The sequence below is a fragment of the Oncorhynchus kisutch genome, linkage group LG17 (genome assembly GCF_002021735.2).
Source record: "Oncorhynchus kisutch isolate 150728-3 linkage group LG17, Okis_V2, whole genome shotgun sequence".
Taxonomy (NCBI): domain Eukaryota; kingdom Metazoa; phylum Chordata; class Actinopteri; order Salmoniformes; family Salmonidae; genus Oncorhynchus; species Oncorhynchus kisutch.
The window spans coordinates 77,586,285-77,656,025 of NC_034190.2; the positions used below are offsets into that span (position 1 = coordinate 77,586,285).

The 69,741-nt window shown below is 47.3% G+C and overlaps 2 protein-coding genes, 1 non-coding gene and 1 pseudogene across 3 annotated transcripts; 2 read left to right on the plus strand and 2 right to left on the minus strand.

The window, feature by feature from the left end:
* Positions 1-1,991: 1,991 nt before the first annotated feature.
* On the minus strand, positions 1,992-14,709 carry LOC109907082 (innate immunity activator protein-like). Its single transcript, XM_031793341.1, has 9 exons — positions 14,655-14,709; positions 14,206-14,339; positions 11,631-11,753; positions 11,124-11,355; positions 9,969-10,022; positions 9,592-9,868; positions 9,195-9,368; positions 7,806-8,595; positions 1,992-2,424 (listed from the first exon to the last, which is right to left on the minus strand). The coding sequence occupies exons 1-9, from the start codon at positions 14,707-14,709 to the stop codon at positions 2,329-2,331; spliced, it is 1,935 nt and encodes a 644-aa protein (XP_031649201.1). The 3' UTR covers positions 1,992-2,328.
* Positions 14,710-29,169: 14,460 nt separating this feature from the next.
* On the minus strand, positions 29,170-35,443 carry LOC109907083 (protein FAM107B-like). Its single transcript, XM_031794957.1, has 5 exons — positions 35,246-35,443; positions 31,371-31,410; positions 30,876-31,044; positions 30,002-30,146; positions 29,170-29,667 (listed from the first exon to the last, which is right to left on the minus strand). The coding sequence occupies exons 1-5, from the start codon at positions 35,270-35,272 to the stop codon at positions 29,563-29,565; spliced, it is 486 nt and encodes a 161-aa protein (XP_031650817.1). The 5' UTR covers positions 35,273-35,443; the 3' UTR covers positions 29,170-29,562.
* Positions 35,444-40,962: 5,519 nt separating this feature from the next.
* LOC116354375 (protein kish-B-like) lies at positions 40,963-41,918 on the plus strand (annotated as a pseudogene).
* Positions 41,919-42,254: 336 nt separating this feature from the next.
* Positions 42,255-42,562, plus strand: LOC116354549 (small Cajal body-specific RNA 2). The gene has a single exon (XR_004203885.1).
* The last annotated feature ends 27,179 nt before the right edge of the window (positions 42,563-69,741 follow it).

Consider the following 69,741-nt stretch of genomic DNA (forward strand, 5'->3'; position numbering starts at 1 on the left):
TTAAAAAATAATATAATACAATTATATTAAGGATTTAGTGACAGTTGTGCCTATACTGCTGAAGGATCCCTTAAGTTAATAGAGAAAACAAAGATAATGTAGACATTCAATTAAATAAATACATAATTATATTAGGAATGTTACAGCTTTATTACTTCCAATGTAATAGATAAAGAAAGAAAACAAATATAAATAAAGAAATAATTATATTAAAAATGACGTAACTTCATTTGGAAACTACATGAACCTTGTTGTGCAAATATGTGTGCCAGACACGTAACTTCTACAGTAAGACACGTAACTTCTACAGTAAGACACGTAACTTCTACAGTAAGACACGTAACTTCTACAGTAAGACACGTAACTTCTACAGTAAGACACGTAACTTCTACAGTAAGACACGTAACTTCTACAGTAAGACACGTAACTTCTACAGTAAGACACGTAACTTCTACAGTAAGACACGTAACTTCTACAGTAAGACACGTAACTTCTACAGTAAGACACGTAACTTCTACAGTAAGACACGTAACTTCTACAGTAAGACACGTAACTTCTACAGTAAGACACGTAACTTCTACAGTAAGACACGTAACTTCTACAGTAAGACACGTAACTTCTACAGTAAGACACGTAACTTCTACAGTAAGACACGTAACTTCTACAGTAAGACACGTAACTTCTACAGTAAGACACGTAACTTCTACAGTAAGACACGTAACTTCTACAGTAAGGCACGTAACTTCTACAGTAAGGCACGTAACTTCTACAGTAAGGCACGTAACTTCTACAGTAAGGCACGTAACTTCTACAGTAAGGCACGTAACTTCTACAGTAAGGCACGTAACTTCTACAGTAAGGCACGTAACTTCTACAGTAAGGCACGTAACTTCTACAGTAAGGCACGTAACTTCTACCGTAAGGCACGTAACTTCTACCGTAAGGCACGTAACTTCTACAGTAAGGCACGTAACTTCTACAGTAAGACACGTAACTTCTACAGTAAGGCACGTAACTTCTACCGTAAGGCACGTAACTTCTACCGTAAGGCACGTAACTTCTACAGTAAGGCACGTAACTTCTACAGTAAGACACGTAACTTCTACAGTAAGCTATCTTGATATGTTATAGTCATTAACAAATGTATGAAACTTGCTACAAAAACATATCATATTTAACCTGAAGAAAATAATCTAATTGATTCACCTGATAATAATAAAAATAACTTAATTTTTTAAATAAAATAAATTAACTGGCAAAGTGCCTTTTATATATAAATGTCAAACTTGCTTTGCATAAAGCATTAGATAAAATAGTGGTCGAGCTAGATACATATCACGGTGCCCTACTACCCATGGAGTCCAGATCTTCTTCATTTTGTCGAGGACAGTTGTCCCTCACCAGGGACATATAATCTCACAGAGAGTCCATTGACTCAAAAAATACAGACATACTCAATAGTCTCGAGAAAGTCCTTCCCTCCTTGTGTGTAGCATAGCATACTGCAGTAGGGCAATTCCCCCTGGTTACAACCAGAGACATATACTACAGTAGGGCAACTCCCCCTGGTTACAACCAGAGACATATACTACAGTAGGGCAACTCCCCCTGGTTACAACCAGAGACATATACTACAGTAGGGCAACTCCCCCTGGTTACAACCAGAGATATATACTACAGTAGGGCAACTTCCCCCTGGTTACAACCAGAGACATATACTACAGTAGGGCAACTCCCCCTGGTTACAGCCAGAGACATATACTACAGTAGGGCAACTCCCCCTGGTTACAACCAGAGACATATACTACAGTAGGGCAACTCCCCCTGGTTACAACAAGAGATATATACTACAGTAGGGCAACTCCCCCTGGTTACAGCCAGAGACATATACTACAGTAGGGCAACTCCCCCTGGTTACAGCCAGAGACATATACTACAGTAGGGCAACTCCCCCTGGTTACAACCAGATACATATACTACAGTAGGGCAACTCCCCCTGGTTACAACCAGATACATATACTACAGTAGGGCAACTCCCCCTGGTTACAACCAGAGACATATACTACAGTAGGGCAACTCCCCCTGGTTACAACCAGAGACATATACTACAGTAGTGCAACTCCCCCTGGTTACAACCAGATACATATACTACAGTAGGGCAACTCCCCCTGGTTACAGCCAGAGACATATACTACAGTAGGGCAACTCCCCCTGGTTACAGCCAGAGACATATACTACAGTAGGGCAACTCCCCCTGGTTACAACCAGAGACATATACTGCATAGATATAGATATATATTGTGTACCATATACTGTATATGGCTGTGGTTACACCTGGCTGACGATCTCCGAGTCCTCTTCAACAAACCACTGTATAGGAGTTCCATCTGCAGCCCTCTGAAGGATCCGCTTCTGGTGGGGACCCTGAAACACAACAACACATTTCATTCCTGTTCATTATATTTAAATGTATACTTTCAATTGTAGTCATTTAGTAGACACTCTTATCCAGAGTGACTTACAGGAGCAATTAGGGTTAAGTGCCTTGCTTAAGGGCACATCAACAGATTTTTCACCTAGTCAGCTCAGAGATTCAAACCAGCGACCTTTCGGTTACTGTGCCAACGTTCTTAACTGCTAGGCTACCTGCCGCCCTACATTACACTCTTAACCGCTAGGCTACCTGCCACCCTACATTACACTCTTAACCGCTAGACTACCTGCCACCCTACATTACACTCTTAACCGCTAGGCTACCTGCCACCCTACATTACATTACACTCTAACCGCTAGGCTACCTGCCACCCTACATTATATTACACTCTTAACCGCTAGGCTACCTGCCGCTCTACATTACACTCTTAACCGGTAGGCTACCTGCCACCCTACATTACACTCTTAACCGCTAGGCTACCTGCCACCCTACATTACACTCTTAACCGCTAGGCTACCTGCCACCCTACATTACACTCTTAACCGCTAGGCTACCTGCCGCTCTACATTACATTACACTCTTAGCCGCTAGGCTACCTGCCGCTCTACATTACACTCTTAACCGCTAGGCTACCTGCCACCCTACATTACACTCTTAACCGCTAGGCTCCCTGCCACCCTACATTACATTACACTCTTAACCGCTAGGCTACCTGCCACCCTACATTACATTACACTCTTAACCGCTAGGCTACCTGCCACCCTACATTACATTACACTCTTAACCGCTAGGCTACCTGCCACCCTACATTACATTACACTCTTAACCGCTAGGCTACCTGCCACCCTACATTACATTAAACTCTTAACCGCTAGGCTACCTGCCACCCTACATTACATTACACTCTTAACCGCTAGGCTACCTGCCACCCTACATTACATTAAACTCTTAACCGCTAGGCTACCTGCCACCCTACATTACATTACACTCTTAACCGCTAGGCTACCTGCCACCCTACATACCATTACACTCTTAACCGCTAGGCTACCTGCCGCTCTACATTACATTACACTCTTAACCGCTAGGCTACCTGCCACCCTACATTACATTACACTCTTAACCGCTAGGCTACCTGCCGCTCTACATTACACTCTTAACCGCTAGGCTACCTGCCACCCTACATTACACTCTTAACCGCTAGGCTACCTGCCACCCTACATTACACTCTTAACCGCTAGGCTACCTGCCACCCTACATTACACTCTTAACCACTTGGCTACCTGCCACCCTACATTACATTACACTCTTAACCGCTAGGCTACCTGCCACCCTACATTACACTCTTAACCACTAGGCTACCTGCCACCCTACATTACATTACACTCTTAACCGCTAGGCTACCTGCCAACCTACATTACATTACACTCTTAACCGCTAGGCTACCTGCCACCCTACATTATATTACACTCTTAACCGCTAGGCTACCTGCCACCCTACATTACATTACACTCTTAACCGCTAGGCTACCTGCCGCCCTACATTACACTCTTAACCGCTAGGTTACCTGCCACCCTACATTACACTCTTAACCGCTAGGCTCCCTGCCGCCCTACATTACACTCTTAACCGCTAGGTTACCTGCCACCCTACATTACATTACACTCTTAACCGCTAGGCTCCCTGCCACCCTACATTACACTCTTAACCGCTAGGCTACCTGCCACCCTACATTACATTACACTCTTAACCGCTAGGCTCCCTGCCGCCCTACATTACACTCTTAACCGCTAGGTTACCTGCCACCCTACATTACATTACACTCTTAACCGCTAGGCTCCCTGCCACCCTACATTACACTCTTAACCGCTAGGCTACCTGCCGCTCTACATTACATTACACTCTTAACCGCTAGGCTACCTGCCGCCCTACATTACACTCTTAACCGCTAGGCTACCTGCCACCCTACATTACATTTCACTCTTAACCGCTAGGCTACCTGCCACCCTACATTACATTACACTCTTAACCGCTAGGCTACCTGCCACCCTACATTACACTCTTAACCGCTAGGCTACCTGCCACCCTACATTACATTACACTCTTAACCGCTAGGCTCCCTGCCGCCCTACATTACACTCTTAACCTCTAGGTTACCTGCCACCCTACACTACATTACACTCTTAACCGCTAGGCTACCTGCCACCCTACATTACATTTCACTCTTAACCGCTAGGCTACCTGCCACCCTACATTACATTACACTCTTAACCGCTAGGCTACCTGCCACCCTACATTACATTACACTCTTAACCGCTAGGCTACCTGCCGCTCTACATTACATTACACTCTTAACCGCTAGGCTACCTGCCGCTCTACATTACATTACACTCTTAACCGCTAGGCTACCTGCCACTCTACATTACATTACACTCTTAACCGCTAGGCTACCTGCCACCCTACATTACATTACACTCTTAACCGCTAGGCTACCTGCCGCTCTACATTACATTACACTCTTAACCGCTAGGCTACCTGCCGCTCTACATTACATTACACTCTTAACCGCTAGGCTACCTGCCACCCTACATTACATTACACTCTTAACCGCTAGGCTCCCTGCCACCCTACATTACATTACACGCTTAACCGGTAGGCTACCTGCCGCTCTACATTACATTACACTCTTAACCGCTAGACTACCTGCCACCCTACATTACACTCTTAACCGCTAGGCTACCTGCCACCCTACATTACATTACACTCTAACCGCTAGGCTACCTGCCACCCTACATTATATTACACTCTTAACCGCTAGGCTACCTGCCGCTCTACATTACACTCTTAACCGGTAGGCTACCTGCCACCCTACATTACACTCTTAACCGCTAGGCTACCTGCCACCCTACATTACACTCTTAACCGCTAGGCTACCTGCCACCCTACATTACACTCTTAACCGCTAGGCTACCTGCCACCCTACATTACATTACACTCTAACCGCTAGGCTACCTGCCACCCTACATTACACTCTTAACCGCTAGGCTACCTGCCGCTCTACATTACATTACACTCTTAGCCGCTAGGCTACCTGCCGCTCTACATTACACTCTTAACCGCTAGGCTACCTGCCACCCTACATTACACTCTTAACCGCTAGGCTACCTGCCGCTCTACATTACATTACACTCTTAACCGCTAGGCTCCCTGCCACCCTACATTACATTACACTCTTAACCGCTAGGCTACCTGCCACCCTACATTACATTACACTCTTAACCGCTAGGCTACCTGCCACCCTACATTACATTACACTCTTAACCGCTAGGCTACCTGCCACCCTACATTACATTACACTCTTAACCGCTAGGCTACCTGCCACCCTACATTACATTAAACTCTTAACCGCTAGGCTACCTGCCACCCTACATTACATTACACTCTTAACCGCTAGGCTACCTGCCACCCTACATTACATTAAACTCTTAACCGCTAGGCTACCTGCCACCCTACATTACATTACACTCTTAACCGCTAGGCTACCTGCCACCCTACATACCATTACACTCTTAACCGCTAGGCTACCTGCCGCTCTACATTACATTACACTCTTAACCGCTAGGCTACCTGCCACCCTACATTACATTACACTCTTAACCGCTAGGCTACCTGCCGCTCTACATTACACTCTTAACCGCTAGGCTACCTGCCACCCTACATTACACTCTTAACCGCTAGGCTACCTGCCACCCTACATTACACTCTTAACCGCTAGGCTACCTGCCACCCTACATTACACTCTTAACCACTTGGCTACCTGCCACCCTACATTACATTACACTCTTAACCGCTAGGCTACCTGCCACCCTACATTACACTCTTAACCACTAGGCTACCTGCCACCCTACATTACATTACACTCTTAACCGCTAGGCTACCTGCCAACCTACATTACATTACACTCTTAACCGCTAGGCTACCTGCCACCCTACATTATATTACACTCTTAACCGCTAGGCTACCTGCCACCCTACATTACATTACACTCTTAACCGCTAGGCTACCTGCCGCCCTACATTACACTCTTAACCGCTAGGTTACCTGCCACCCTACATTACACTCTTAACCGCTAGGCTCCCTGCCGCCCTACATTACACTCTTAACCGCTAGGTTACCTGCCACCCTACATTACATTACACTCTTAACCGCTAGGCTCCCTGCCACCCTACATTACACTCTTAACCGCTAGGCTACCTGCCACCCTACATTACATTACACTCTTAACCGCTAGGCTCCCTGCCGCCCTACATTACACTCTTAACCGCTAGGTTACCTGCCACCCTACATTACATTACACTCTTAACCGCTAGGCTCCCTGCCACCCTACATTACACTCTTAACCGCTAGGCTACCTGCCGCTCTACATTACATTACACTCTTAACCGCTAGGCTACCTGCCACCCTACATTACATTACACTCTTAACCGCTAGGCTACCTGCCACCCTACATTACACTCTTAACCGCTAGGCTACCTGCCACCCTACATTACATTACACTCTTAACCGCTAGGCTCCCTGCCGCCCTACATTACACTCTTAACCGCTAGGTTACCTGCCACCCTACACTACATTACACTCTTAACCGCTAGGCTACCTGCCACCCTACATTACATTTCACTCTTAACCGCTAGGCTACCTGCCACCCTACATTACATTACACTCTTAACCGCTAGGCTACCTGCCGCTCTACATTACATTACACTCTTAACCGCTAGGCTACCTGCCGCTCTACATTACATTACACTCTTAACCGCTAGGCTACCTGCCACCCTACATTACATTACACTCTTAACCGCTAGGCTACCTGCCGCTCTACATTACATTACACTCTTAACCGCTAGGCTACCTGCCGCTCTACATTACATTACACTCTTAACCGCTAGGCTACCTGCCACCCTACATTACATTACACTCTTAACCGCTAGGCTCCCTGCCACCCTACATTACATTACACTCTTAACCGCTAGGCTACCTGCCGCTCTACATTACATTACACTCTTAACCGCTAGGCTACCTGCCGCCCTACATTACATTACACTCTTAACCGCTAGGCTCCCTGCCACCCTACATTACATTACACTCTTAACCGCTAGGCTACCTGCCGCTCTACATTACATTACACTCTTAACCGCTAGGCTACCTGCCGCTCTACATTACATTACACTCTTAACCGCTAGGCTACCTGCCGCTCTACATTACATTACACTCTTAACCGCTAGGCTCCCTGCCACCCTAACATTACATTCCCGTTCCTTTAACATCAATATGAGATGTTAGCAATGCTATGGTGGTGAGTGTTAGGGGGCATCCTCACCTGCAAGTAGGGCGGGAGGTGAGGGGACGTGGGGCTCTTCACTCTGAACGACCCCTGGCCTTCCAGTGAACTCGAGCGTGACTTCTGGAACTGGTTCCAGGACTTGAGCTCGTCTGACGACATCTCCCTGGGCAACACCCGGGCAGGTTGGTTGGGGTACTCCCTCAGTGACGGGGTATGTACCAGGCGAGTGTAGGGGGGTGGAGGCTTCAGAACTCTCCTGGGGGATGACGGTGGGGGCCCCTGCTGCCAGTGTCTGTGCTGCTGCTGTGGCTGGGGGGGCCGGGAGGGGGACAGGTAAAGACCCTTCCCCAGGGGACTGCCCAGGTCTTGTGGGGAAAGAGGGGAACAGGTGCCTTCCTCTGCCATTCTTCTTCTCAAGCTGGGAGAGGACCGGTGCTGGTTGTTTTTCTTGTGAAAGCTGGAGCCATTCAATGCAGGGCTGGTGGGACTTTGGGCTACGTAGTGGAAGCCATAGGGAGGAGGGCAGAGCTTGGGGATCTCGGGAGATACGGGGCCCTCCCTGTCTTTGTGATTATCTCTGTCCGTGTCCCGGCTGGGGGGGCTGGTGTAGGAGGGGACAGAGTGTTCAGAGCTGCTGTCCTCAGAGCTGGACTGGTACAGTCGCTGGGGGCTGGTGTATGACGGGACAGAGTGTTCAGAGCTGGACTGGTACAGACCCTGGGGGATGTACTGTGGAGACCGAACCAGGAACTCTGGCCGTCGGCGTGGCAACCTGGCTCTCCCACGTCCCTCACCCAGGTCATGAGTGGGCTTACTTCTGGGAAGCCTGAGAAGAGGAAAAAAGACAGGGGAGAGAAAAGTGAGCTACTGTGATGCACTTTGTGTCTGTCTGTCTCCCTATACTGTGCAATTAATACAGCAATCTAGTCTAGTCAATGTATTTTATCAATATAATTTATGTAACGTATTACCCACCCACAATAATAGACATACAAGAAGACACAATAAAGGTAATCAACACCTTTATCTATGTTATGGTGTTGATGTTCTGTGTTCTGGTGTTGATGTTCTGTGTTCTGGTGTTGACATTCTGTGTTATGGTGTCGACGTTCTGTGTTATGGTGTTGACGTTCTGTGTTCTGGTGTCGACGTTCTGTGTTCTGGTGTCGACGTTCTGTGTTATGGTGTCGACGTTCTGTGTTATGGTGTCGACGTTCTGTGTTATGGTGTCGACGTTCTGTGTTATGGTGTTGACGTTCTGTGTTCTGGTGTCGATGTTCTGTGTTATGGTGTCGACGTTCTGTGTTATGGTGTCGACGTTCTGTGTTATGGTGTCGACGTTCTGTGTTATGGTGTCGACAGTCTGTGTTATGGTGTCGACAGTCTGTGTTATGGTGGTGACGTTGTTAAGCGTTAGTTGGTTACCTGAAGGACAGGGAGTACTGTCTGCGTACGTGCAGCTCTGGAGTAGAGGGGGCGCTGGAGGAGTTGATCTGTCCATGTCTCAGAGCCAGGTTCTTAATGGAGGGGAAGTGGGAGGGCAGGACTCTGCTGTCTGCAGGGAACACTGGGGTCCCTACTGGGGTCCCTACTGGACTTCTGCTCAGAAAAAGAGGGAGAGAGAAAGAGTGGGCAGGGCAGGATTTAGACAACTGCTAGTTTAAAAGTTAGAGGATATAGTTTATGTAGTCAAAAGCAAAACCCTTTTTATGGGGTTCTGGGCAGAATAAATATTTGAGTCGCGAAATAGGACCTGAACACTCAGTTGCTCCACCTTTATTGGTTAACTGCGTTCTGATCCAAAAAGGATATGGACTCTTACCTGGGCCTGCTGCTGCAGACAGTGTTAGGTTTCAGATAGGGCTGGTCCAGATTAGACTCTCTCCAGGGGGAGTTCTGGATGGGGGAGCGCTCAGGAAACTCCACACTGCAGCTGGAGCCCATACTGGAGGTCTGGGTCTGCTCCACCCTGCAGCTGAGGCTCTGGCTCTGGGCTGAGGTGTGATGGAGACTGCCCTGGGAGGAGGAGGACTGGAGGGACAGGGAGCCCACAGAGGACTGTATGAGTGGGTCTACAGATGATGAGGAAGAGAGAGAGTCTATGGATAGACAGAGGAGACACAATAGAAAGGGTCAGACATGACACTTTGGAATAGTTGAATTGTATTGGCATTTCTACTGTGTTAGTTGATAACTCACCATCGTCCAGGGCCACTGCATCAGACAGGGAGCTGTCGTCAGACATGCACAGATCTGGGTACAGAAATAAAAGAAGGCTTTATTTAAGACTTCGTTCAATTAGGGGAAGGGGTTGTGAAAATGATCAACATTGTAGTGTAATTCTTCTGACATGTACTGCTTATGTGATTCAATAACTAAACAATTGTGAATTTTAAAAAACTCCAACCTCCATCGGAATGAGTGAGAATATAACCAAAGACAGTACCGTATGAAAATAGGCATAGCCTTAATGGCCATGCACTCTTAGAATCTCTTAGAATCTTCCGAGGTTCCAGCCTTTCTAGGGAGTTTTTCCTAGCCACCGCTCTAATGCATCTGCATTGCTTTTAGACTGGGTTTCTGAATACGAACTTTGCTGACATAAAAAGGGCTTTATAAATACATTTCATTGATCGGCAGAAACTGCCTATCAATCAATGTCATGGCGACCTTGGCTAGCTAAGCTCATGCGTAGAAACATGCCATCGGGTCTTAACTGTCCAATAAAAATAGTATCTGAAATACTTCTTCAGTATATCCTGTCCACAGGGGGCTGCTCAGGGGAGGACGGCTCATAATAATGGCTGGAATGGAGTGGTATTAAACACCTGGAAACTGTGTGTTTGATGTGTCTGATACCATTCCATTTATTCCGTTCCAGCCATTACTATCAGCCGTCCTCCCCAATTAAGGTGCCACCGGCCTCCTGTGATCCCGTTGCTATCATCTGTAAAATATCTGTATAAATGAATTGGTCCCATTGAAGTATGAACAACAGTACAACTATAAAACTCAAAGGCACTCCTTCGATATAAATTTGTTTTTGACAAAAATGAAAACTTGTCAGTTTGTCACTTTCACTAGGTTGGAGTTATAACATGTTCAACTACTTAAGAAATTGGATACAATCTAGGTTGTGCCTTTAGATTTAGAGAAAATTAACAACTAAGGCATTTTTCACTTCTCTTATCGACTTCTCAAGCTCCAGCCTGGTCTGCTTGGTTTGCTTCGCAAGCATTCCCGGAAGTCTCACAATGTTTAGAAACTGTGATTCTGTATAACCTAAGCTCCCTGCAGACTGCAGACCCCAATGTGGCCAGATGGGGGCAGCAGTAGCACAGGCACAGCATTCACCTCTGTGTTTGGCTGTGTTGTTGTTCTTGTTGGTCGGTGGAGAGGAGCACTCGTTTCTGATCCTGTGCTGAAACACAGCTTCCTGGAGATCCTTAACTTTCCTATCTTCCCTCTTACACTGCTGCAGCCTGCTCTTCTTCTGTGGTTTGGACAGGTGCTCCTCCACTGAGAGTCTACGGGCCGCTTCAACGATCTGGAGCTGCAAGGCCAGGTCTGCCTCTAAGGAATGAAGCTCTGAATCCTGAGTGAGAGAGAGTTTTTATTTTTATTTTGCTTAGATGAATAACAATGAACTATCAATTTAATAGACTTCTTGATTGGGCTGGGTTTAAGGAAATAAATACTGTATTCAGTGTTCAAATCTCTCTATCTGATATGCACTTTGCCTTTGCTTATAAGCTTTACGACATATTGTTAGGAAAAACTCCTGACCTTACCTATTACCAATACTGTGTAATATAGGAAGTGTAAAGGATGACTGTGGGAAGGGTTCATATTGGTCTGTACCTCTCCATCCTGGTGGATGAGACTGTCATCCAGTTTGAAGGTAGCTCCTATCCTCCTTCGGACACGAGGGGGCTTCTCATCAGGAAGTAGGGGGTAGTCAGAAGACAACTTACCTGTCAGCTCCTGTAAAAGAAATACAATCCAAAGTCAACTGAAGTCATTTCTAAACATACCCCTAAGAGATTACCTCTGAAAGAGCAGTCTCTAACTCTTCTATGAAACATTGGTATGTAAATATGAGACTCAGTTTTGTGACGTGCAGGAGACTTATGTTAGCCCACTGAACTACAACCTAGGCATTACCTCAGGGCGCTAACATAGGTCTTCAGGTCTCAGGCTAGTTTAGACACTCACAGCCTCCCTGACGCAAAAAAATAATATATATATTTATTATATATATTTATTTTTTATATATTTTTTATTAGGGGGTAGATCAGCTTTAATATTGCAAATAGATTGTAGCTTCCATCAATGTAATTGTCTGCATCACCCATATTGTCACGTGTGCTCCCTCGCTGGCCTCTAGGTCACCAGGCTGCTCATTAGGGCGCACACCTGTCACCAGCGTTACGCGCATAATGACACTCACCTGGACTCCATCACCTCCTTGATTACCTGCCCTTTATATGTCACTCCCTTTGGTTTCTTCCCCAGTCGTCATTGTTCCTGCTTCATGGCGGTGCACTGTTTGTGTTTCTTGTTTTGTTCATTTATTAAATGTATTCACTCCCTGAACTTGCTTCCCGACTCTCAGTGTACATCGTTACACATATATTGTTGTTGCAAATATATATACAGTACCAGTCAAAAGTTTGGATATACCTACTCATTCAAGGGTTTTTCTTTATTTTTTAACATGAAATAACACCATATATAACACCATATATTTTATATTTGAGATTCTTCAAAGTAGCCACCCTTTGCCTTGATGACAGCTTTGCACACTCCTAGCATTCTCTCAACCAGCTTCATGAGGTAGTCACCTGGAATGCATTTCAATTAACAGGTGTGCCTTGTTAAAGGTTGTGGAATTTCTTTCCTTAATGCATTTGAGCCAATCAGTTGTGTTCAAACAAGGTATGGGTGGTATACAGAAGATGCCTCTATTTGGTAAAAAACCAAGTCCATATTATGGCAAGAACAGCTTAAATAAGCAAAGAGAAAGGACAGTCCATCATTACTTTAAGACATGAAGGTCAGTCAATGCGGAAAATTTCAAGAACTTTGAAACTTTCTTCAAGTGCAGTTGCAAAACAATCAAGTGATACGATGAAACTGGTTCTCATGAGGACTGCCACAGGAAAGGAAGACCCAGAGGTACCTCTGCTGCAGAGGATAAGTTCATTAGAGTTACCAGCCTCAGAAATTTCAGCCCAACTAAATGCATCACAGAGTTCAAGTAACAGACGCATCTCGACATCAATTCTTCACAGGAGAATGCGTGAATTTAATTTTTTTAATGTTACCTTTATTTAACTAGGCAAGTCAGTTCAGAACAAATTCTTACTTACAACGACGGCCTAGGAACAGTGGGTTAACTGACTTGTTAACCCACTGTTAATAACAGTGGCAGAATGACAGATTTGTACCTTGTCAGCTAAGGAATTCGAAATTGCAACCTTTCGGTTACTAGCCCAACGCTCTAACCACTAGGCTACCTGCCGCCCCAATCAGTCCTTTGTGGTCGAATTGCTGCAAAGAAACCACTACTAAAGGACATCAATAAGAAGAGACTTGCTTGGGCCAAGAAACAGGAGCAATGGACATTAGACCAGTAGAAATCTGTCCTTTGGTCTGATGAATCCAAACGTGAGATTTTTGGTTCCAACCACCGTGTTTTTGTGAGACGAAGAGTAGGTGACCGGATGATCTCTGCATGTGTGGTTCCCACTGTGAAGCATCGAGGAGGAGGTGTGATGGTGTGGGGGTGCTTTGCTGATGACACTGTCAGTGATTTATTTAGAATTCAAGGCACACTTAACCAGCATGGCTCCTACAGCATTCTGCAGAGATACGCCATCCCATCTGGTATGCGCGTAGTTGGACTATCAATTGTTTTTCTACAGGACAATGACCCAAAACACATCTCCAGGCTGTGTAAGGGCTATTTGACCAAGAAGGAGAGTAATGGAGTGCTGCATCAGATGACCTGGCTTTCACAATCACCCGACCTCAACCCAATTGAGATGGTTTGGGATGAGTTGGACAGCAGAGTGAAGGAAAAGCAGCTAACAAGTGCTCAACATATGTGGGAACTCCTTCAAGACTGTTGGAAAAGCATTCCTCATGAAGCTGGTTGAGAGAATGCCAAGAGTGTGCAAAGCTGTCCTCAAGGCAAAGGGTGGCTACTTTGAAGAATCTCAAATATAAAATATATTTTGATTTGTTTATCACCTTTTTGGTTACTACATGATTCCATATGTGTTATTTCATAGTTTAATGTCTTCACTATTAATCTACAATGTAGAAAACCCCTGGAATGAGTAGGTGTGTCCAAACCTTTGACTGGTACTGTGTATATATATATCTCAACACCGGTATAGATATGCATAAATACAATAGTGTGAATACTCACAGCCTCTCTAATGCAGAGCTTCTTGAGGTCCAGTAGACACAGCTCCAGCCTGTTCTCCAGAGCCTGGTGCTTCAGCCTCATGGCCCGGGTGTGGGTGGTCAGGTCCTTGACTGGCAACGTGGGGCTGTCGGGACCTGAGATGATGTTAATGGAGATTTTTCCACAGAGCACAGGCCTCATGCAGGCATCACATGGTGCCACATTTGGTGCTTTTATCACAGAATTAATGATTGCTATAGATTATAGACATTTCAGCAAGCTTGCCAACTATCAATACACTTTATCTCCTGAATTTATCTCCTGAATTTATCTCTGAAGTTCAATATTTGATACGATAGATTTAGGTCTCAGCATTAATAATGCTTTCAGTGCTTTCCGTAAAGATTTATATCTGAACCTAGAATGGATCTCTTTCACATTTAGGGTTGTTGATGTGTTAAGCTCTTTACCAGAGTTGAGAATGATCCCACTGTCAGTATCACTGGTCTCCTCTTTATCCATCATTGCTGTTGGAAGGTATTTTCACACTGTTAAAACCTGTTGGAAAATAGATAAATATTTCAATCAGATTTATTACATCATCCTTATTCACCAAAAACATATCCAGCTATGATCACTCAGGACAGGGGAAAACTGATTCACCTAAAAAATATACGTTTCCATTCCTGATGCCGAAAGTATTTTTTATTCTGATCCTCTAGCTTCCTCTTCTCTCTCTTTCTTCTTCTCTCTCTTTCTTCTTCTCTCTCTTTCTTCTTCTCCCTCCTCCCTCTTCTCCCTCCCTCCCTTCTGCCCTGTCCTCCCCCCTCCTGCTCTGTTCTCCCTCCCTCCTGCTCTGTTCTCCCTCCCTCCTGCTCTGTTCTCCCTCCCTCCTGCTCTGTTCTCCCTCCCTCCTGCTCTGTTCTCCCTCCCTCCTGCCCTGTCCTCCCTCCCTCCTGCCCTTGCCTCCCTCCCTCCTACCCTGTTCTCCCTCCCTCCTGCCCTGTCCTCCCTCCCTCCTGCCCTGTCCTCCCTCCCTCCTGCCCTGTCCTCCCTCCCTCCTACCCTGTTCTCCCTCCCTCCCTCCCTCCTGCTCTGTTCTCCCTCCCTCCTGCTCTGTTCTCCCTCCTTCCCTCCCTCCTGCTCTGTTCTCCCTCCCTCCTGCCCTGTTCTCCCTCCCTCCTGCCCTGTTCTCCCTCCCTCCTGCCCTGTTCTCCCTTCACAATAGGCAGCAGCCCCCATGCTTGACTCGGCACATGTGCGAGGGGACCAGGGGTTAATCCGAAACCGGACGCTATGGCAACGGTCACAGGGCGCACCGCTGTTCTCCGAGGGGAGTGTGTGTGTGTTGCCATACGGAATGTCAGAGGGCGTTTAAAAGGGACGCACCGTCGCACCCCAAAAAAGAGAACAGGAAAGCAGATGGCTGCAGAGCAGGGGAATTATCCCTCTCATGGACTGCACCTGTTCCCCCTCCCAGAGTCACACACACACCAACAGCGCTCCATTCAACCAGTGTCCAGAGAAACAACCCTCGAGGGGCTTTTGAAGTGGAACAATGTTTCAATGCTGAGCCTGTCTCTGTAGCATCAGCCAGCTAGGACATCTAGGATTTCACTTATACATTCTCACACTGTTGAACACATAAACAATGTTTATGATCCATTCTATTGTGTGTGTGTGTGTGTGTGTGTGTGTGTGTGTGCGCGTGTATACGTACTAGGGTTGAATGGCGGGAACCCGGTTACTGAGATTTACCGCCCAAAACCACTCCCTTTCCCTGGTATAAATAACTGCCGAGAAAACGGTAAATTATAATAAATTATTTATATGAACAGCATGGTATGAAATGGAACTTTTTAATTATATGCCATGTCTAAATACGGCCTCTATACGGCCTCCATACGGCCTCCATACGGCCTCCATACGGCCTCCATACGGCCTCCATACGGCCTCCATACGGCCTCCATACGGCCTCCATACGGCCTCTATACGGCCTCCATACGGCCTCCATACGGCCTCCATACGGCCTCCATACGGCCTCCATACGGTCTCCATACGGCCTCCATACGGCCTCCATACGGCCTCCATACGGTCTCCATACGGTCTCCATACGGCCTCTATACGGCCTCCATACGGCCTCCATACGGCCTCTATACGGCCTCCATACGGCCTCCATACGGTCTCCATACGGCCTCCATACGGCCTCCATACGGTCTCCATACGGCCTCTAGACGGCCTCTAGACGGCCTCTATACGGCCTCTATACGGCCTCTATACGGTCTCCATACGGTCTCCATACGGCCTCCATACGGCCTCCATACGGCCTCCATACGGCCTCTAGACGGCCTCTATACGGCCTCCATACGGCCTCCATACGGTCTCCATACGGCCTCCATACGGCCTCTAGACGGCCTCTATACGGCCTCGGCGTGATGAATCAACGCTCAGGGTGGGGACAGACCATCTCAGGATGGAGAGTAGTTCACAATGAATGTACTGTAGATCTATGTGTCATCTCACCATGGTAACGTTTTGTGACAGGTAGGCAGCAGCACAGCCTATGCTACAGTAATATAAAGCCTGAACATCTCCATCTGGCTTTCAGGGGTCACCTTGTTATTGTTTTAATTCCAGATGCAGAGATTTAAAACAGCCTGTCACTCAAATATCGTTGCTTTAAGTCAGTGTACATGCAAGCACTCTCTCCGTCAACTCTCTCTCCATCAACTCTCTCTCCGTCAACTCTCTCTCCGTCAACTCTCTCTCCATCAACATCCAAAATAGATCATCCTGTTCTAGATTTTCTAGATAGATTGAACAGGTCAGCGTAGACCAAGTGTGCGTCTGAAATGGCACCCTACTCCCTATATCGTGCCCATTGCTCTGGTCAAAGGTTGTGCACTATATAGGGAATATGATGCAATTTTGGGCACATCCCAAGACCACTACACTGCTGAAAATAACTTCCTTTAGACTGGGCAGCTATTTGAGCTGTTGACATGAATCTTCTGTGTCTAAAAATACAACTTCAGTATGTCAACAGACGGAAGGAATCCACGTAGCTCACGTTTCTACACATTCATGTCATGTTGCCTTAGCCGCTGTGGGTTACCAAGTCCAAATAATCCACTGGTCCTATCTAGAGCAGTGATGTTTAGAGATGGATATCAGGCCTGTTCCTGTAGAGATGCGGAGGACTCATCACCCTGGGAGAGTTCCAAATGGAACCCTATTCCCTTTAAAGTGCACTACTTTTGACCAGGGCCCATGTCTTCTATATAGAGAATAGGCTCAATGGCACAGACAGATTTTTCACCTGGTCGGCTCAGGGATTCGCACCAGCGACCTCTCGGTTACCGGCCCAACGCCTTAACCACTAGGCTACCTGTATCCACCAGTCTGGACAATCTGCTGTGGGTTCAATAACTGCTGATCCAGTCGAGGAGGAGCGCTGGTTGGTTGGGCCAACACTGAGACAACAGACCAGGAGGAAGAGAGTGGAAAGGAACAGGGCTGAGAGGCTGAGGTAGGGGCCTACAGTGAGACAGTGAAAGGAAGAGGACTGAGGTAGGGGCCTACAGTGAGACAGTGGAAGGAAGAGGGCTGAGGTAGGGGCCTACAGTGAGACAGTGGAAGGAAGGGGGCTGAGGTAGGGGCCTACAGTGAGACAGTGGAAGGAAGAGGGCTGAGGTAGGGGCCTACAGTGAGACAGTGGAAGGAAGGGGGCTGAGGTAGGGGCCTACAGTGAGACAGTGGAAGGAAGGGCCTGAGGTAGGGGCCTACAGTGAGACAGTGGAAGGAAGAGGGCTGAGGTAGGGGCCTACAGTGAGACAGTTGAAAGGAAGAGGGCTGAGGTAGGGGCCTACAGTGAGACAGTGGAAGGAAGGGGGCTGAGGTAGGGGCATACAGTGAGACAGTGTAAGGAAGGGGGCTGAGGTAGGGGCCTACAGTGAGACAGTGGAAGGAAGAGGGCTGAGGTAGGGGCCTACAGTGAGACAGTGGAAGGAAGAGGGCTGAGGTAGGGGCCTACAGTGAGACAGTGGAAGGAAGAGGGCTGAGGTAGGGGCCTACAGTGAGACAGTGGAAGGAAGAGGGCTGAGGTAGGGGCCTACAGTGAGACAGTGGAAGGAAGGGGGCTGAGGTAGGGGCCTACAGTGAGACAGTGGAAGGAAGAGGGCTGAGGTAGGGGCCTACAGTGAGACAGTGGAAGGAAGGGGGCTGAGGTAGGGGCCTACAGTGAGACAGTGGAAGGAAGGGCCTGAGGTAGGGGCCTACAGTGAGACAGTGGAAGGAAGAGGGCTGAGGTAGAGGCCTACAGTGAGACAGTTGAAAGGAAGAGGGCTGAGGTAGGGGCCTACAGTGAGACAGTGGAAGGAAGGGGGCTGAGGTAGGGGCATACAGTGAGACAGTGTAAGGAAGGGGGCTGAGGTAGGGGCCTACAGTGAGACAGTGGAAGGAAGAGGGCTGAGGTAGGGGCCTACAGTGAGACAGTGGAAGGAAGAGGGCTGAGGTAGGGGCCTACAGTGAGACAGTGGAAGGAAGAGGGCTGAGGTAGGGGCCTACAGTGAGACAGTGGAAGGAAGAGGGCTGAGGTAGGGGCCTACAGTGAGACAGTGGAAGGAAGAGGGCTGAGGTAGGGGCCTACAGTGAGACAGTGGAAGGAAGGGGGCTGAGGTAGGGGTCTTCAGTGAGACAGTGGAAGGAAGGGGGCTGAGGTAGGGGCCTACAGTGAGACAGTGAAAGGAAGGGGGCTGAGGTAGGGGCCTACAGTGAGACAGTGGAAGGAAGGGGGCTGAGGTAGGGGCCTACAGTGAGACAGTGGAAAGGAAGAGGACTGAGGTAGGGGCCTACAGTGAGACAGTGGAAGGAAGAGGGCTGAGGTAGGGGCCTACAGTGAGACAGTGGAAGGAAGAGGGCTGAGGTAGGGGTCTTCAGTGAGACAGTGGAAAGGAAGAGGATTGAGGTAGGGGCCTACAGTGAGACAGTGGAAAGGAAGAGGATTGAGGTAGGGGCCTACAGTGAGACAGTGGAAGGAAGAGGGCTGAGGTAGGGGCCTACAGTGAGACAGTGGAAGGAAGGGGGCTGAGGTAGGGGTCTTCAGTGAGACAGTGGAAGGAAGAGGGCTGAGGTAGGGGCCTACAGTGAGACAGTGGAAAGGAAGAGGACTGAGGTAGGGGCCTACAGTGAGACAGTGGAAAGGAAGAGGACTGAGGTAGGGGCCTACAGTGAGACAGTTGAAAGGAAGAGGAACTCTAACCTTGAATACAAAACTTATATGAGCAGAAACAGCATATTCAGACAGAGAGAGGGGGAAAACAGGACTAGGTCTGAGTGGGTGAAGTGGAGTGAGGTGGAGACCTACATAGGGGGAACTCTCTGACTCAGACACTGACTGTAATAAAAAACAGACAGCAACAGGAACTCAAGAACTGGGTAATCAGACAGAGGCAGTCAGAGTTAGGGTAATATGGTGTTTCGCCCACGTACACCCCATAACTCTCCTAAGACTTTCACAATGTCTGTGGTTGCCTGAGGCCTAGGTCTACTGAGTGGGTGGATTGGGTTTGATTGGGGTACAGCATTATTCAGGACCTTTCTATAAGTTGTAAACCTATGCCAAGATAAAACATAATTTGCCATAAAGTCTCCCTCTGTAGTGCCTTGCGGTTGGAGGCCGAGCAGTTGCCACTCCAGGCAGTGATGAAACCAGTGCTCTCGATGGTGCAGCTGTTAAACCTTTTGAGGTTCTGAGGACCCATGCCAAATCTTTTCAGTCTCCTGAAGGGGAATAGGTTTTGTTGTGCCCTCTTCACGACTGTCTTGGTGTGCTTGGACCATGTTAGTTTGTTGGTGATGTGAACACCAAGGAACTTGAAGCTCTCAAGCTGCTCCACTACAGCCCCGTTGATGAGAATGGGGGCGTGCTCGTTCCTCTCTTTCCTGTAGTCCACAATCATCTCCTTTGTCTTGATCACGTTGAGGGAGAGGTTGTTGTCCTGGTACCACACGGCCAGGTCTCTGCCCTCCTCCCTATAGGCTGTCTCGTTGTTGTCGGTGATCAGGCTGTTGTCATCTGCCAACTTAATGATGGTGTTGGAGTTGTGCCTGGCCGTGCAGTCATGAGTGAACAGGGAGTACAGGAGGGTGCTGAGCACGCACCCCTGAGGGGCCCCTGTGTTGAGGATCAGCGTGGCGGATGTGGTGAGTGCGACCCGTCAGGAAGTCCATGATCCAGTTGCAGAGGGAGGTGTTAAGTCCCAAGGTCCTTAGCTTATTGATGAGCTTTGATGGCACTATGGTGTTGAACGCTGAGCTGTAGTCAATGAATAGCATTCTCACATAGGTGTTCCTTTTGTCCAGGTGGGAAAGGGCAGTGTGGAGTGCAATAGAAACTGCATCATCTGTGGATCTGTCTTGGTGGTATGCCAATTGGAGTGGGTCTAGGGTTTCTGGGATGATGGTGTTTATGTGAGCTATGACCAGCCTTTCAAAGCACTTCATGGCTACAGACATGAGTGTTACGGGTCGGTAGTAATTTAGGCAGGTTACCTTAGTGTTCTTGGGCACAGGCACTAAGGTGGTCTCCTTAAAACATGTCGGTATTGCAGACTTGGACAAGGAGAGGTTGAAAATGTCAGTGAAGACACTTGCTAGTTGGTCAGCTCATGCTCGCAGTACACATCCTGGTAATCCGTCTGGCCCAGTGGCCTTGTGAATGTTGACCTGTCTAAAGGTCTTACTCACATCGGCTGCGGAGAGCGTGATCACACCGTCTTCCGGTACAGCTGGTGCTCTCATGCACGTTTCAGTGTTATTTGCCTTGAAGCGAGCATAGAAGTAGTTTAGCTTGTCTTGTAGGCTCGTGTCACTGGGCAGCTCTCGGCTGTGGTTCCCATTCTAGTCTGTTATGGCTTGCAAGCCCTGCCACATCCGACAAACGTCAGAGCCGGTGTAGTACGATTCGATCTTAGTCCTGTATTGACGCGTTGCCTGTTTGATGGTTCGTCGGAAGGCATAGCAGGATTTCTTATAAGCTTCCAGGTTAGAGTCCCGCTCCTTGAAAGCAGCAGCTCTAGCCTTTAGCTCAGTGCGGATGCTGCCTGTAATCCATGGCTTCTGGTTGGGGTATGTACGTACAGTCACTGTGGGGACGATGTCATCGATGCACTTATTGATGAAGCACTCGTCGGTTCCGTTCTCTTAGCTTGTGTGGCCTACCACTTTGCGGCTTACAGTTGACCATGACAGCTCAAGCAGGCCAGAATTGTTATGAACTGAGTTGTTGGGAAGATGGCATACTATGACGATGCCACATTGAAAGTCACTGAGCTCATCAGTAAGGCCATTCTACTGCCAATGTTTGTCTATGGAGATTGCATGGCTGTGTGCTCGATTTTCTTGGTCGACCAACAGCTTATCGACCAAACATTCGACCAGTCGACTAATTCGGGCCAGCTCCACACACAGTGTGTGTGTGTGTGTGTGTGTGTGTGTGTGTGTGTGTGTGTGTGTGTGTGTGTGTGTGTTCAAATGAAACCAAACCAAGGCCTATGTGAAGCCTGTAATTAAGATTCACTGGTGAATGCTGATACTATGGAAGAAACTAAATGACTTTACAAAATGGATCCATTCTGTTCTGTCTGTATATACACAACATGGTCTGCTGGAGTGGAGGAAAGGGATTCCATTTATTTAACCTTTATTTAACTAGGCAAGTCAGTTAAGAACAAATTATTATTTACAATGACAGCCTGCCCCGGACGACGCTGGGCCAATTGTGTGCCGCCCTATGGGACTAGTGAGTGAGTGAGTGAGTGAGTGAGTGATTTCAGAGGAGTTTTATACACACACACACTATTTTCTTAGATCATCTTATCTAGACCAACAGTACTGTAAAGTCTAAATATGTATCCATCAACATAGTGGTAAAACAATGGGCAGAGATGGGAGAGAAGAACATCTGAAATTCCACAACCATAGAATTAGAATGAATAGAATGGTTATTCTAAAGTCATTCATTCTAATTTTATCACCACACCAGCATGGAGAGAATGAACCTCCCTCCCTCCCACACACACACACACACACACACAGTTGCCTGAACCCAAGCAGTGGAGGCCATATGCTAGGCAGACACAGCAGCTCTGCTACAGACCAAGAACAGCATTAATACAGAGACCATAGAGGACAGCATTAATACAGAGACCATAGAAGACAACATTAATACAGAGACCATAGAGGACAACATTAATACAGAGACCATAGAGGACAACAGTAATACAGAGACCATAGAGTACAACAGTAATACAGAGACCATAGAGGACAACAGTAATACAGAGATCATAGAGGACAACATTAATACAGAGACCATAGATGACAACATTAATACAGAGACCATAGAGGACAACATTAATACAGAGACCATAGAGGACAACATTAATACAGAGACCATAGAGGACAACAGTAATACAGAGACCATAGAGGACAACAGTAATACAGAGACCATAGAGGACAACAGTAATACAGAGACCATAGATGACAACATTAATACAGAGACCATAGAGGACAACAGTAATACAGAGACCATAGAGGACAACAGTAATACAGAGACCATAGAGGACAACAGTAACACAGAGACCATAATACAGAGATCATAGAGGACAACAGTAATACAGAGACCATAGAGGACAACATTAATACAGAGACCATAGAGGACAACAGTAATACAGAGACCATAGATGACAACAGTAATACAGAGACCATAGAGGACAACATTAATACAGAGACCATAGAGGACAACATTAATACAGAGACCATAGAGGACAACAGTAATACAGAGACCATAGATGACAACAGTAATACAGAGACCATAGAGGACAACATTAATACAGAGACCATAGAGGACAACATTAATACAGAGACCATAGAGGACAACAGTAATACAGAGACCATAGAGGACAACATTAATACAGAGACCATAGAGGACAACATTAATACAGAGACCATAGAGGACAACAGTAATACAGAGACCATAGAGGACAACAGTAATACAGAGACCATAGAGGACAACATTAATACAGAGACCATAGAGGACAACATTAATACAGAGACCATAGAGGACAACAGTAATACAGAGACCATAGAGGAGATAACCCATTGTTCTCCAAGATCAAGACACATGGCTCTCTTTGACCCTCCGGACCTCAACATGACTTCATAGTGGTCAACATTATGGAAACAGGATGTGTGACTCTGAAAGATTTAGCTTCTTCTCCTATTCATAGCCTCTCTGTTACCCTATTTAATCCACCCATGTGCTTGTCATTAGTAACACATTCATCTTGACAATAGTAACACATTCATCTTGACAATAGTAACACATTCATCTTGACATTAGTAACACATTCATCTTGACAATAGTAACACATTCATCTTGACATTAGTAACACATTCATCTTGACAATAGTAACACATTCATCTTGACAATAGTAACACATTCATCTTGACATTAGTAACACATTCATCTTGACATTAGTAACACATTCATCTTGACATTAGTAACACATTCATCTTGACATTAGTAACACATTCATCTTGACAATAGTAACACATTCAGCATTGCATATACTGTTTGAAGTAGAAGTAACACAGGTGTAGGTCAGTGGGAGTTGTTTGTCAACCATTTCAAAAACATAAATTGTTTAGTGTCAATGGATGCAAACAATCGTTTTTTTTATACAAAGACAGAAAAGGCTTGTTATGTGCAATATGGTAGTCCATTATGACCTTTTGACTTGTCTTCCTGTGTTAAAGTGCCTTCAAAGTGTCTATTTTACTTCTTGGCGATGTCATTCAGAAACATAATGTTAACTTTCACTGCTATGCGGATGACACACAGCTGTACATTTCAATGAAACATGGTGAAGCCCCAAAATTGCCCTCCCTAGAAGCCTGTGTTTCAGACATAAGGAAGTGGATGGCTGCAAACGTTCTACTTTTAAACTCAGACAAAACAGAGATGCTTGTTCTAGGTCCCAAGAAACAAAGAGATCTTCTGTTGGATCTGACAATTAATCTTGATGGTTGTACAGTCGTCTCAAATAAAACTGTGAAGGACCTCGGCGTTACTCTGGACCCTGATCTCTCTTTTGACGAACATATCAAGACTGTTGCAAGGTCAACCTTTTTCCATCTACGTAGCATTGCAAAAATGATTAACTTTCTGTCCAGGAATGATGCAGAAAAATTCATCCATGCTTTTGTCACTTCTAGGTTAGACTACAGCAATGCTCTACTTTCCGGCTACCCGGATAAAGCACTAAATAAACTTCCGTTAGTGCTAAACACGGCTGCTAGAATCTTGACTAGAACCAACAAATGTGATCATATTACTCCAGTGCTAGCCTTTCTACACTGGCTTCCTGTTAAGGCTAAGGCTGATTTCAAGGTTTTACTGCTAACCTACAAAGCATTACATGGGCTTGCTCCTACATATCTTTCCGATTTGGTCCTGCTCTACATTTGACCTTTATTTAACTAGGCAAGGCCTCCTTACTGTCCCTAGAATTTCTAAGCAAACAGCTGGAGGCAGGGTTTCCTCCTATATAGCTTATTTTTTGTGGAATGATCTTCCTATCCATGTGAGAGACACAGACTCAGTCTCCACCTTTGTCTTTATTGAAGCCTCATCTCTTCAGGAGGCCCTATGATTGAGTGTAGTCTGGCCCAGGGGTGTGAAGGTGAATGGAAAGCCACTGGAACGACCAACCGCTCTTGCTGTCTCTGCCTGGCCGGTTCCCCTCTCTCCCTATTAACCTTATTACGGGGGCTGAGTCACTGGCTTACTGGTGCTATTCCATGCCGTCCCTAAGAGGGGTGTGTCACATGAGTGGGTTGAGTCACTGGCGTGATCTTCCTGTCCGGGTTGGCGCCCCCCTCAGGTTCGTACCGTGGGGGAGATCTTCGTGGGCTATACTGGGCCTTGTCTCAGGGTAGTAAGTTGGTGCCTCCAGTATTTATGCTGCAATAGTTTATGTGTCGGGGGGCTAGGGTCAGTCAGTTATATCTGGAGTATTTCTCATGTCTTATCCGGTGTCCTGTGTGAATTTAAGTATGCTCCCTCGACTTCTCTACTCTCTCCTCTCTCTTTCTCTCTGAGGACCTGAACCCTAGGACTATGCCTGGCATGATGACTCCTTGCTGTCCCCAGTCCACCTGGTCATGCTGCTGCTCCAGTTTCAACTGTTCTGCCTGCAGCTATGGAACCCTGACCTGTTCACCAGACGTGCTACCTTGTCCCAGACCTGCTGTTTTCGTCTCTCTCTCTCTCTCTACCGCACCTGCTGTCTCTAACTCTGAATGATCGACTATGAAAAGCCAAATGACATTTACTCCTGAGGTGCTGACCTGTTGCCACCTCTACAACCACTGTGATTATTATTATTTGACCCTGCTGGTCATTTATGAACATTTGAACAACTTGGCCATGTACTGTTATAATCCCCTCAGAGCCTGGTTCCTCTCTAGGTTTCTTCCTAAATTCCTACCTTTCTAGGGAGTGTTTCCTAGCCACCGTGCTTCTACACCTGCATTGCTTGCTGTTTGGGGTTTTAGGCTGGGTTTCTGTACAGCACTTTGACATCGGCTGATGTAAGAAGAGCTTTATAAATACGTTTGATTGATTGATTGACAGGATCTACTGGTGATTGTATCATTAAGATAACTAGTGTGGTGTATAAACAACACACTCTCAATTAGTAATATGTTAGGACTATTGCAGCTTTAATTCTTTGATGTCTGAATCAAAGAGTACTTTTCAGATAAATCTGAGTTGAAAAAGTCATCCTCATAGTCAGTCACACTCACACAGATAAAATGCATTCTGAAGAATCACCGCCAAACTCATCGATTGAAACTTTGTATCAGTTGTCCTGTTGGAACGTCTATACATTCATCTGATAATGATACAGTAACTTTGCATAGTTTTAAACTGTCTACATTGTTACAACCTGACTGTACACCCAGTTACTGTATTCTCACTGTGCCATATAACAATACGTTTGTAAAATGTGATAATTATTTTTACCTTTTAGAAGAGTTGGTCCAACAATCCTGAGGACTTCACCACAGCACCTCGTTGAAGAAATGTGCGGAGTCTATCTCGGGTCACATGTGTGATGGGTGTTGGGGCGTTTCGTTCTATGGTGGGACGTCTGTCCTCTGATCAATCTGTTCTCTAGAAAGAGAGAGGAGCGTGCTGCGAAGTTTTGGAATTTTAACAGATTTTTTTTCTTTAACTGGGTATATTTTCTAGATGAGTTTTTGAAAGAATAACAAAGTAAAATCTCACTTCATTTGGGATAATTCCTCCTTACGTGTTCACTTTTTGTTTGTTTGTCCAGACACGCTCTGCCCCATTGACACAGACAGGACTCTCGGAGGAGGGGAAGGGGGCATTATACGACTGAAAGGGGATCTCGAGAAGAATAGCCGGAGGAAAGAAAAGTTTATGGGAGGGGCAGAGACCGGTGGACAGCTGGCTGGTAGGACTGTGTGATGGAGCATGCCTCTTGAATAATACAATGACATACAACTCAAATGCGTGACATGCATCCACAATTACATACAACTTTTTTCATGCTATTTTGACTAATTCTAAGATATATTTAAATAAATATATACAAAGATATTTAAATTCAATGAAGGAGGATGATGGATTGTAGAATACATTAAAATCAATTAAAAATCCCAACCCCCAGAGTCACAAATGCCCCACGGAGCATCTTGACCAGATCAGACCCGAGAGCATCCCTCTACTTGCCTGGTCGGGGCGGAGAGGGAGAACAAGCCTGTCGCTATAGCTACCCCCCCCCCCCCCCCCCCCCCCGCCGCATCCCTCCAGATGGCCAGCTTTCTTCTCTCATCCCGTGATGGAATGAAAAGATCGGCTAATTAAACAAAGTCCCATATCCATGTGAAAGACCGAAGAGCCCTTGGGGAACAGTTGAGCGCAGGAGAGCTGGCCTGGCCAAGTATTGATTCTCACAGTTGTTGTCCCCTAGATTCTACAGCACTAGGGTTATTTAAACGGGCATGTTTGTAATCGTTGAAATCTTTATTGCTAAAAAAAAGAAAAGGAACAACCACAACAACAACAGACAAACAAACAATTTAATTAAACAAATAGGACTAATACACATAACATCTGCGATTATGGGTGTTTAGCTATATGAGGGACAACTGAAAAGAGAACATAACTGCATTACATAAAGAGAGTTCAGAGTTTCCGTCACTGCCCTGTGTCCAATAGTGGAGTAAGGTATACTTAGTATATGGCCTTTGAAAGAAATGATCAAATGAAAATGAACACACACACCACATTATGGTGCCATGCTGCTGTAAACCAATTGCTTGTGTTGAATACAGACTTCAAAACTAAAAGTGAATCATTTTTCTAGTAATATTATTTTTTTAAATGTAGAAAAAGAAAAACATCTATTCATAAATAAAATAAGATATTTGTCCTTAACATACACATTGTTTACAGTAGACATAAACTCAGCAAAAAAAGAAACATCCCTTTTTCAGGTCCCTGTCTTTCAAAGATAATTCGAAAAATAATTCAAAGATCATTTGAAAATGTTTCCCATGCTTGTTCAATGAACCATAAACAATTAATGAACATGCACCTGTGGAACGGTCGTTAAGACACTAACAGTTTACAGACGGTAGGCAATTAAGGTCACAGTTATGAAAACTTAGAGGACACTAAAGAGACCTTTCTACTGACTCTGAAAAACACCAAAAGCAAGATGCCCAGGGTCCCTGCTCATCTGCGTGGACGTGCCTTAGGCATGCTGCAAGGAGGCATGTGGACTGCAGATGTGGCCAGGGCAATAAATTGCAATGTCCGTCCTGTGAGATGCCTAAGACAGCGCTATAGGGAGACAGGACAGACAGCTGATCGTCTTCACAGTGGCAGACCACGTGTAACAACACCTGCAAAAGATTGTTTGCTGGACCAGACAGGACTGGCAAAAAGTGATCTTCACTGACGAGTCGCGGTTTTGTCTCACCAGGGGTGATGGTCGGATTTGCGTTTATCGTCAAAAGAATGAGAGTTACACTGAGGCCTGTACTCTGGAGAGGGATTGATTTGGAGGTGGAGGGTCGTCATGGTCTGGGGCGGTGTTTCACCGCATCATCGGACTGAGCTTGTTGTCATTGCAGGCAATCTCAACGCTGTGCGCTATAGGGAAGACATCCTCCTCCCTCATGTGGTACCCTTCCTGCAGGCTCATCCTGACATGACCCTCCAGCATGACAATGCCACCAGCCATACTGCTCATTCTGTGCGTGATTTCCTGCAAGACAGGAATGTCAGTTCTGCCATGGCCAGCAAATAGCACGGACCTCAATCCCATTGAGCACGTCTGGGACCTGTTGGATCGGAAGGTGAGGGATAGAGCCATTCCCCCCAGAAATCTATGGGAACTTGCAGGTGCCTTGGTGCAAGAGTGGGATAACGTCTCACAGCAAGAATGGGCAAATCTGGTGCAGGTCATGAGGAGGAGATGCACTGCAGTACTTAATGCAGCTGGTGCTCACACCAGATACTGACTGTTACTTTTGATTTTGACCCCCCCATTTTGTTCAGGGACACATTATTCCATTTCTGTTAGTCATATGTCTGTGGAACTTGTTCAGTTTATGTCTGTTGTTGAATCTTGTTATGTTCATACAAATATTTAGACATAAATAAATGCAGTTGAAAGTGAGAGGATGTTTCTTTTGTTGCTGAGTTTACGTATTTTCACTCACATTCTTTATATAAAACCTACTGACTGGTTTTCCTACATTGCTTATTTGGGGCGGCAGGGTAGCCAAGTGGTTAGAGCGTTGGACTAGTAACCGGAAGGTTGTAAGTTCAAACCCCCGAGCTAACAAGCTACAAATCTGTTGTTCTGCCCCTGAACAGGCAGTTAACCCACTGTTCCTAGGCCGTCATTGAAAATAAGAATTTGTTCTTTAACTGACTTGCCTGGTTACATAAAGGTAAAATAAATAAAAATAGCCTTTTTCCACACAGTATAACAGTCCAGCAAGAGATGCATATCAGTCCTAGGAGAAGTCTTTTCAGTAACTTGCTGCAGTGAAGTTGGTCCTCATCATATAGCTGTAGGATATGGATCGCAGTGGAGGCTGGTGGAGGGAGAAACAGGAGGATGGATTCATTGCGATGGCAGAACCATTGTGGTGGGGGAGGTGAACAAGTGCACTCTTTGGACTCTTGGGTGAAGAAACGGACTGCAGCCAGGGCCTCCGTGGTGAGAAGCTGCGGGGGCGGACGGGACGGGACGGAGCGTCAACTGGTCGTCACTGCCCAGACACCTGTGTGCGCCTCAGGTTGTCCTTTACACGTACAAACTCAGGGACTTCTCTCTCCTGCTCCTCCCTGCGCCTGATCTCCTCCTGCTCATACTGAAACATGACAGTAGATTCATTTCAAACATGGTCATAGCCTTCTGCTGTTTTTGTAAATAGTAAATACACAATTAGTTTTTCTCCCACTTATTGGTGTTTTATTATATAGTGTGTGGATGTGTGTGTGTCTGGTGTGTGTGTTTGGAGTGTGTGTTTGTGTGTGTGTGTGTTTGGAGTGTGTGTGTGTCTGGTGTGTGGTGTGTGTGTGTGTGTGTCTGGTGTGTGTGTCTGGTGTGTGTGTCTGGTGTGTGTGTGTGTGTGTGTCTGGTGTGTGTGTCTGGTGTGTGTGTGTGTGTCTGGTGTGTGTGTGTGTATGTGTGGTGTGTGTTACCTCCAGCAGTATCTGCTGTCTCTTGCGTAGCTCCGTCTCCAGTTCCAGAGGAGGCTGTAGAGCCAGTTCCTGCTCTCTGTGCTGCTCCAGCCTCCTCTGTTCCAGGACTCGCTTCAGCTCAGGCTTCTCTCCTGGCAACAGACCTCTAAGTGGGCAGAACAGACAATATATTCAGACATATTTACACTACTGCGCCAAGCAGAGCTGAGCTGAGCTGGCCTGGCTTGCATCCATCATAGTTGCTGGAAAGGACAATGTGAAACAAAATATCTAAGCCAGAAGAACGGTTCAGGTTGGCATGATTTGGGGGGAAAGGGTATTACATGCAGGGGTCTCAGTCTCTCTCACTCACTCACTCACTCACTCACTCACTCACTCACTCACACACTCACTCACTCACTCACTCACTCACTCACTCACACACTCTCTCTCACACACACTCTCTCACACACAAACACGGGGTGGCAGGGTAGCCTAGTGGTTAGAGCATTGGACTAGTAACCGAAAGGTTGCAAGTTCAAATCCCTGAGCTGACAAGGTACAAAATCTGCCGTTCTGCCCCTGAACAGGCAGTTAACCCACTGTTCCTAGGCCGTCATTGAAAATATGAATTTGTTCTTAACTGACTTTCCTGGTAAAATAAAAATAAATAAACACACACACAATATGTCTATAATGGCATGCCAGGATTTATACTGAGTCCTGTGGATGACACTATAGACATAGTGTGTGTGTGTGTACACTATGTACTGCATGTGTACAGAGGCCCAAATAAAAGTTCAAATACACACACACACACTACCATTCGGTCTGTCCTTGTGGTGCTGGGAATAAATAAATAAATGTATATGGAAGTGTTTTATTTCAACCCCACCGTTTGGTGCTGACCAACAGTTCGCGGTGCAGGTCATGGTGACTGGGTGTCTCCACAGTGGAGCCGTTCAGCTTCACCCTGGGCTGCTGCAGCTGGGACTGGCTCACCTCCTGGACCTCACTACACTCTGTAGACTGCCGGGACAGGGCGTCGCGGCACACATAGTTCTCTACAGAAGAGAAAAGGGGGAAAATATCTGAGAATTTGGCACGTCGAGCGTTTTTCCAGATCTGTTTTTTTGCGTTTGCCAACTCCAATGCTGTCATTGTCAGATAATTCCATAAGTTGTCAAGAGAGTAAAAACAGACAAATCAAATCTAATTGTATTTGTCACATGCGTTGAATACAACCTGACAGTGAAATGCTGAATACAACAGGTGTAGACCTGACAGTGAAATGCTTACTTACATCTCAGGCTACCACAAGTCAACGTGTACCATCAAATCTGAGATCACATCATTTATGAATCAGTCTTAGCTGTTACTATAGATGTACCTTTTCTATGGTGCCGAAATCCTGGCCGCTGAGGAAGCACCTGAAAGGTGAGAGAGAAAGGAAAGGAAATCGCCCATCAATTAACTCCAGCAGAGTATACAAACATTGTACTGCATGGAGTCTAGTAATATGATACAGTAGGGAACAACACATCCGCACCACACGGTACCAAGGGCATGGTGTAAAACATCAGAGAGCTAACGGAGAAATAAGGATTGAACCACTGTCAATGATCCACATCGGTGCATTATGTGGAGTGGAGTCTGAACATCCTATCTGATCACCATCTCAAGCATCTGCTCAGAAACACTGGATGTGTGGGTAATGCCTTCCTATAGTGTAAAACATCTTCCGTCACAGCACATTTGAATCTAACAATGTGGTATGTAATCAAGTCTTCCCTGTGTTAATCAAGCTGCTTGTTGATTCACCCCATGGGATCTAGGTTGTGCAATAAGGGATAGAAGAAGAAGAGCCATCCCCGGATAGGCTGCCTGCTGTGTTACTAAACGCATGAAGAAGAAGAAGAGCCATCCCGGATAGGCTGCCTGCTGTGTTACTAACGCGTGAAGAAGAAGAAGAGCCATCCCGGATAGGCTGCCTACTGTGTTACTAAACGCATGAAGAAGAAGAAGAGCCATCCCGGATAGGCTGCCTGCTGTGTTACTAAACGCGTGAAGAAGAAGAGCCACCCCGGCTAGGCTGCCTGCTGTGTTACTAAACGCATGAAGAAGAAGAAGAGCCATCCCGGATAGGCTGCCTGCTGTGTTACTAAACGCGTGAAGAAGAAGAAGAGCCATCCCGGATAGGCTGCCTGCTGTGTTACTAAACGCGTGAAGAAGAAGAAGAGCCACCCCGGCTAGGCTGCCTGCTGTGTTACTAAACGCATGAAGAAGAAGAAGAGCCATCCCGGATCGGCTGCCTGCTGTGTTACTAACGCGTGAAGAAGAAGAAGAGCCATCCCGGATAGGCTGCCAGCTGTGTTAATAAACGCATGAAGAAGAAGAAGAGCCATCCCGGATCGGCTGCCTGCTGTGTTACTAACGCATGAAGAAGAAGAAGAGCCATCCCGGATAGGCTGCCTGCTGTGTTACTAACGCGTGAAGAAGAAGAAGAGCCATCCCGGATAGGCTGCCTGCTGTGTTACTAAACGCATGAAGAAGAAGAAGAGCCATCCCGGATCGGCTGCCTGCTGTGTTACTAACGCGTGAAGAAGAAGAAGAGCCATCCCGGATAGGCTGCCTGCTGTGTTACTAACGCGTGAAGAAGAAGAAGAGCCATCCCCGGCTAGGCTGCCTGCTGTGTTACTAACGCGTGAAGAAGAAGAAGAGCCATCCCGGATAGGCTGCCTGCTGTGTTACTAACGCGTGAAGAAGAAGAAGAGCCATCCCCGGCTAGGCTGCCTGCTGTGTTACTAAACGCATGAAGAAGAAGAGCCATCCCCAGATAGGCTGCCTGCTGTGTTACTAACGCGTGCCGTCTCTATTTAGTCAAAGTGCTGTCACACGGAGGGAGCTCCTGTCAGAGCGCCAGGTCTTATTAACGGTTTGGCTCTACACTCAAGGTTACCAAGCTTTCCCAGTCCAGTCCATTCTCAAGCTCATCATCATCATCATCATCATCATCATCCTCACAGGGGCTTTAACTAAGGAACTTCAATATCATCATGATAATAATGCCATGGCAACCATCTGATGACAAACTCAACAAATATAAGGAGAAACCGTAGTATGCATGTGAAAACAAGCACCAAACTATTCGAACTGAACAACGTAACAGCCATGTAACAGCCTAATTATAGCCTTTATAAGAGATGACTCTGCTTCTACACCTGCATTGCTTGTTGTTTGGGGTTTTAGGCTGGGTTTCTGTACAGCACTTTGAGATATCAGCTGATGTACGAAGGGCTATATAAATGCATTTGATTTGATTTTGATTTGACTTTATTGTAAAGTGTAACTATTAGAAGTATAGAAATAGCTACCACAGCTGGTAGAGAGAATCAATTCATCATAAGACTGGTCTCGACACACAGATTCCTCTGTCAGTAGTTGAAATCAGATAACCCTACTCTCAGATATATAATCACACTCTCCTTTCGAAGCAGGCCTCATGAACAGTATCATATTAACCAGGGGACAGATGGCAGACTGCAGTTGTCGTGACTGTTCTGTGACTGACCTTTGACTCACAGACAGGCAAGGTCAAAGACTACTAGGTCAAAGACTACTACAGGTCTCTAGATAGTTTTTTCGTGCTGGATTGATTGTACTGCACCCATAATGTGTCGGAGGCACTGAAGCTTTGGGAAAAGACCGCTATTGGTCCTACAGCCTATCAACTACCCAGCATGCTCTGTGCTGTGCCACGTTGTGCATGCATGTCTGTTTAGAACATGTCACTCTAAAGACTGTCAGGGACTATCTGCTATCTCTGGAACCAGTGTTATAAGCTGTACTGTCCTATTGCCCCCTCCCTCCCTCCCTGCCTCCTTCTTCCTGGTGCAGCCGGGTGTTATTGCAGCCCCTCCCAGCAGGGTGTTGATCTGGAAATGGAGGATAAAGAGGGACAGGGAACATGGTGACTCGCTTTTAACCAGAGTTACAGAGCCAGGAAATAGATGAATGCCACCCGCCAGCCAGCCAGCCCAGCCAGCCAACCAACGGCTAGCTAGACCAGAACAGATCAGCCAGCCAACCAACAGCTAGCCAAACCAGACTAGCCAGACAACAACTAGCCAGACAACAGTCAGCTAGACCAGTCCAATCTGATCTTCTGGTGTCCCTCTCTAACCCTTCAGACACTGACATTGTTGGACCAATCCATATCTATAGAAATTCATGTCCATTTGATCAATCTCAACAACTAGGGCATTTTATTGCATTCTTGCATACTGGATTGAATTTGTATCTTTATGCCATAGGTTTATGGTCAAATCAGTTCAATAGGAAGCTATTCCCTTCTTGTAAGATTCAGATGACCCATTTTAAAACCCACTTGGCCACCTTGTGGCCACCAGTGGTAACATCCGCAGTCGGACCTGAAGTGGTCTGTAGACTATAACTAACTCAAAGCCCAATGCTTGGTTATGACAGAAGGATAGACAACACACAAGTGATATAACATAGATACATCCAAAGTAAAATTGGATTAAACAATGTAAAATTCTCCTATCTCAAAATGAAACATGTTATATAAACTTGAGTGATTATCCCTCATAGCCTGGTTCCTCTCTAGGTTTCTTCCTAGGTTTTGACCTTTCTATGGAGTTTTTCCTAGCCACCGTGCTTCTACACCTGCATTGCTTGCTGTTTGGAGTTTTAGGCTGGGTTTCTGTACAGCACTTTGTGACATCAGCTGACGTAAGAATGGCTATATAAATACATTTGATTGATTGATTGATCTCTCATCCTTTGCCAAAAAACACCAACATACACCTCTAGTTTACTGCAAAGAAATCCACATGTGTCTGTCTGAAATCTTTTAGATTGCTCGAATCTTTTGATTGTTTGGATCAATCCACACACTGTCTGTAATGCTGTACTACTGGTTAAGTATAGGCACAGTAGAGTTGTTGCTCTACAATATAACCCCATAACATTTTGACTATGCAGAAAGAAGCAACAGCATCCATAGCATCAATGCATAGTCAGCTTAGGTATTCATTCCTTGAAGGTCACAGATCAGTATCTCTAATATGTTGATCAGAATCACCTGCCACTGTCAGTCAACACCATAGAATTGAATATAACACTAATTTAATGTATCTCTATGGCCAGCACCCACCACCTATGACAGGTGTCCAACAGAAAACCAGGTGTGATAGTTGAGCCACCAATTCAGAAAGCAGTTCAGACAATAATAAACAGACTCACTTTCTTTGAGTTGTATGACCCTTCCATGGCACGGTTGCTACGGTCCCCCGTTTCAATCAAGCTACAAGGAAGCTCCCACTCTCTCTCTCTTATTCAATAGTCCATTGTCAAATGCCACACACCTCTACACAGACAGGCGCCTGCTTCTTTGCATCTCCCAAATCCAACATACTAGTGCTGTCGCTGAGGAGAAGACTGTCTGTAAGGTTACAGTTGAATGACTTAAACTACCAGTCGTTGACACACAGTGGCAGTAGACAACCCCGATAATCCCATTACGCCATTCAAGATTAAGGGTACATCCCAAATGGAACCCTATTTATTATATAGAACACTACGTTTAACCAGAACACTGGTCAAACGTAATCTACTACATAGAGACTAGGGTGCCATTTGGGATTACCCCCCCGCCCCCCCAGATAAGGACGTGGGATTAGCTAATTGCCTTGGACATGAATGCGGCTTTTAACCACTCCAAATTACAAAGGTAACGTAATGCAAAGAAATCGAGCCAAGACCTCAGAAAAGAAATTGTAGACCTCCACAAGTCTGGTTCATCCTCAGGAAGGAGACGCGTTCTGTCTCCTAGAGATGAACGTATTTTGGTGCGAAAAGTGCAAATCAATCCCAGAACAATAGCAAAGGACCTTGTGAATATGCTGGAGGAAACAGGTACAAAAGTATCTATATCCACAGTAAAATGAGTCCTATATCGACCGCTCAGCAAGGAAGAAGCCACTGTTCCAAAACTGCCATAAAAAAGACAGACTACAGTTTGCAACTGCACATGGGGACAAAGATCGTACTTTTTGGAGAAATGTCCTCTGGTCTGATGAAATAAAAATATTACTATTTGGCCATAATGACCATCCTCATGTTTGGAGGAAAAAGGGGGAGGCTTGCAAGCCAAAAACACCATCTCAACCGTGAAGCACAGGGGTGGCAGCATCATGTCGTGGGGGTGTTTTGCTGCAGGAGGGTCTGGTGGAATCATGAGGAAGGACAATTATGTGGATATATTGACGCAACATCTCAAGACATCAGTCAGGAAGTTAAAGCTTGGTCGCAAATGAGTCTTCCAAATGGACAATGACCCCAAGCATACTTCCAAAGTTGTGGCAAAATGGCTTAAGTACAACAACGTCAAGGTATTGGTGTGGCCATCACAAAGCCCTGACCTCAATCCTATAGAAAATGTGTGGGCAGAACTGAAAAAGCGTGTGCGAGCAAGGAGGCTTACAATTACACCAGCTCTGTCAGGAGGAATGGGCCTATGTTCACCCAACTTATTGTGGGAAGGTTGTGGAAGGCTCTCCGAAACGTTTGACCCAAGTTAAACAATTTAAAGGTAATGCTACCAAATACTAATTGAGTGTATGTAGACTTCTGACCCACTGGTAATGTGATGAAAGAAATAAAAGCTGAAATAAATAATTCTCTCTACTATTATTCTGACATTTCACATTCTTAAATGTGTGTGTGTGTGTGTGAATATATATATATATATATATATATATATATATATATATATATATATATATATACAGTATATCACAAAAGTGAGTACACCCCTCACATTTCTGTAAATATTTGAGTATATCTTTTCATGTGACAACACTGAAGAAATGACACTTTGCTACAATGTAAAGTAGTGAGTGTACAGCTTGTATAACAGTGTAAATTTGCTGTCCCCTCAAAATAACTCAACACACAGCCATTAATGTCTAAACCGCTGGCAACAAGTGAGTACACCCCTAAGTGAAAATGTCCAAATTGGGCCCAATTAGCCATTTTCCCTCCCCAGTGTCATGTGACTCGTTAGTGTTACAAGGTCTCAGGTGTGAATGGGGAGCAGGTGTGTTAAATTTGGTGTCATCGCGCACACACTCCCTCATACTGACTGGTCACTGGAAGTTTAACATGGCACCTCATGGCAAAGAACTCTCTGAGGATCTGAAAAAAATAATTGTTGCTCTACATAAAGATGGCCTGGGCTATAAGAAGATTGCCAAGACCCTGAAACTGAGCTGCAGCACGGTGGCCAAGACCATACAGCGGTTTAACTGGACAGGTTCCGCTCAGAACGGGCCTCGCCATGGTCGACCAAAGAAGTTGAGTGCACGTGCTCAGCGTCATATCCAGAGGTTGTCTTTAGGAAATAGACATATGAGTGCTGCCAGCATTGCTGCAGAGGTTGAAGGGGTGGTGGGTCAGCCTGTCAGTGCTCAGACCATATGCCGTACACTGCATCAAATTGGTCTGCATGGCTGTCGTCCCAGAAGGAAGCCTCTTCTAAAGATGATGTCCATCTCTGATTTCTTCCTGTGACATCGGGTGCTGTAGATGTCTTGGAGGGCAGGCAGGGTGCTCCTGGTGATGCGTTGTGCAGACCGTACCACCCTTTGGAGAGCTCTGCGGTTGCGGGCGGTGCCATACCAGGCGGTGATAGACCCCGACAGGATGCTCTCAATTGCGCATCTGTAAAGGTTTCTGAGGGTCTTAGGGGCCAAGCCGAATTTCTTCATCCTCCTGAGGTTGAAGAGGGGCTGTTGCGCCATCCTCACCACACTGTCTGTGTGGGTGGACCATTTCAGATTGTCAGTGATTTGTATGCCGAGGAACTTGAAGCTTTCCACCTTCTCCACTGCGGTCCCGTTGATGTGGATAGGGGCGTGCTCAGTCTGCTTTTTCCTGAAGTCCACGATCAGCTCCTTAATTTTGTTGATGTTGATGGAGAAGTTATTTTCCTGACACTACTCCGCCAGGGCTCTCACCTCCTCCCTGTGTCTCGTCATTGTTGGTAAATCAGGCCTACTACTGTTGTGTCCTCTGCAAACGTGATGATAGAGTCGGAGGTGTGCGTGGCCGCGCAGTCATGGCTGAACAGGGAGTACAGAACGGGGCTCAGCACGCACCTTTGTGAGGCGCCTGTGATGAGGATCAGCGAAGTGGAGGTGTTGTTTCCTACCTTAACCACCTGGGGGTGGCCCTTCAGGAAGTCCAGGACCCGGGTGGGGTTCAAACCCAGGGCCCGAGCTTAATGATGAGCTTGGAGGGTACTATGGTGTTGAAGGCTGAGCTATAGTCAATGAACAGCATTCTGACGAAGGTATTCCTCTTGTTCAGTTGGGTTAGGGCAGTGTGCAGTGCGATGGCGATTGCATCATCTGTAGATCTATTGGCGCGGTAAGCAAATTGAAGTGGGTCTAGGGTGTCAGGTAAGGTAGAGGTGATATGATCCTTAACTAGCCTCTCAAAGCACTTCATGATGACAGAAGTGAGTGCTACGGGGCGATAGTCATTTAGTCCAGTTACCTTTGCTTTCAGGAACAATGGTGGACATCTTGAAGCATGTGGAGACCGCAAACTGGGATAGGGAGAGATTGAATATGTCCATAAAGCCTTGCGAGGATTAACACGCTTAAATGTCTTACTCGCGTTGGCCACGGAGAACGAGAGCCCACAGTCCTTGGTGGCACTGTATTATCCTCAAAGCGGGCAAAGAAGGTGTTTAGCTTGTCTGGGAGCAAGAAGTCGGTGTCCGCGACATGGCTGATTTTCGCTTTGTAATCCGTGATTGTCTGGAGACACTGCCACATACATCTGGTGTCTGAGCCGTTGAATTGCGACTCCACTTTGTCTCTGTACTGATGTTTAGCCTGTTTTATTGCCTTAGGGAAGGAATAACTACACTGTTTCCATTCTACCATGTTCCAAGTCACCTTGCCATGGTGGTTTTCTAAAATGAGTTATCTGTGTTTTTGTCTGGTTGATCATGAGTCTCCATCTTTTACACTAATTGACTGCACATAGCATGTTCTGTAGGTCATGTCCTGTTTCTTTCATCAAAATAACATCAGCATATAAAATGATACTTAGCATTTTATCATCTTACTCCAATATTTAACTGTTTAATTTATTTAGCCAAATAATTTATAAACAAAGCAAACAAAGTCAGTGATAAGGCGTCTCCTTGTTTTACACCCGAGGGTGTGGGAAACCAATCTGTATGATATTCATTAAATCTAGGACTTGGTTTCCTCTATCGTAATCACTCCTCTTTCACCCCAGCTGCCAAACTAACCCTAATTCAGATGACCATCCTACCCATGCTAGATTACGGAGACGTAATTTATAGATCGGCAGGTAAGGGTGCATCTCTGTATACCCGTTGCAAGACCCACTGGTTGATGTTTATTTATCAAACCCTCTTAGGCCTCACTCCCCCCTATCTGAGATACCTAATGCAGCCCTCATCCTCCACATACAACACCCGTTCTGCCCAAAGCACACACATCCCTGGGTCGCTCCTCTTTTCAGTTTGCTACTGTAACTAGCTGCAAAAAAAACACTTAAAACTGGACCTTTTTATCTCCATCTCTTCATTCAAAGACTCAATCATGGATACGCTTACTGACAGTTGTGGCTGCTTTGCGTGATGAATTTTTGTCTCTACCTTCTTGCCCTTTGTGCTGTTGTGCGTACCATGTTTTGTGTTGCTGCCATCTTGTGCTGCTGCCATGTTGTGTTGCTACCTTGTTGTTGTCATGTTGTGTTGCTGCCATGCTGTGTTCTCATATGTTGCTGCCATGCTATGTTGTTGTCTTAGGTCTCTCTTTATGTACTGCTATGGTGTCTCTCTTGTCGTGATGTGTATTTTGTCCTATACTTTTGTTTTATTTTTAATCCCAGCCCCCGTCTCCACAGGAAGCCTTTTGGTAGGCCGTCATTGTAAATAAGAATTTGTTCTTAACTGGCTTGCCTAGTTAAATAAAAAATGTATTAAGAACTAACATTAACACAAACAATTGGTACTTTGTAAAGAGATTGGATTGCATGATAAAATTTCCCATCAACCATAGTCTTTAACATTTCAATAGTCAAAAGTGGGTTTCTCTCAGTCTCCTTTCAAAACAGATCTGTTATGATCAGCTTGGTCCAGTTTAGCTCAGTGCAGAATGCAAATGTAGGGATTAAGTAAGTTAAAAAGAAAAAGATTTCAGTAAGAGATGCACCCTCAATGATTTCAGTAAGAGATGCACCCTCATTGATCTCACTAAGAGATTGACCCTCATTGATCTCACTAAGAGATTGACCCTCATTGGTCTCACTAAGAGATTGACCCTCATTGGTCTCACTAAGAGATTGACCCTCATTGGTCTCACTAAGAGATTGACCCTCATTGATCTCACTAAGAGATTGACCCTCATTGATTTCACTAAGAGATGCACCCTCATTGATCTCACTAAGAGATGGACCCTCATTTATTTCACTAAGACATTGTACCAGATATGGACTAGAAGTGATCCTGCAACTGGTTTACATTGCCCTTCTACTGTGATACATTAACCATGTACATGTTTTTCCGGTCAAACAAATGTAAACATAGTAGCAGCATGACTTTGCTTAGAGAATGCGACGCTTATTTCTGTATTGTTATAAAAGTGTTTAAGTACAGTTGCTTATTAGCTAGCAAGCTAACTTTAGCCACAAACAAGTTTTCAGGTGTCGTTCGCCATCTCGCCAGCAGGTAATTTAGCTAGCTAATGTGAAGACTTGGCTGACTCAGTCAATAGCCATTCATTTCAAAAGCACAATAAAGCCCTAAATTAACGCCACACTTGAACTATTCGTTCAACTTCAGCAAGTTAGTACACAAACGGTCTACAAACAAATCTATGAAATTGTTACATCAGTTTGCTAATGCCTATCTCTGAGCAATGTATTCGTTCGATGGTGTACTGGTGTTCGGCTTGCTGTTCATCTGCACGTGTGCCTCGCATGAAGGGCTGGCTGAAAAGAGAGGGGTCTGGGGGAGTGTTCTATAATGGTATTAAATGGGAATAAGACTGTGCCTCCTTATTAACATGCCAGCGATTGATAATTAGTCAACTGGATTAAATCAGGCATCCCTTAAACATAGTAAAGGGTCTTCTTATTAATGTGCTATTTAAAATGAAAGTTTAACATGATTTCAATAAACGTTCATGCACATCACTTGTACATTTGTACACACACCTACCACTTGCTTTTCTAACGAGTTTAAAATGTGATGTTTACGACTTGATATAACCAGTGATTGTCTTTGTTCTTGTCTCAACAGCATCTGTGATTGGGACCAGACTTCACCTGACAGTGGCTCTATCCTGTGTGACCATGGCGTTCTATGTCTTTCTAAAGGGACCAACTAGGGGACTGGACTGTCTAGTCGGCACCTCATGGACACTAGCCTGGTCCCAGGTTTCTTTGACAATGACAGCAATTGAAGACAGTAAAAACACAAATAGATCTGTGACCAGGCTGCATGGACACTGGCTATGAGCTTGGAACCAATGAACGATGGGGATACAAACTTTCCAAAAGGGGGCTTCTCTCTGTCAACATGCCACACTTTCTGAACTGAGATGTTATTTGAGTTAGAGAGGTGATGAAAAAAGGTCAAGACACTGACAGACACAGAGATCAACAACATGAGAGAGTGCCCCTCTGTGTGCAGTCAGTGGTGAAAACAGATTGGGTGATGTATCTCTTTCTGTGTATTCAAAAGGGGACTTTGGGAATTTTACTGTGAATCTAGTGCTTTTGGGATTCAGGAGTTTGGACCAAGGTACATAGACAGGACCAATGGATAACACAGCCATTAATTTGACATTTATTTTTTTAAGTGTGATTTTCTATTATGTGGATGAAGGTGGAATAGAGGGTGGAAATGGAAAATAAAGTTTATACAATATATTGCCGTAAATTAATAAAGTTTAACCATTTATAAGTTATTTATATGTTAAGAATGTTGTGTGATTAATTATTTTTTTAAAGGCACATGTAAGCCTCCTGCTCAATACAAGGCAGCCACTGGTTACCATCTATGGCCACATGAGGGCACGCTATTATTTTACTACAGCCTTCCCCCCGAAATGTCCCATGATTCCTTGCGCTCTATAAATTCCATACCTCGTGAACGGAGCCATTGTTGTTTTGTTTGACTGGTGGGGTGTGTTTGTGTGAGCGAATGAATGCGAGAGAGAATGATTGTTTTATGTCTGTAGTGTTTCATGTCTTAGTCTAGCGACCAAAAAAACTACACAGTGATCTTATTTGATCTGATCGGGGTTTGGCCTTGCTCCGATTCGGAAATGATATGACCCGACATGCGAGCCCCTGAGGCCATGAGCATGAAGCTTCCACTAACTTCAGGGCCTCCACAAGAAATTGTGGTCAGAAGTGATGACTCGATCAGATATACTAGGTCCGAGGAGATTTGTGGTTTTACCTCATTCTCCACACCGGCCAATGAGTATAACAGCGATTCTGATCTGCCATAAATTCGATAATTGTGCCCAGGTGTAAGAAGCTGCCTGCATTTGGCTGGCTAGCTACTAAGCTAACGTTGGCTAACGAGGTAACTCTTTGTGGCCCATGCGAACAGCAAAGCTAACAAACAGCCAGGTAATGAGCCAATGGCAGTAAAGTCGTTTTGGAGAGAAGTGGGCAAATTTGTAGTGTCATAGAAATTCGTTTTGTGGTCCTGCTGCTGGTCACTTCAAAAGAAACCATGCTCGTTAAACACTTTCTGCTAAATGTGCATCTGGTCTTAACACGTCATTTGACATGATTCGTTTTTCTTGGGGGGTAGATAGATAGTAGCTTCCATCAATGTAATTGTTTGCATTTTCAATCTCCCATGTATTTTATTTTTTTATGTGTGTATATGTAGCGTGGTTCGTTCTGCGTTGTGTACTTTTAATTAGGACCCTGACACAACTGTAGGTCTGCTGGTTGGATTATTTTTATTTGCCCTGCACACGAAGAGACGACACAATATTTTTGCCCTTGGCGCAGTCACGGCTCTCAGGCACCTTGCTAGCCGAAGGTCAGGCAAAAGAGAACAGTAAGGGAGTACGGAAATACAGATAACCCGCGATGGGCCAAACCAAAATATACTACACTTTTACAATCACGTGTATGTACAATATTGATATGAAAAAGTGTTTGTACACCAAAAATAACATTAGCTGTGCAGCTGTCTTTTTTTTTTTGAAGCACACGGAATTATTATCAAATTATTAACATCCCATCTTGACCTGGCCTATTTGAATTGGTCCCTGTGTGCAATTTGGTGCATAATCTAGGGGAACAACATCAATCACACTGCGACATATATATATATCATTTTCTGCTAACCCTACCTCCCCTAATTGGAGTAAACTAATGAACAACAATTAGGATTTTACTTCCAGTTTTTACACACTATATACATTTTACAGACAATCTATTTTACAATAGTTATATTTGGTTTGTTTTTAGTCCTGTCCTTCCCCAACCTCCCATCGGAACCTTTGTAATCTCATAGTTTCTTTAGATTGTAAATTAAAGTTTTTTTTTAGCTAAAAGTATTATATTATTGATCGATTGACTGACTTTTCAGATCACCCCGTATTGCTATATGCAGCGTTAGCTCCAGGTAAATGTTGCAATTCTTCAGGCATCACATATGGACAGTACCAAAATAAATTGTCTAATGACTGTCACTTCGCAGAAAAATCTGCAGAGCTGGGAAAGTTGTATCCCCCATATATGCACGACAAAGTTTGGGGTCACTTAGACATTTCCTTGTTTTTGAAAGAAAAGCTTTTTTTTTTGTCCGTTTAAAATAACATCAAATTGATCAGAAATACAGTGTAGACATTCTTTATGTTGTAAATGACTAGTGTAGCTGGAAACGGAATATTTTTTAAATGGAATATCTAGATAGGCATACAGAGGCCCATTATCAACAACCTTCACCCCTGTGTTCCAATGGCATGTTGTGTTAGTTAATCCAAGTTTATCATTTTAAAAGGCTAATTGATCATTAGAAAACCTTTTTGCAATTATGTTAACACAGCTGAAAACTTTTCTGATTAAAGAAGCAATAAAACTGGCCTTCTTTCGACTAGTTGAGTATCTGGAGCATCAGCATTTGTGGGTTCGATTACAGGCTCAAAATGGCCAGCAACAAAGTATTTTCTTCTGAAACTCGTCAGTCTATTCTTCTAAGAAATGAAGGCTATTCCATACAAGAAATTGCCAAGAAACAACATCTCATACAACGATGTGTACTACTCACTTCACAGAACAGTGCAAACTGGCTGGCCCGGTGCACAACCGAGCAAGAGGACAAGTACATTAGTGTCTAGTTTGAGAAACAGACGCCTCACAAGTCCTCAACTGGCAGCTTCATGAAATAGTACCCGCAAAACACCAGTCTCAATGTCAACAGTGAAGAGGCGACTCCTGGATGCTGGCCTTCTAGGCAGAGTTCCTCTGTCCAGTGTCTGTGTTCTTTTGCCCATCTTAATCTTTTATTTTTATTGGCCAGTCTGAGATATGTTTTTTTCTTTGCAAGTCTGCCTAGAAGGCCAGCATCCATTTTTTTAATGGACTGGATCTTTATGATTACCGCCTGGGTCCTGTTTCAGTAATGAAATTAGACCACCTTGATGAGTGTCTGATAATCTACCATTTATATAGGAGTGGTTAAAATATGCTAATAACAGTTCTCTGAGTATATCAACAAAAGGTTTGGTATACCTCCACTGGTATTATTAAATAGAGTAGAATCCACAATAGTGCTTCCAGGAGTATCTCCTTTTGGTAGAGGTATTGTGAGGAATTTCTGTGGAGACAAAAGAAAGATGGGATCTTATCACACATTGTTTGGGAACATGTCCTGCCTAGGCCAGTAGGCCTGTGGATTGAAATGACCCCCAACTGCCTTTTTCTTTGATAACTGGTCAGAACTGGGAACGAGAGATCCGTTCAGGCTGCATAGGCTTCGATTTCCTCCTTAACTTTATTTAATGGCGAAAAGGCAGAAAAAAACGGGGGAAATATGCATACTTTCCTTATTTAAAAAAACATTACCAACACCATTACCCACCACCATGCTATTGGCTAATCCCAGATTCTGTGTATTGCATTCAGTTTCAACCTGATTGTCTGAATGCGATACACAACATCCGCGATACACAACATCCGGGATTAGCATTTAGCCAAAAGGGACAGCAGCCAGTTCTGAACTGATAATCGGGCTGAGCCGAGGTATCACAGCAGGAACAGACATGTTCTCCAGAGAATGCAGCATAGCTCCCCGGGCAGGGTGTGACTGTGGATCCTGGGCTAGAACTGCAGAGGGTTCTTCACAACTGGCAGGTTGGGGCTCCCGACAGAGCCAGGGTGGACCTCACAGGCAGGTACTAGCAGAGGACTGAAGGGCACAGAAGTCAAGGTCGAGCTCTGGCCTCTCAGGAGGCGTCGCTGAAGGTCTCCGAGGAGGAGCAAGCGGAGGCTCCCCCACAGGGTCAGAGAGGACCTTGCTGGCGAGGAAGGGACATCAGGGAAGAGGCTGAAGCGGCCCCTGTGGAGGAAGCCATGGTGGGCTCCCACTCAAGACCAGGTGGGGGCTCCCCAAAGGAGCTGGGCTGGTCTCTTTGTGCTGAGATAAGTGGGAACCGCAATGCATGGGCAGCCGGTGTCTGGAAGCCAGGGCTAAGTGGAGGACCCATGGCTGGAGGATCCCTGGGCTGCAGCTGGTGGCAGAGATACTGGGACAGGGGCTGGGGATCCCTGGGCTGCAGCTGGTGGCAGAGATACTGGGACAGGGGCTGAGGATCCCTGAGCTGCAGCTGATGGCAGAGATACTGGGACAGCGGCTGAGGATCCCTGGGCTGCAGCTGGTGGCAACCAGGGAGATGCTGGCTGATGAGCTGCATCAACGACAGTCTGTGGGCCAGTGGCTGCAACATGATGGCTCTCTGTTACAGGAGCTGGTGACCTGAAGACTGGGCCAGGTTGTACCTTCAGGTCCAGCTGGGCTGCCAGGGTAGGAGGCAGCGGGTCTACGATGACGGAAGCAGGCTGGGACCTTGTAGATGGAGAAGGCTGCTCCTCATGCCTGGCAGACAGTGGTAGGCTGAGCTCCTATAGCAGGAACAGACAGAAGACTGGAGCACAAGGTAGGCTCAGACCCATATTCAGTGGCATACATGGACTTGAGGGAAGAATGGGTTAGCTTTGTAGGGATCAGCAGTAACCCTGGGGAAGGGGCAGACTGGGCCCCATCTGTGGTAGCTGGTCTGGGCTCCAGGAAAGGGGTAGGCAGAGCACCTGTGGCTGGAGAGGGCTGTAGCACCACGTTTGCCTGGAGCACCACGGTGGCTACTACTGTACTGGCTGATTCTCTGTAGCCGGAGCAGCTGAAGAGTCCACCTCGTTGATTAACTTCGGCTCTGTAGCAGGAGCGGGTGGCAACTCTGGGACAGCAGCTGGCTGCAGGCTACTGTTGACTGATAGGTCCTTTGTGGTGGCAGACTGAAACACCTTGTTAGGAACAGGCTGTATACCCATGCTGAGGGCAAACTGAGAACCAATGGCAGGGACGGGTAGACATACCCTGGCACCGTCAGTTGGCTGGTACTGCACACTGGGAGTGTCTAGAAGCTGACAGGTAGGTATGTCTCTTAGCTGGACCACTGGTGGAGGAGTAGCCCCCTGACAGGTGGAATGAGCACCGGGACTGAGGGGAACTCATAGCTGCTGGAGGAGGCTCTTGGTAGCCGCACTGTAGGCTTGGAATGCCATCACATGCTGGAGGCCATGCATACCAAACATACCAAGACAGTAGTGAAGAGGGCACAACAAAACCTTTTCCCCCTCAGGAGACTGAAAAGATTTGGCATGGGCCCCCAGATCCACAAAAGGTTCTACAGCTGCACCATCGAGAGCATCCTGACCGGTTGCATCACCACCTGGAATGGCAACTGCTCGGCATCTGACCGTAAGGCACTACAGAGGGTAGTGTGAGCAGCCCAGTACATCACTGGGGCCAAGCTTCCTGCCATCCAGGACCTATATAACAGGCGGTGTCAGAGGAATGCCCATAAAATTGTCAGAGACTCCAGTCAACCAAGTTATAGACTGTTTTCTCTGCTACCGCACGGCAAGTGGTGCCAGAGCGCCAAGTATAGGACCAAAAGGCTCCTCAACAGCTTCTACCCCCAAGCCATTATACTGCTGAACAATTCATCCAATGGCCACTGGACAATTTACATTCATTTACATTTCCCCCCTCATCAATCTACAGACAATAGCCCATAATGACAAAGCAAAAACAGGTTGAGAAATGTTTGCTAGTTTAGAAGAAAAAAAAACGGAAATGTTACATTTACATAAGTATTCAGACCCTTTACTCAGTACTTTGTTGAAGCCCCTTTTGGCAGCGATTACAGCATTGAGTCTCCTTGGGCATGACGCTACAAGCTTGGCACACCTGTTTTTGTGGAGTTTCTGCCATTCTTCTCTGCAGATTCTCTCAAGCTATGTCAGGTTAGATGGGGAGCATTGCTGCACATCTATTTTCAGGTCTCTCCAGAGATGTTCAAGTCCGGGCTCTGGCTGGACTCTGGTTCAAGTCCGCGCTCTGGCTGGACCACTCAAAGTCATTCCGAGACTTGTCCCGAAACCACTCCTGCGTTGTCTTGGCTGTGTGCTTAGGGTCGTTGTCCTGCTGGAAGGTGAACCTTCGCCCCATCTAAGGTCCTGAGTTTTCGCTTTGTCATTGTGGTATTGTGTGTAGATTGCAGATGATTTTTTTCTTCATTTAATACATTTTAGAATAAGGCTGTAATGTAACAAAATGGGGGAAAAGTCAAGGGGTCTGAATACTTTCCGAAGGCACTGTACATGTGACTATTAAATTTATAATCTGAAATTGTGTTGTTGAATCTCTGTTCATCATAAAAATGCACACAGTCTCATTTCATTCATACAGCTGATGAGATCGTGCACCTGTCAAGTGCGGCAATGCCTGCTAAAACAGCATTCTCTAATGCAAAAAATAGACTTAGTAAAATAGACAAAATGTTGCTGTCCATTCATTTAACTAAATTAAAACCCTATATTTATTTAATTATTTTCGGGGTCCTAGAGAGCGGAATCCTGTGCCTAGGCTAGATACTGTATCAGCAGTCGTGGAATAACTTCAACTCTCCACCCCAACTGAGTATCATCGCCAGCGTGGAGGGACCTGCAGGCTGTTTTTTGTAGTCTACCTACTGCTCAACAACGATGATGCTTCACAAAGTTTTCTTTGTCTTCTTTGGCTCTTTTTATCCAAATTGATGCATCCATAGTGAGTGTTGCAAACGAGGACAGACCATATTTACACGCTACGTGCATCAGCACTCGGCGGTCCCATTCTGTGAGCTTGTGTGGCCTACCACTTCGCAGCTGAGCCGTTGTTGCTCCTAGACAGCACTTTGAGATATCAGCTGATGTACGAAGGGCTATATAAATACATTTGATTTGATTTGATTTAGACATTTCCACTTCACAATAACAGCACTTACAATTGACTGGGGCAACTCTAGGAGGGCAGAAACTGATTTGGTGGAACAGTGGCAACCTATGACGGTGCCACATTGAAAGTCACTGCGCTCTTCAGTAAAGCCATTCTACTGCCAATGTTTGTCTATGGAGATTAAATGGCTATGTCCTCGATTGTACACACTTGTCAGCAATGGGTGTGGCTGAAATAGACAAATCCACTAATTTGAAGGGGTGTGCACATGCTTTTGTATATAATGATGTATCATCATCATCAATCTGCATTTCCAAATAAAATACATATTTTAGTGTTAAAGATGCGTTACAGTAGTTTTGAAACTTAAAGGCAGAGATATAACCAGATGTACCTGGTGGTTATTGTTGTTCTGAGTACCAGTACTATCACAACTTAATACTATATAACGTATATTTATCAACCAGTACTATCCCAACTTAATACTATATAACCTCTATTTATCTCCCAGTACTATCCTAACTTAATACTATATAACGTCTATTTATCTCCCAGTACTATCCTAACTTAATACTATATAACGTCTATTTATCAACCAGTACTATCACAACTTAATACTATATAACGTCTATTTATCAACCAGTACAATCCTAACTTAATACTATATAACGTCTATTTATCTCCCAGTACTATCCTAACTTAATACTATATAACGTCTATTTATCTCCCAGTACTATCCTAACTTAATACTATATAACCTCTATTTATCTCCCAGTACTATCCTAACTTAATACTATATAACGTCTATTTATCTACCAGTACTATCCCAACTTAATACTATATAACGTCTATTTATCTACCAGTACTATCCCAACTTAATACTATATAACGTCTATTTATCTCCCAGTACTATCCTAACTTAATACTATATAACGTCTATTTATCGACCCCAGCTGTTCTCTCCCAACCTGAATAAGTTCTGCTGTGTGACGTCTGGCAGTGTGAGACTACTACAGCATGTTAACTCTCTCAACCTGAAAAAGAGCAAAGCACCAATATTTGGAAAGGCACACACCTGTCTATATAAGGTCCCATAGTTGATAGTGCATGTCAGAGCAAAAACCAAGCCATGAAGTCATCATCAGGTTCGGAGATGGAAATTAGTTAGAGAAGGGATTCCCAAACTTGTTAATGTCGTGGCTCCGAAATATGATACTCCTCTGGTAGACCCCAGTTTGGAAATCCCTCCCCTAACTAGAAGAGCACCTGGAACCTCCTTCAACCTCTGGATGGAGGAACACATATGGGATGTCTTTATTATTCCGTGTGTTGAAATTTTCAGAACGTTGCATATAGAAATGTATTAAATAGTGCTGTCACGATTCCTGGACTCTATTCTACCTGACAGACAGTCATATTTGTTCTACACAATACAAATCTATGGGAACATTCTGTAATGTGGCACCTGGTGAACAGTATGTATGTTGCTCCCTTCACTGCTTTTGTAACGGTGTTTCTTCGTTTGTTGAAGGAGAGTCGGACCGAAATGCAGCGTGGTGGTTACTCATGATATTTTAATGAGAAAAATGACGATACAATACATGAACTAACTAAATAAATACAAAAACAACAAACGGAACGTGAAACCTAATTACAGCCTATCTGGTGAAACTACACAGAGACAGGAACAATCACCCACGAAATACAAAGTGAAACTCAGGCTACCTAAATACGGTTCCCAATCAGAGACAACAAGAAACACCTGACTGATCGAGAACCGCCTCAGGCAGCCCAAACCTAACTAGACACACCCCTAATCATAGCAATCCCAATCCTATAAAACCCCAATGCGAAACACAACACGTAAACCCATGTCACACCCTGGCCTGACCAAAATATATAACGAAAACACAAAAACCTAAGACCAAGGCGTGACAGAACCCCCCCCCAAGGTGTGGACTCCCGGACGCACCTCAAAACCATAGGGAGGGTCCGGGTGGGCGTCTGTCATTGGTGGCGGCTCCGGCTCGGGACGTGGACCCCACTTCATTAATGTCCTAGTTCCTCCCCTTCGCGTCCTGGGATAATCCACCCTCGCCGCCGACCATGGCCTAATAGTCCTCACCCAGAACCCCACAGAACTAAGGAGCAGCTCGTGACTGAGGGGCATCTCGGGACTGAGGGACAGCTCGGGACTGAGGGGCAGCTCGGGACTGAAGGGCAGCTCGGGACTGAGGGGCAGCTCGGGACTGAGGGGCAGCTCGGGACTGAGGGGCAGCTCGGGACTGAGGCAGCTCGGGACTGAGGGGCAGCTCGGGACTGAGGAAGCTCGGGACTGAGGGGCAGCCTGGAACTGAGGGGCAGCCCGGAACTGAGGGGAAGCCCAGTACTGAGAGGAAGCCCAGTACTGAGAGGAAGCCCAGTACTGAGATGAAGCTCAGGTAGGTAGTAGGCTCCGGTAGATCCTGGCTGGCTGGCGGATCTGGAAGATTCAAGTTGACTAGCAGATCTGGAAGATTCTGGTTGACAGGCTGATCTGGAAGAATCTGGTTGACTGGCAGATCTAGAAGATCATGGCTGACTGGCGGATCTAGTTGCTCTATGCAAACTGACAGCTCTGACTGCTCCATGCAGGCTGACAGCTCCTTGCAGACTGGCAGCTCTTTGCAGACTGGCAGCTCTGACTGCTCCATGCAGACTGACAGCTCCTTGCAGACTGACAGCTCCTTGCAGACTGACAGCTCCTTGCAGGCTGACAGCTCCTTGCAGGCTGACAGCTCCTTGCAGGCTGACAGCTCCTTGCAGACTGACAGCTCCTTGCAGACTGACAGCTCCTTGCAGACTGGCAGCTCCTTGCAGACTGGCAGCTCCATGCAGGCTGACAGCTCCTTGCAGACTGGCAGCTCCTTGCAGACTGGCAGCTCCTTGCAGACTGACAGCTCCTTGCAGACTGACATCTCTGGCTGCTTCATGCAGACTGACAGCTCCTTGCAGACTGGCGGCTCCTTGCAGACTGACAGCTCCCTGCAGACTGGCAGCTCCTTGCAGACTGGCAGCTCCTTGCAGACTGGCAGCTCCTTGCAGACTGGCAGCTCCTTGCAGACTGACAGCACCCTGCAGCTCCAGCTGCTCCCTGCAAGCTGGCAGCTCTGTCTGCGCTGAACAGGCGGGAGACTCCGGCAGCGCAGGAGAGAAGAGAAGCGCAGGCTGCGCTGAACAGGCGGGAGACTCCGACAGCGCAGGAGGGAAGGAAGGCTCTGGCTGTGCTGAACAGGCGGGAGACTCCGACAGAGCAGGAGAGGCGAGGCGCACTGTAGACCTGATGCGTGGTGCGGGCACTGGTGATACTGGAGCGAGGACACGCACAGGAAGCCTGGTGCGGGGAGCTGCTACCGGAGGACTGGTGTGTGGAGGTGGCTCTGGATAGACCGGACCATGCAGGCGCACTGGAGCTCTTGAGCACCGAGCCTGCCCAAGCTTACCTGGCTCGATGCCCACTCTAGCCCGGCAAATACGAAGGGCTGGTATGATCCGTACCGGGCTATGCACCTGCACTGGAGACACCGTGCGCTCACTAGCATAACACGGTGCCTGCCCGGTCTCTTTAGCCCACAGGAAAGCACAGGGAGTTTGCGCAGGTCTCCTACCTGGCATAGCCATACTCCCTGTAAGCCCCCCCCCCAATAATTTTTTGGGGTTGCTTCTCGGGCTTCCTTGCCAACCGTGTTCCCTCGTATCGCCGGCTCCTATCTCCTGCTGCCTCTGCTTCCTCCTTGGGGCGGCGATATTCACCAGGCTGAGCCCAGGGTCCTCTACCGTCTAATATCATCTCCCAAGACCAGAAGTCCTTATATCGCTGCTCCTCATGATTAACAGGGAGAGTTGGCTCAGGTCTGACTCCTGACTCTGCCACTCTCTCCCTGAGCCCCCCCCCAATACATTTTTTGGGGTGACTTTCGGGTTTCGCTCTGCGCCGCCGTGTTTTCCTTTTCGACTCCATTCGCCTATAGCCTTCTTCGCACTGCTCAAGCGAATCCCATGCGGGCTCCTGCACTCTCTCTGGGTCGGCCGCCCACCTGTCGATTTCTTCCCACGTCGTATACTCCATGCCATTGCTGTCCATAACGTCCTCCAATGTCCATTCCTCCTTTCACTTTTCCTGCGGTCGCTGCCTGTAACCACGCCGCTCGGTCCGTGTGTGGTGGGTGATTCTGTAACGGCGTTCTTCGTTTGTTGAAGGAGAGTCGGACCGAAATGCAGCGTGGTGGTTACTCATGATATTTTAATGAGAAAAATGACGATACAATACATGAACTAACTAAATAAATACAAAAACAACAAACGGAACGTGAAACCTAATTACAGCCTATTTTTTTTAAATAAAAAATAATTTCTTATCTTCAATACCATTCATTCTTTACAACTCATAATTTTCATACATACTCAAATAATGGTATTTTAATTTAACTAATTTAACTAAACATAAACCCCAAACAAAACCTCAGGGGAGCATCTTCCCTCCCGTCACCCTATAAAATACCTTTCCCTATCTCTCCGTCCCTAATCTATCCCCTTACAAATCTAAATGACACCCAGCCCTAAACCCCCCTTCCACCTCTCCCGAGCAGCATGCTGCCCCCACTTCCTCTCCTCCCTCTTCATCCTCCCCCTCAAATCTCCATCCTCCCCCTCAAATCTCCTTCCACCCTCCTCACTATCCCTTCCACCCCCCAATCTCTCCCTGTCTTCACCATGTTCTGCCTGGCTTCCCACAGCCCCCTTTTAAAGAGACTCATGAGAAGCCAGAGCAGAAACCTGTCCCTATCCGTCCCTCTCGCTCTCCCTACACCTCTCTCTAACCTGGCCCACGTCAATACAAAATCCCCCCTTACCAAACCTAACAACACCCGTGCCCTAGACCATACTACTCCGGCAAAGGCACAGTCCCAAAAGACATGGCGCACAGTCTCCTCCCTGCCACAAGAGGATCTTGGACAGGTGGGGGATTGCACCAAACTATACCGGTACATGATGGAACGTACCGGCAAGCACCTATGGAGGCTCAACCAATTCAGGTCCTTGAGCCTGTTGTCCAGACCCCGCGTCTGCACTCCCTCCCAGACCACTTCCGAGATGCCCACTACAGGCACCGGACTCCCTGCCTTTCTGGCCTCCTCGTACAGGTGCCTGTGATCTAAACCTACTCGGGCAACTTCAACCTCAGGGTGCGCACGCAGCCACTTGGCCGCATGACCAAAGTGCCACGGCAGCTGTTCTGCCCGAGGACCCGTGTTAGACCACACCATTATGCTTCTCGCCTGATATGAGAAGAACACCCGCAGGAGGTAACCGGATGGGTGTATCACTGGATGAGCAAGCTCCGTTAACAAGAAAGAAACAAAAATTGTGTGCAGCTTGAGGGGGAAATGTGGTACCCCCCTACCTCCCTCCCCGATGGGACAGATCATGCGCGCCCTGGCGACCCACTCGCACCTGCCACTCCACATGAACTGAAACACAAGCCTCACTAGAGGCCTCCTCAGACAAGCCGGCAATGGGTAGATGTACGCCAAATACAAAAGAGACGGCAACACATCCACCTTTAGGACCAGGACTTTGCCCATAAAAGACAAATACCTAGCCTTCCACATTGCTAGCTTCCTCTGTACCACTGCGATACGCATGTTCCAGTTCAGCGTCGCTGAGCCGGAGGTCTCAAAATGGACCCCGAGAATCCTCAGGGCCCCCTCACAGAGAGATAACCCCCCGGGCACATCCGTTCTACCGCGCCATCTACCGAAAAACTTGACGGAAGACTTTGCATGGTTCAGAACCGCTCCCGACGCTCGGGTGAAATCCCCAAAGATGGCAAGGGACCTTGTCAGGCACGAGTCCTTGCACAGCAGCAAGGAAGTGTCGTCGGCGTACTGCGTCATCTTAACACGCAGCCCACCACTTCCAGGGATCAACAAGCCTTCCACCCCTGTGTCTGCCCTAATGGCAGCCCCCAGAGGCTCCATGTACAGAACGAAGAGGAGAGCCGAGAGTGGGCACCCCTGCCTGACCCCAGACGAGAGGTCAAAAACGTCACCCAAGTGACTATTTACACTAACTCGGCACCCCGCTCCGACATATAATGTACGAATCCATCCTATGAACTTCTCCCCAAATCCTAATCGACCTAACACTCTGAATAAAAAGGATCTATTCACGCGATCAAAGGCTTTCGCCTGATCTAGCGCTGCTACCATTAAAGGCAGTCCTCTATCTTCAACCCAAGCGATGGAGTCCCTGATTAACTGTAGGTTCCATCTAATAGAGCGGCCCTCTACCCCGCACGTCTGATCCTCATGAACGACGTAGGGAAGGGCTGTGCGCAACCGGTCTGCTAAAACCTTTGCAAGTAGCTTGTAATCTACGCACAGCATGGTCAATGGCCGCCAGTTGCCAAGGTCTGTTACTTCCCCCTTCTTATATAAAAGTGACAGCACACCAACAGCCATTGATCCCCCCGGGACCCCCGTCTCAAGGATGGCCTTCAAGACTTCGAGGACCACTGGTCCAAGTATACCCCAAAACTTGAGATAAAACTCAGCCGGCAGCCCATCCATCCCAGGCACCTTCCCTTTTCCCATCCTCCTAAGAGCACTCTCAACCTCTTCTAGTGAAATCTGGGCCTCCATCACTTCTCTAATGTCCTCCGGCAACCGCCTGGACAAGTGTTCTAAAAACACATTTCCCTGCTCTACATCTATTTCCCTTTCCTTAAATAAACCTTGGAAATGATCAGTTGTCACCCTGACCATATCCTCTGGTTCTCTAACTATACTACCATTTTCTTCCCTAATGCCATGCATTACCTTCCTACTCTGTCTGGCCCTAACCGACTTAAAGAACATAGCGGAACAAGTCTCATTGTGTTCTAGAAAGCCACTATGCGCACGCTCCAGGAAAGCTCGAGCCTTCCGCTCCTGCAACTCCCTGAGCTGCGCCTTTAGGGTAGCGGATCTCTCCCAGTCAAACGACCCGCCGAGGTTGCCTGCCTCATACTCGAGTTCAATTAACCTTTGGATACGATCCACCTCCCTCCTCTCCTCCCTTTTTTTCCTCTTGCAATACCCTATTATAAAAGCCCTAATCCTCACCTTAACTAATTCCCACCACTCTAACACCCCCTCGCACATGGACCGGAGGCCTTCAAGCCTCCAAAAGAAATCATAAAACCTGTCAACAAAAGCCTGCTCCTCCAGCACATCCCGATCTAACTTCCAGTACCCCCTACCAAAGAGGCAGACTGGAGACCCCACCTGCAGGAGCACCCCGTCGTGATCCGAAAAGAAAACATGCAACAGCCGCCCAGACAACTTACCCAAAGACCTGGGTACAAAAATATAGTCGAGCCTCCGCTCAACCCCCCTGGAGTTGCGCCATGTAGGACCGGCCATTTTCGGAGTAGTGTGCAGACCACCATCAACCAGACCATGGCAAGCCATTAGCCTGGTAATGGCGCCTGCACTGCTATCCCCCCCTATTCCTAAATCTGTATTAAAATCCCCCCCTATCACTAATTTCCTATTTGTGACACACAGGGGCGTCAGACAGTCCACCATCTCCCTCCTGTCTGCCACCACCTGTGGCCCATACACCACCACTAATCTAAATTTACAATCTCTTATCGTGACATCCACCCCTATAACCCTCCCCTGCATTACCACAAAAGAATCCTCCACTTTTACCTCCCTGTGCCCACACAAAATCCCTACCCCCGATGAGTGCACCCCCCCAATACCCCAAACCGACTCCCCCTTGTCCCACTCCCTCTTAAACCTACTAACATCCCCTCCATCCCTCAGGTGAACCTCCTGTAAAAAACAAAAATCAAACCCCACACCCTCCAAATAACTAAAAACCGCCCTCCTCTTAACAAAATCCCTTAAACCCCTTACATTTAAAGTAACAAAAGTAAAATTAGACCCCATGAAAGAATCAAATAAAAACATGTAATACACTCAAATTCTAAACCCAGACAGAAAAAAACAAAAACAGGAGACTCACCCGATGCTCCCCTGCTCCATATCTACCGGTGAAAACACCATCCGTACTCCCGACATCCCCCCCACTTCCTCCATCTCACCAACCCAGGATGCAGGAATAGTGTTTGGCTCCGGGGTGCCCTGCACCCTGGGTCTACCCCCACAATCCTCCCCCTCCCCAGTGCTGCAGCTGGATTGGAAAAAAATCGGGGAGGCTGAGTCCCCAAACAAAAAACTCCCCACCTCCTCCTGTACCCAGTCCTGAGTCTTGTTAGGTGTGTCCCCACCCAACAGAAGTTGAGGGCCTGGGGAAACCAGCAGCAACCCAGAGGTTTCTCCCACCCCCATCACTCTCTTGGCCATCCCCTCCCTCTCACTGTCGGCCAATCGCACCCTCCTCTTCATTCTCTTCTTTGGTGATGGCGGTAGTGGAGAGATACCACCCTCCCCCCCCACCAGCTCCTCCACCATACCCCTCATCTCTTCCACCAGGGCACTTTCCCCCCAGTCCACTTGCTCTTCCACCGTCTCCTTCTCCAACACTCCTCCCTCGCTTTCTTCTCTCTCATGCTCCTCCACTCGGTTGCCTTCTTCCGCCGCTTTTCCTGGTTCTCCTACTCCCGTGCCTTCCGTTTCCTTCTCTCTTCCATCCGCCGCTTCTTGCTCCTCCTCCTTCCTTGCGGCCTTCCCCTCTGGACCTGTACTCTGGTCATGAGGCTTGCTTCCTTCCCCCCCTCTTCTTCCCCCATCCCCCGCTCCTGCTCCCCCCCCAGCCGCAGACGCATATGACCTCTGACGAGCCGGGCACCCCCGCCACAGGTGTGCTGACGAGCCACACCCGTGGCACGCCTTAGGCTTGTCACAATCCTTCGCCTCGTGTTCCTCAGATCCACAAAATCTGCATTTTCTTGTGCTGCACGAGGCGAATATGTGGCCGTAGGCCATACAGCGCCTGCAAAATGGGGGCTGACGTGTATAAAACAACGTCCCCCTGTCAGCCCCTAGGGAGAACATAGCAGGAGGATGGAGGTAGCCACCATGTCCCTTTGGGTCCTCTCTGAGGAGGGCCTGGAAGCCTCTCCTCCCATTCCAAAACCCAAGGGAGTCTTTGAGGTGCCTTGCTGAGGAGACGTTATCCATGTATCTCCCCAGAAAGGCCCTCACCTCTTCATCCTTAACGTATGGGTTGTAAATGTTGACAGTTACAACCCTAAAGTTATTCTTCGCCAGGCTTGTTATTTCATAGTGGCTCATCGGCCTCTCGCCTCCCACTGCTCTTGCCCTTCTCAGGATATCATCGTGTTTCTCCTCTGTATATAGTGCCACATCGTATGCTCCCTCCAACGAGTTGCCTTGGAAACAAAACACGTCCTTCACCGTCAGCTTTAGAATCCCCATCAATATTATCCTTCCAAAAGTTTCCCGTCCTAAAGGCTCCAACTCCTTTTCCTTCCAAGCAAAACGAATCGTGTTGGCCAGCCCAATCCCAGGGACCGACCGTGTTGATGTATTTAGCACCATCTCCGCAAGGAGAATGGCGCTCGTTCTCTTCTCTTCCAAAACAATGAAAAAAGAAAAACCAAAGTGACTGAGGCTATCTTTTTTTTTTTTTATAAAAAATAATTTATTATCTTCAATACCATTCATTCTTTACAACTCATAATTTTCATACATACTCAAATAATGGTATTTTAATTTAACTAATTTAACTAAACATAAACCCCAAACAAAACCTCAGGGGAGCATCTTCCCTCCCGTCACCCTACAAAATACCTTTCCCTATCTCCCCATCCCTAATCTATCCCCTTACAAATCTAAATGACACCCAGCCCTAAACCCCCCTTCCACCTCTCCCGAGCAGCATGCTGCCCCCACTTCCTCTCCTCCCTCTTCATCCTCCCCCTCAAATCTCCTTCCACCCTCCTCACTATCCCTTCCACCCCCCAATCTCTCCCTGTCTTCACCATGTTCTGCCTGGCTTCCCACAGCCCCCTTTTAAAGAGACTCATGAGAAGCCAGAGCAGAAACCTGTCCCTATCCGTCCCTCTCGCTCTCCCTACACCTCTCTCTAACCTGGCCCACGTCAATACAAAATCCCCCCTTACCAAACCTAACAACACCCGTGCCCTAGACCATACTACTCCGGCAAAGGCACAGTCCCAAAAGACATGGCGCACAGTCTCCTCCCTGCCACAAGAGGATCTTGGACAGGTGGGGGATTGCACCAAACTATACCGGTACATGATGGAACGTACCGGCAAGCACCTATGGAGGCTCAACCAATTCAGGTCCTTGAGCCTGTTGTCCAGACCCCGCGTCTGCACTCCCTCCCAGACCACTTCCGAGATGCCCACTACAGGCACCGGACTCCCTGCCTTTCTGGCCTCCTCGTACAGGTGCCTGTGATCTAAACCTACTCGGGCAACTTCAACCTCAGGGTGCGCACGCAGCCACTTGGCCGCATGACCAAAGTGCCACGGCAGCTGTTCTGCCCGAGGACCCGTGTTAGACCACACCATTATGCTTCTCGCCTGATATGAGAAGAACACCCGCAGGAGGTAACCGGATGGGTGTATCACTGGATGAGCAAGCTCCGTTAACAAGAAAGAAACAAAAATTGTGTGCAGCTTGAGGGGGAAATGTGGTACCCCCCTACCTCCCTCCCCGATGGGACAGATCATGCGCGCCCTGGCGACCCACTCGCACCTGCCACTCCACATGAACTGAAACACAAGCCTCACTAGAGGCCTCCTCAGACAAGCCGGCAATGGGTAGATGTACGCCAAATACAAAAGAGACGGCAACACATCCACCTTTAGGACCAGGACTTTGCCCATAAAAGACAAATACCTAGCCTTCCACATTGCTAGCTTCCTCTGTACCACTGCGATACGCATGTTCCAGTTCAGCGTCGCTGAGCCGGAGGTCTCAAAATGGACCCCGAGAATCCTCAGGGCCCCCTCACAGAGAGATAACCCCCCGGGCACATCCGTTCTACCGCGCCATCTACCGAAAAACTTGACGGAAGGCTTTGCATGGTTCAGAACCGCTCCCGACGCTCGGGTGAAATCCCCAAAGATGGCAAGGGACCTTGTCAGGCACGAGTCCTTGCACAGCAGCAAGGAAGTGTCGTCGGCGTACTGCGTCATCTTAACACGCAGCCCACCACTTCCAGGGATCAACAAGCCTTCCACCCCTGTGTCTGCCCTAATGGCAGCCCCCAGAGGCTCCATGTACAGAACGAAGAGGAGAGCCGAGAGTGGGCACCCCTGCCTGACCCCAGACGAGAGGTCAAAAACGTCACCCAAGTGACTATTTACACTAACTCGGCACCCCGCTCCGACATATAATGTACGAATCCATCCTATGAACTTCTCCCCAAATCCTAATCGACCTAACACTCTGAATAAAAAGGATCTATTCACGCGATCAAAGGCTTTCGCCTGATCTAGCGCTGCTACCATTAAAGGCAGTCCTCTATCTTCAACCCAAGCGATGGAGTCCCTGATTAACTGTAGGTTCCATCTAATAGAGCGGCCCTCTACCCCGCACGTCTGATCCTCATGAACGACGTAGGGAAGGGCTGTGCGCAACCGGTCTGCTAAAACCTTTGCAAGTAGCTTGTAATCTACGCACAGCATGGTCAATGGCCGCCAGTTGCCAAGGTCTGTTACTTCCCCCTTCTTATATAAAAGTGACAGCACACCAACAGCCATTGATCCCCCCGGGACCCCCGTCTCAAGGATGGCCTTCAAGACTTCGAGGACCACTGGTCCAAGTATACCCCAAAACTTGAGATAAAACTCAGCCGGCAGCCCATCCATCCCAGGCACCTTCCCTTTTCCCATCCTCCTAAGAGCACTCTCAACCTCTTCTAGTGAAATCTGGGCCTCCATCACTTCTCTAATGTCCTCCGGCAACCGCCTGGACAAGTGTTCTAAAAACACATTTCCCTGCTCTACATCTATTTCCCTTTCCTTAAATAAACCTTGGAAATGATCAGTTGTCACCCTGACCATATCCTCTGGTTCTCTAACTATACTACCATTTTCTTCCCTAATGCCATGCATTACCTTCCTACTCTGTCTGGCCCTAACCGACTTAAAGAACATAGCGGAACAAGTCTCATTGTGTTCTAGAAAGCCACTATGCGCACGCTCCAGGAAAGCTCGAGCCTTCCGCTCCTGCAACTCCCTGAGCTGCGCCTTTAGGGTAGCGGATCTCTCCCAGTCAAACGACCCGCCGAGGTTGCCTGCCTCATACTCGAGTTCAATTAACCTTTGGATACGATCCACCTCCCTCCTCTCCTCCCTTTTTTTCCTCTTGCAATACCCTATTATAAAAGCCCTAATCCTCACCTTAACTAATTCCCACCACTCTAACACCCCCTCGCACATGGACCGGAGGCCTTCAAGCCTCCAAAAGAAATCATAAAACCTGTCAACAAAAGCCTGCTCCTCCAGCACATCCCGATCTAACTTCCAGTACCCCCTACCAAAGAGGCAGACTGGAGACCCCACCTGCAGGAGCACCCCGTCGTGATCCGAAAAGAAAACAGGCAACAGCCGCCCAGACAACTTACCCAAAGACCTGGGTACAAAAATATAGTCGAGCCTCCGCTCAACCCCCCTGGAGTTGCGCCATGTAGGACCGGCCATTTTCGGAGTAGTGTGCAGACCACCATCAACCAGACCATGGCAAGCCATTAGCCTGGTAATGGCGCCTGCACTGCTATCCCCCCCTATTCCTAAATCTGTATTAAAATCCCCCCCTATCACTAATTTCCTATTTGTGACACACAGGGGCGTCAGACAGTCCACCATCTCCCTCCTGTCTGCCACCACCTGTGGCCCATACACCACCACTAATCTAAATTTACAATCTCTTATCGTGACATCCACCCCTATAACCCTCCCCTGCATTACCACAAAAGAATCCTCCACTTTTACCTCCCTGTGCCCACACAAAATCCCTACCCCCGATGAGTGCACCCCCCCAATACCCCAAACCGACTCCCCCTTGTCCCACTCCCTCTTAAACCTACTAACATCCCCTCCATCCCTCAGGTGAACCTCCTGTAAAAAACAAAAATCAAACCCCACACCCTCCAAATAACTAAAAACCGCCCTCCTCTTAACAAAATCCCTTAAACCCCTTACATTTAAAGTAACAAAAGTAAAATTAGACCCCATGAAAGAATCAAATAAAAACATGTAATACACTCAAATTCTAAACCCAGACAGAAAAAAACAAAAACAGGAGACTCACCCGATGCTCCCCTGCTCCATATCTACCAGTGAAAACACCATCCGTACTCCCGACATCCCCCCCACTTCCTCCATCTCACCAACCCAGGATGCAGGAATAGTGTTTGGCTCCGGGGTGCCCTGCACCCTGGGTCTACCCCCACAATCCTCCCCCTCCCCAGTGCTGCAGCTGGATTGGAAAAAAATCGGGGAGGCTGAGTCCCCAAACAAAAAACTCCCCACCTCCTCCTGTACCCAGTCCTGAGTCTTGTTAGGTGTGTCCCCACCCAACAGAAGTTGAGGGCCTGGGGAAACCAGCAGCAACCCAGAGGTTTCTCCCACCCCAACACTCTCTTGGCCAGCCCCTCCCTCTCACTGTCGGCCAATCGCACCCTCCTCTTCATTCTCTTCTTTGGTGATGGCGGTAGTGGAGAGATACCACCCTCCCCCCCCACCAGCTCCTCCACCATACCCCTCATCTCTTCCACCAGGGCACTTTCCCCCCAGTCCACTTGCTCTTCCACCGTCTCCTTCTCCAACACTCCTCCCTCGCTTTCTTCTCTCTCATGCTCCTCCACTCGGTTGCCTTCTTCCGCCGCTTTTCCTGGTTCTCCTACTCCCGTGCCTTCCGTTTCCTTCTCTCTTCCATCCGCCGCTTCTTGCTCCTCCTCCTTCCTTGCGGCCTTCCCCTCTGGACCTGTACTCTGGTCATGAGGCTTGCTTCCTTCCCCCCCTCTTCTTCCCCCATCCCCCGCTCCTGCTCCCCCCCCAGCCGCAGACGCATATGACCTCTGACGAGCCGGGCACCCCCGCCACAGGTGTGCTGACGAGCCACACCCGTGGCACGCCTTAGGCTTGTCACAATCCTTCGCCTCGTGTTCCTCAGATCCACAAAATCTGCATTTTCTTGTGCTGCACGAGGCGAATATGTGGCCGTAGGCCATACAGCGCCTGCAAAATGGGGGCTGACGTGTATAAAACAACGTCCCCCTGTCAGCCCCTAGGGAGAACATAGCAGGAGGATGGAGGTAGCCACCATGTCCCTTTGGGTCCTCTCTGAGGAGGGCCTGGAAGCCTCTCCTCCCATTCCAAAACCCAAGGGAGTCTTTGAGGTGCCTTGCTGAGGAGACGTTATCCATGTATCTCCCCAGAAAGGCCCTCACCTCTTCATCCTTAACGTATGGGTTGTAAATGTTGACAGTTACAACCCTAAAGTTATTCTTCGCCAGGCTTGTTATTTCATAGTGGCTCATCGGCCTCTCGCCTCCCACTGCTCTTGCCCTTCTCAGGATATCATCGTGTTTCTCCTCTGTATATAGTGCCACATCGTATGCTCCCTCCAACGAGTTGCCTTGGAAACAAAACACGTCCTTCACCGTCAGCTTTAGAATCCCCATCAATATTATCCTTCCAAAAGTTTCCCGTCCTAAAGGCTCCAACTCCTTTTCCTTCCAAGCAAAACGAATCGTGTTGGCCAGCCCAATCCCAGGGACCGACCGTGTTGATGTATTTAGCACCATCTCCGCAAGGAGAATGGCGCTCGTTCTCTTCTCTTCCAAAACAATGAAAAAAGAAAAACCAAAGTGACTGAGGCTATTTTTTTTTATTTTTATAAAAAATAATTTATTATCTTCAATACCATTCATTCTTTACAACTCATAATTTTCATACATACTCAAATAATGGTATTTTAATTTAACTAATTTAACTAAACATAAACCCCAAACAAAACCTCAGGGGAGCATCTTCCCTCCCGTCACCCTACAAAATACCTTTCCCTATCTCCCCATCCCTAATCTATCCCCTTACAATCTAAATGACACCCAGCCCTAAACCCCCCTTCCACCTCTCCCGAGCAGCATGCTGCCCCCACTTCCTCTCCTCCCTCTTCATCCTCCCCCTCAAATCTCCTTCCACCCTCCTCACTATCCCTTCCACCCCCCAATCTCTCCCTGTCTTCACCATGTTCTGCCTGGCTTCCCACAGCCCCCGTTTAAAGAGACTCATGAGAAGCCAGAGCAGAAACCTGTCCCTATCCGTCCCTCTCGCTCTCCCTACACCTCTCTCTAACCTGGCCCACGTCAATACAAAATCCCCCCTTACCAAACCTAACAACACCCGTGCCCTAGACCATACTACTCCGGCAAAGGCACAGTCCCAAAAGACATGGCGCACAGTCTCCTCCCTGCCACAAGAGGATCTTGGACAGGTGGGGGATTGCACCAAACTATACCGGTACATGATGGAACGTACCGGCAAGCACCTATGGAGGCTCAACCAATTCAGGTCCTTGAGCCTGTTGTCCAGACCCCGCGTCTGCACTCCCTCCCAGACCACTTCCGAGATGCCCACTACAGGCACCGGACTCCCTGCCTTTCTGGCCTCCTCGTACAGGTGCCTGTGATCTAAACCTACTCGGGCAACTTCAACCTCAGGGTGCGCACGCAGCCACTTGGCCGCATGACCAAAGTGCCACGGCAGCTGTTCTGCCCGAGGACCCGTGTTAGACCACACCATTATGCTTCTCGCCTGATATGAGAAGAACACCCGCAGGAGGTAACCGGATGGGTGTATCACTGGATGAGCAAGCTCCGTTAACAAGAAAGAAACAAAAATTGTGTCCAGCTTGAGGGGGAAATGTGGTACCCCCCTACCTCCCTCCCCGATGGGACAGATCATGCGCGCCCTGGCGACCCACTCGCACCTGCCACTCCACATGAACTGAAACACAAGCCTCACTAGAGGCCTCCTCAGACAAGCCGGCAATGGGTAGATGTACGCCAAATACAAAAGAGACGGCAACACATCCACCTTTAGGACCAGGACTTTGCCCATAAAAGACAAATACCTAGCCTTCCACATTGCTAGCTTCCTCTGTACCACTGCGATACGCATGTTCCAGTTCAGCGTCGCTGAGCCGGAGGTCTCAAAATGGACTCCGAGAATCCTCAGGGCCCCCTCACAGAGAGATAACCCCCCCGGGCACATCCGTTCTACCGCGCCATCTACCGAAAAACTTGACGGAAGACTTTGCATGGTTCAGAACCGCTCCCGACGCTCGGGTGAAATCCCCAAAGATGGCAAGGGACCTTGTCAGGCACGAGTCCTTGCACAGCAGCAAGGAAGTGTCGTCGGCGTACTGCGTCATCTTAACACGCAGCCCACCACTTCCAGGGATCAACAAGCCTTCCACCCCTGTGTCTGCCCTAATGGCAGCCCCCAGAGGCTCCATGTACAGAACGAAGAGGAGAGCCGAGAGTGGGCACCCCTGCCTGACCCCAGACGAGAGGTCAAAAACGTCACCCAAGTGACTATTACACTAACTCGGCACCCCGCTCCGACATATAATGTACGAATCCATCCTATGAACTTCTCCCCAAATCCTAATCGACCTAACACTCTGAATAAAAAGGATCTATTCACGCGATCAAAGGCTTTCGCCTGATCTAGCGCTGCTACCATTAAAGGCAGTCCTCTATCTTCAACCCAAGCGATGGAGTCCCTGATTAACTGTAGGTTCCATCTAATAGAGCGGCCCTCTACCCCGCACGTCTGATCCTCATGAACGACGTAGGGAAGGGCTGTGCGCAACCGGTCTGCTAAAACCTTTGCAAGTAGCTTGTAATCTACGCACAGCATGGTCAATGGCCGCCAGTTGCCAAGGTCTGTTACTTCCCCCTTCTTATATAAAAGTGACAGCACACCAACAGCCATTGATCCCCCCGGGACCCCCGTCTCAAGGATGGCCTTCAAGACTTCGAGGACCACTGGTCCAAGTATACCCCAAAACTTGAGATAAAACTCAGCCGGCAGCCCATCCATCCCAGGCACCTTCCCTTTTCCCATCCTCCTAAGAGCGCTCTCAACCTCTTCTAGTGAAATCTGGGCCTCCATCACTTCTCTAATGTCCTCCGGCAACCGCCTGGACAAGTGTTCTAAAAACACATTTCCCTGCTCTACATCTATTTCCCTTTCCTTAAATAAACCTTGGAAATGATCAGTTGTCACCCTGACCATATCCTCTGGTTCTCTAACTATACTACCATTTTCTTCCCTAATGCCATGCATTACCTTCCTACTCTGTCTGGCCCTAACCGACTTAAAGAACATAGCGGAACAAGTCTCATTGTGTTCTAGAAAGCCACTATGCGCACGCTCCAGGAAGCTCGAGCCTTCCGCTCCTGCAACTCCCCTGAGCTGCGCCTTTAGGGTAGCGGATCTCTCCCAGTCAACGACCCGCCGAGGTTGCCTGCCTCATACTCGAGTTCAATTAACCTTTGGATACGATCCACCTCCCTCCTCTCCTCCCTTTTTTTTCCTCTTGCAATACCCTATTATAAAAGCCCTAATCCTCACCTTAACTAATTCCCACCACTCTAACACCCCCTCGCACATGGACCGGAGGCCTTCAAGCCTCCAAAAGAAATCATAAAACCTGTCAACAAAAGCCTGCTCCTCCAGCACATCCCGATCTAACTTCCAGTACCCCCTACCAAAGAGGCAGACTGGAGGACCCCACCTGCAGGAGCACCCCGTCGTGATCCGAAAAGAAAACAGGCAACAGCCGCCCAGACAACCTTACCCAAAGACCTGGGTACAAAATATAGTCGAGCCTCCGCTCAACCCCCCTGGAGTTGCGCCATGTAGGACCGGCCATTTTCGGAGTAGTGTGCAGACCACCATCAACCAGACCATGGCAAGCCATTAGCCTGGTAATGGCGCCCTGCACTGCTATCCCCCCCTATTCCTAAATCTGTATTAAAATCCCCCCCTATCACTAATTTCCTATTTGTGACACACAGGGGCGTCAGACAGTCCACCATCTCCCTCCTGTCTGCCACCACCTGTGGCCCATACACCACCACTAATTCTAAATTTACAATCCCTTATCGTGGACATCCACCCCTATAACCCTCCCCTGCATTACCACAAAAGAATCCTCCACTTTTACCTCCCTGTGCCCACACAAAATCCCTACCCCGATGAGTGCACCCCCCCAATACCCCAAACCGACTCCCCCTTGTCCCACTCCCTCTTAAACCTACTAACATCCCTCCATCCCTCAGGTGAACCTCCTGTAAAAAACAAAAATCAAACCCACACCCTCCAAATAACTAAAAACCGACCTCCTCTTAACAAAATCCCTTAAACCCCTTACATTTAAAGTAACAAAAGTAAAATTAGACCCCATGAAAGATCAAATAAAAACATGTAATACACTCAAATTCTAAACCCAGACAGAAAAAAAATCAAAAACAGGAGACTCACCCGATGCTCCCCTGCTCCATATCTACCGGTGAAAACACCATCCGTACTCCCGACATCCCCCCCCTCTTTCCTCCATCTCACCAACCCAGGATGCAGGAATAGTGTTTGGCTCCGGGGTGCCCTGCACCCTGGGTCTACCCCCCACAATCCTCCCCCTCCCCAGTGCTGCAGCTGGATTGGAAAAAATCGGGGAGGCTGAGTCCCCAAACAAAAACTCCCCACCTCCTGCTGTACCCAGTCCTGAGTCTTGTTAGGTGTGTCCCCACCCAACAGAAGTTGAGGGCCTGGGGAACCAGCAGCAACCCAGAGGTTTCTCCCACCCCCATCACTCTCTTGGCCATCCCCTCCCTCTCACTGTCGGCCAATCGCACCCTCCTCTTCATTCTCTTCTTTGGTGATGGCGGTAGTGGAGAGATACCACCCTCCCCCCCCACCAGCTCCTCCACCATACCCCTCATCTCTTCCACCAGGGCACTTCCCCCCAGTCCACTTGCTCTTCCACCGTCTCCTTCTCCAACACTCCTCCCTCGCTTTCTTCTCTCTCATGCTCCTCCACTCGGTTGCCTTCTTCCGCCGCTTTTCCTGGTTCTCCTACTCCCGTGCCTTCCGTTCCTTCTCTCTTCCATCCGCCGCTTCTTGCTCCTCCTCCTTCCTTGCGGCCTTCCCCTCTGGACCTGTACTCTGGTCATGAGGCTTGCTTCCTTCCCCCCCTCTTCTTCCCCCATCCCCCGCTCCTGCTCCCCCCCCAGCCGCAGACGCATATGACCTCTGACGAGCCGGGCACCCCCGCCACAGGTGTGCTGCCGAGCCACACCCGTGGCACGCCTTAGGCTTGTCACAATCCTTCGCCTCGTGTTCCTCAGATCCACAAAATCTGCATTTTCTTGTGCTGCACGAGGCGAATATGTGGCCGTAGGCCATACAGCGCCTGCAAAATGGGGGCTGACGTGCATAAAACAACGTCCCCCTGTCAGCCCCTAGGGAGAACATAGCAGGAGGATGGAGGTAGCCACCATGTCCCTTTGGGTCCTCTCTGAGGAGGGCCTGGAAGCCTCTCCTCCCATTCCAAAACCCAAGGGAGTCTTTGAGGTGCCTTGCTGAGGAGACGTTATCCATGTATCTCCCCAGAAAGGCCCTCACCTCTTCATCCTTAACGTATGGGTTGTAATGTTGACAGTTACAACCCTAAAGTTATTTCTTCGCCAGGCTTGTTATTTCATAGTGGCTCATCGGCCTCTCGCCTCCCACTGCTCTTGCCCTTCTCAGGATATCATCGTGTTTCTCCTCTGTATATAGTGCCACATCGTATGCTCCCTCCAACGAGTTGCCTTGGAAACAAAACACGGTCCTTCACCGTCAGCTTTAGAATCCCATCAATATTATCCTTCCAAAAGTTTCCCGTCCTAAAGGCTCCAACTCCTTTCCTTCCAAGCAAAACGAATCGTGTTGGCCAGCCCAATCCCAGGGACCGACCGTGTTGATGTATTTAGCACCATTCTCCGCAAGGAGAATGGCGCTCGTTCTCTTCTCTTCCAAAACAATGAAAAAAGAACAATCCAAAGTGACTGAGGCTATCTGGTGCAAACTAACACAGAGACAGGAACAATCACCCACGAATACAAAGTGAAACTCAGGCTACCTAAATACGGTTCCCAATCAGAGACAACAAGAAACACCTGACTGATCGAGAACCGCCTCAGGCAGCCCAAACCTAACTAGACCACACCCCTAATCATAGCAATCCCAATCCTATAAAACCCCAATGCGAAACACAACACGTAAACCCATGTCACACCCTGGCCTGACCAAATATATAACGAAAACACAAAAACCTAAGACCAGGCGTGACAGCTTTGCACCAGACCGAAAATATATTCTAAACCAAGCAATGGAATGAATGGAAGCCGGAACATATGGATGTCTTCTTAAGTTTACAGAGAGGTGAAGAGAGTACATTTTGTCAGAAACACTCTCCGTTTAACCTCAACATCTCTGGGTTTGCAAGACTATGTAAAAGTATTGTCCTACTTATTAAAAGTAAAGATAACTTAATAGAAAATTACTCAAGTAAATGTGAATGTCACCCAGTATATACTACGGTCTAAAGTACTGGTTATAAATATTTGTATTTTATTTCCCAGGTAGGCTAGTTGAGAACAAGTTTCTCATTTGCAACTGCAACCTGGCAAGATAAGCATAGCAGCTTGACACATACAACAACACAGAGTTAGACATGGAATAAACAAACATTTTCATTTATTTTACCTTTATTTACCTGGGCAAGTCAGTAAAACAAATTCTTATTTTCAATGACAGCTTAGGAACAGTATATACTTAAGTACAGTTGTGGAAAAAGTTCTCCAATTGTCATACTTAAGTAAAGTAAATACTATACATTAAAATCCTTTTTCAGGGGCAGAATGACAGATTTGTACTCTTGTCAGCTCAGGGATTTGAACTTGCAACCTTTTGATTGCTAGTACAACACTCTAACCACTAGGTTCACGGCCTGCCGCCCCACTAGGCTACAACATACAATCATAATAGTAGCATATCATATATACTTAAGTACAGCTGTGGAAAAAGTTCTCATTGTCATACTTAAGTAAAAGT

Bases quoted from the DNA above. Each gene is read 5' to 3' on its own strand.
- LOC109907082 (XM_031793341.1), bottom strand. From the start codon at position 14,709: ATGATGGATAAAGAGGAGACCAGTGATACTGACAGTGGGATCATTCTC. The intron at 14,340-14,654 runs GTAAAGAGCTTA...ACATCATCTCAG, and splicing joins TGGGATCATTCTCAACTCTG to GTCCCGACAGCCCCACGTTG. The intron at 11,356-11,630 runs GTACAGACCAAT...CAGGATTCAGAG, and splicing joins TCATCCACCAGGATGGAGAG to CTTCATTCCTTAGAGGCAGA.
- LOC109907083 (XM_031794957.1), bottom strand. From the start codon at position 35,272: ATGGAAGGGTCATACAACTCAAAGAAA. The intron at 30,147-30,875 runs GTGGGGTTGAAA...CTGCCCACTTAG, and splicing joins CTGTTGGTCAGCACCAAACG to AGGTCTGTTGCCAGGAGAGA. The intron at 29,668-30,001 runs GTAACACACACC...GTCATGTTTCAG, and splicing joins GACAGCAGATACTGCTGGAG to TATGAGCAGGAGGAGATCAG.